At 39.9% G+C, this 71,926-nt stretch overlaps 4 protein-coding genes across 5 annotated transcripts in view; 3 read left to right on the top strand and 1 right to left on the bottom strand.

Moving 5' to 3' along the window:
* The first annotated feature begins 17,033 nt into the window (after positions 1 to 17,033).
* Positions 17,034 to 30,254, top strand: ECR1 (E1 C-terminal related 1). Its single transcript, XM_088960849.1, has 9 exons — positions 17,034 to 17,460; positions 17,625 to 17,788; positions 22,096 to 22,298; positions 23,364 to 23,596; positions 23,678 to 23,740; positions 23,826 to 23,882; positions 27,195 to 27,316; positions 28,526 to 28,643; positions 29,599 to 30,254. Exons 1-9 carry the CDS (start codon positions 17,356 to 17,358, stop codon positions 29,884 to 29,886), a joined length of 1,353 nt encoding a protein of 450 aa, XP_088816975.1. The 5' UTR covers positions 17,034 to 17,355; the 3' UTR covers positions 29,887 to 30,254.
* Positions 30,255 to 39,005: 8,751 nt separating this feature from the next.
* Positions 39,006 to 43,360, top strand: LOC148879336 (coleoptile phototropism protein 1-like). 2 transcript variants are annotated; one of them, XR_016104179.1, is made up of 4 exons: positions 39,006 to 39,180; positions 39,283 to 39,351; positions 39,942 to 41,046; positions 42,920 to 43,360. XR_016104179.1 is itself a non-coding variant. In XM_088960847.1 (3 exons), the coding sequence occupies exons 1-3, from the start codon at positions 39,044 to 39,046 to the stop codon at positions 40,858 to 40,860; spliced, it is 1,125 nt and encodes a 374-aa protein (XP_088816973.1). In that variant the 5' UTR covers positions 39,006 to 39,043; the 3' UTR covers positions 40,861 to 41,110. The 2 variants fall into 2 exon arrangements, 1 of the variants encoding a protein (XP_088816973.1); XM_088960847.1 differs by lacking the exon at positions 42,920 to 43,360 and having other exon boundaries at positions 39,942 to 41,110.
* Positions 43,361 to 47,352: 3,992 nt separating this feature from the next.
* On the top strand, positions 47,353 to 48,943 carry LOC148879335 (uncharacterized). The gene is made up of 2 exons (XM_088960846.1): positions 47,353 to 47,976; positions 48,465 to 48,943. The coding sequence occupies exons 1-2, from the start codon at positions 47,860 to 47,862 to the stop codon at positions 48,711 to 48,713; spliced, it is 366 nt and encodes a 121-aa protein (XP_088816972.1). The 5' UTR covers positions 47,353 to 47,859; the 3' UTR covers positions 48,714 to 48,943.
* A 22,894-nt stretch (positions 48,944 to 71,837) lies between these two features.
* LOC148879334 (aluminum-activated malate transporter 12-like) overlaps positions 71,838 to 71,926 on the bottom strand; it is a 3,484-nt gene continuing 3,395 nt past the window's right edge. Inside the window, exon 6 of the mRNA XM_088960845.1 lies at positions 71,838 to 71,926. This exon is cut by the window's right edge and continues 609 nt beyond it. The gene's annotated coding sequence lies outside the window, so the exon portion shown is untranslated.

Below are 71,926 nucleotides of genomic sequence, written 5' to 3'. Positions count from 1 at the left end.
ACAGAGACCCACAATGTGGCAAGTTTTGAAGGTGCTCTAGGAGTTTAAGGAGACGGTGATGAATTCAATACCAGGTTTCAGCTCAAAAAATGAATCAAAGACCAGTCACAACCAATTGACCTCTTTCTAGATCCCTAAAATTCTATAGAAATCCAAGACTAATCAATCGAGTGACTCATTTAATGAATCTCCAAACAGAGCAATACTATTAAAATTCTACAAAAATAATACTATTGAGAATTTGAATGAAAAGAGAAACCTCTGGCTGAATATGTATGAAAACAGAGCAATACTATTAAAATAATGACTAAAACCCGCGTGCATTAAAATACTGTTAAAACAGAGCAATAATGTTAAAAATAAGAAATTAGTTTGTGCTATGTTCACTCACTTGGTTGAATACGTCTTGGCAAAGAAAAAAACGAAACCCTTGTGCATTCGTTCTTGCGTTCATTCCTCCCGTGTTTCTCCTCTTCAAACTGGAAAATTAGAAATTGGAATAATAAAGAGGGTAAAGAGGTATAATACCTCGATAGGGGTATTTTAGTAAAAATAAAAGCAAATTAATTTGTAAAAAGGTAAAATAGGTATTTAGAAAAAATTAATCATCAGTTTAATGTTTTTCGTCTTTGTCAATGACAGAAAGAAGGTTTATATATATATATATATATATATATATATATATATATATATATATATATATATATATATATATATATTATTTTGCATTTTATTATTAATCAAATGCAGATTGTAAAATCCAAATTTGACCACATAAGCACCTCATCCAAATATGTGATAATCAAATTGAATTGTAAAGTTTCAAATATCATTGAGAGGCCTACCTGCTTGGCTAGACTCTTCTTTTCTTAGTGTTTTATCTTTTTGACGTATCTTTTTTCTTTTATTTATTTATCAAAAAAGTGTAAGATTTAAATAGAAGGAATTGAATGATGTGAAAAGTAGTAGCTCAATTTACAATTTAAATTTTACATGATTAAATAGGGAATAAATTAAAAAATGAGTATTTTAGTTAAATGTTTTAAAAATTAGACTAGATTGGACGGTTGGACCGTTTGGCTTAGGAATTGGTTAGGTCATCGATCCCGTTTTAGCCTTGAACTGTTATTTTACAAAAAAAAAAAAGTTGAGATCGTTAGAAAACTATTGACCTGGGCAATTTAACTGTTAAAATGTTTGACCTTGTTAACGGTTTTCGGGTTGCTTTCAAACTAATTCCAAAGTTTTTTATTTATTTTAAAATAGAAATTAGAAAATAAAAAAAATGAATAAAGAAACCTTCATATCTCAAAATCTTGTTTGATTATTCTGAATGGCCAAAATTAATTAGGATTTTTAGTTTTTCCATTTTGAATTTTCTCATTTATGTGATTCTTTTTAGAGCCCTTCTTTTAAAGTTGTAACAACACACACGCACACACGCACACACACACACAAAACTCCAATGAATAAATCGAAAAACCAACGTAAGAGCTAAAAGATTAAACATCGATCTTATACTAGAAATCTAAGATATAAATGAAGCAAACAATTTGGGATTTGAGAGAAATTTAGAGAGATGTAAGAAGAAGGCAAACGACGTTGTAGCGGCGATGATGATGAACATGGAGATAGTCGTTGGTTGTGGTTCCTTCTTCTTTTTTTTCTTCTTCTTCTCTTTCTTTTTTCTTACTTTATAAGTTATAACCAGTCGCCTCATTCTCAAAGTTTCACACTCCCCTCTCATAATAATGTATATACGGTGGACTAATGTTTTTAAAACCGATCAGACAGGGAACTATTTTTTGGACCAATTCTCAGGTCAAATGGTTCGATCGTCCTGTTCGAATGGGCATCCCATTTTGACATAAAAAACAAAAATAAAATAAAAAGGTCAAAACCATTTCTAGATTGATAGTTCGACAACCTGGGTTAGTAGGTCGCTAACCAAATCAAGGGTTTTTGGTCAAAAAGTGGTTTTAGGGTGAAAGGGAACCAGTTTCCAATTTTTTCGGTCTGGTCTGGTTTTCAAAACCATGCGGTAAACTTTAACCTAATCCTAATCTAGCTATCAAAATAAAAAGTTACATTATACATTATATTTTACCAATTTGACCCACTCAAATTGGATAGTTGAATCGCTGACCTAGAAACCATAAGCTAAAGTGTTTCACAATCTTATTCATATTTTTAATAGTAGTGTAAATATAGAATTATAGATGTATTCAATTTTTTCTATATTTTTTTGTTTTTTCTATGTACAAATAATTTTAATATGTTACACTTACAATTTGTTTAGTATGATAAATATATGATAATGTGCATGTGCTTGAATGTTTTTTTTTTTTTTTGCAAAATTTATGTATTTTTTTCATTTTGTATTTTTAGATTTTATTAATTTTTATTATTTATTTATGGCATTAAAGGTTAACACATTTAACCCAGAAGTTGAATTATTTATTATTAATTTTTATATTTCATTTTTGGCCAGTTCTAAATTATGGTTTCATTTTCATTATCAATAAAAATAATTCTTATTTAGTACACACTTTTTTTTAATTTAATTAAAAAAATCATAAAATGTGTCTAATTTTTTCTACATTTTTATAATTTTTTTATATTTATTTCTATTTTAAAAATTTTATTACCTAACTATGACTTCATAGGTTGATCAATTTGATTCGGATGGTTGAATTTGTTAGCCACCACTTGGATAAAGAATGGTTTTATTTTTGAGTGATTTTCAAAATATTTGGCTTTATATTGTTAAAAATATTGACATAGATCTAATTAGTAGCATTTATTAGTAAAAATAACATAAAAATATAGAATTTAATAAGAGAACATGGGATTTAATACCTTAAGTGTGAGACTTAATGATAGGGGATTAAATGATGTGGAAAGTAATAATTGAAGTTATATTTTCAGCCCACGTTTAGAGACAAATTAAATACACAAATATAACAATTTTAGTAGTCATTAAACTTGGCATTAAAGCTATAATAAAATGACTTTTATACCCTTTCTCAAATAGGGAAATAGAGGGTAATTTTAGTCCAAAAAATTTATACACTTCATTCACACTTTTATATATAACTAGTAAGTGTGCATGTACTTTGCACATGGCAATTCTATATTATGATAATTATAGTAACAATATATTAAAAGTTTTCTATGAATTTTATGTATTTTTATTTTTTATTTTTTATATTTTGTATTATTATTTAGATGCATATTTTAAAAATCAAATCTTATTACATAAACACCTCATCCAAATATATGATAAACATATCGAATTGTGAAGTTTCAAATATCATTGACATACCTACCTGCTTAGCTAAACTCTTCTTTTTGTAGTGTTTTATCATTTTGTTGTTTCTTTTTTCTTTTGTTCATTTGTCAAAAAAACTGTAAGATTTAAGTAGAGGGAATGAGGCCAAAAGTAGGATTTCAATTTACAATTTAAATCTTACAATTAAATAGGGACTAAATTCAAAAATGAGTATTTTACTCACCACTTAAAAAAAAATGGACCAGACTGAACGATTGAACCATTTTGGCTAGGGAACCAGTCAAGTCACCGATGTCGTTTTGGCCCTGAACCGCTACTTTACAAAAAGCTGTTGAAATGGTTAGAGAACCGTTGACCCGGGTAGTTTAACCGCTAAAATGTTATACCCGGTTAACGGTTCTCGTGTTGCTTTCAAACTAATTCCAATTTTTTATTTCTTTTAAAATAGAATTTAGAAAATAAAGAAATGAAAAAAAAACTTTCCTATCTCACAATCTTGTTAAATTATTTTTGATGACGAAAATTAGTTAAGGTTTTTAATTTTTATATTTTGATTTTGAGTTTTCTCATTTCTATGATTATTTTAAAGTTGTAACAGTAAAAAAAATGCAACTCCAATGAAGAAATAAAAAAATTGATGCAACAGGTGAGAAATTAAACACCGATCTTATATTAAAATCCGAGATACACCAAACTACCGATGAAGCAAATGATTTGGGATTTGAGAGAGATTAGAGAGATGTAAGAAGAGGGCAAACGGTGTTGTAATAGCAATGATGGTGAACATGGAGATAACCACGATTTGACCCACTCAAACTGGATGGTTGAATGCCTCAACCAGAAATCAATAGCCAAAGTGGTTCCATTTCTGGGTCAATTTTTAAAACCTTGAGTCAAAAGAAATTTTGCACATTCTTATTCATATTTTTAATAATAGTATAAATATAGAATTATAGGTGTGTTCACATTTTTTTATAATCTTTTTTATATTTTTGTATGTAAAAATAATTCTAATATGTCACATTTACTTTTTGTTTAATATGATAAATACATGAGATTATACATGTGCCTAAATGTTTTTTTTTTTTTGCAAAGTTTATGTATTTTTTCATTTTTATATTTTTATATTTTATTAATTTTTATTATTTATTTATGACATTAAAGGTTAACACATTTGAGCCAAAAGTTGAACTTCTATTATTAATTTTTATATTTTATTTTTGATCAATTCTAAATCATGCATTTCATTTTCATTATGAATAAAAACAATTCTTGTTTATTACACTTATTTTAATTTTCTAATTTGATTAATAAAAATATCATATATGTGTCTATTTTTTTACACTTTTTTGTAAATTTCTATTTTAAAAATTTTATTGTCTAACTATGACTTCATATGTTGATCAATTTGACTTGGATGGTTGAATTGTTTAGTCACCACTTGGACAAAGAATGATTTTGTTTTTGAGTTTTAAAATATGGGTTTATATTGTTAAAAATATTGACATAAATCTAAGGGTAAATTACAAAGACCCCCCTGTACTTTTGTTTTGTGACAAAGACCCTCCTTGTACTATGTCCATGAGACAAAGACCCCCTTCTGTTAGACTTCTGTTAAAATCTAGCTTTGTAATATTTTTTAATCCCCATACCACCCTTGTAACACTGCTCATCTTCCCCGACCTCACGAACAACAGCGGCAACAAACTTCGGAAGTCCTCCCTCTCTCTTTCCTGATGAGAAAGTGCGAGTCCGGGCAATCGCGAAGATCGTGAACGGCATGGTGGAGCTTTCACGCATAGAAGAGAACGTTGATCTGAATGCCCTCAAATCCGTAGCTTCTATGTTTCCGAAACTAATTATCCTTGATGATTTCTACAGGTTCTATGTTGTCGAAGTTCTCCTTGCATTGGAGTATCTACACATGCTTGGGGTTATATATCGAGATCTTAAACTAGAAAACATTATGGTTCGAGAAGATGGTCATATCATGCTCTCAAATTTCGATTTGTCATTGAGATGTGCAGTGAATCCTACTCTTCTTACATCCTCGTCATCAATCACGGAGCCCACAAAAAACTTTTTAGGTCCATGTGCAGAATCCCCTTGTATAGATCCTTTCTGTCTCCAGCCATCCTAGGTGTAGGTTTCATGCTTTTCATCGAGGCTACTTGTGGCAGAGCCAACCACTTCCCAGTCCAACTCCTTTGTTTGGACCACTCACCTCTGAGTACTTAGCTCCTAAGATCATCAAAGGAGCTAGAGGGTCATAGAAGTGTTGTGGATTGGTGAACATTTGGGATCTTTCTTTACGAGCTCTTATTTGGTAAAACACCCTTCAAGGGCTTGTGAAATTAGGAGACCTTAGCAAATGTGGTGATATAGAGCCTCAAGTTTCTTGAAAGCCCAATGGTTAGTTTTCATGCAAAAGATATGATCAGAGGGTTGTTGGTAAAGGATCTAGAGAATCAGTTGGGGTTAGAGAGAGGGGTGGCAAAGATTAAGCAACATCCATTCTTTAAGGGCCTGAATTGGGCATTAATCCGGTTTGCCATCCCACCGGAGCTACCAAAGTTGTGTGATCTTGAAGTTCCATTTATGCTTTCCAAGGAGAGTAAACGTTTGGAGTTCAAGTCTACAGGAAGGCATATGAAGTTCGAACTGTTCTAGTATTGCATGTTGTGTACGATTCATTGCTTCTTGCATAAACACAATGAATAGATTTTGCCAACCTCCACTCTCCAACTTCTTAATGCGCTGACATATACTTAGAGAACTGAGTTTTGGCTTGAACTGGTTAATACTCAATGGATATTTTTTTTGGGGTCTGCAGTCCTTACATCAATTTGTGTAATTCATGTTATCTCCTTTGTGCAAGCACTCTGCCATGCCGCTCACGATTTCCATGATTGTCCGGACTCACACTTCATCATCGGGGGAGAGAGAGAGAGAGAGGGACGTTCCGAAGTCTACCGCTGCTGCAACAGCTACCACCACTATTGTTCGTGAGGTCGAGGGAGATGAACAGTGTTACAAGGGTAGTATGGGGATTAAAAAATATTGTAGTGGTGGATTTTAACGGAAGGGGGTCTTTGTCTCATGGACATAGTACAAAGAGGGTCTTTGTGGCAAAACAAAGTACAAAGGGGTCTTTGTCACAGACCCCATACTACAGGGGGGTCTTTGTAATTTACCCTAAATCTAATTAGTGCATTTATTAGTGAAAAATAATTTATAAATATAAGATTTTAATAAGAGAAAATGGGTTTTAATACCTGATGGGGCACGATCCGGGCACTCCTAACTGGCTGGTGACTGGCTCCTAATTGGCAACGGACGACACTTGAGAAGAATAAGGTGAAGGATTCCCGGGGGATTTTCCCGGTGGGAATACTTCGAAGCTTAACTTAGAATGCTGGGGGAGAAAGTAAAGAGTGTAAAGAGGCTAAGAGTGTAGGTCACGCTAGATCACTAAGTTCTCAAGATTATCTCGAGAGCAAGTAAGATGACTCAAAATCATATTAGATTAAAGATCTCTCTCCCCTTCGACTAAGGGGCTTTTATAGGGTCGTTCTTGTCAAATTGGGCGTAATCGCCGCTGGGCTTCTGTCGCAGTCGTTACCTGCCAGGGCTGCGCAGGTGACCGTTGTAGGGTACTACCCAATTAGATGGGTGACATCTCCTGGGAGGATAGGTACGCCACCATTTGTCGAGAGGCGTGGGTACAGTTTGTCGAATGGGTAGGGACTGTGCTGTCAGTCAAGAGACGTGGTGCAGTCTGACGGGTACGATCTTGTCAGATAGAAGCTTCCTAAGAGCATCGCATTGCTTAGTTGCGAGCTACCCTGTCGCGTAGCGAGCTATCTTGTCGCGAGCTCCCAGGGGTACTTTGAGGTGACCCTCACTGAGGTTGTCTTTGGAGCAGTCTTTCTGCCTAAGTGTTGGAGCGAGCTGGTAACCCTAGCTCACGAGTTGGGATAGTCTTGGAGTATTCCCTTTCAATAGCTCGGGGGACCTCGAGTTCGCGTTGTAACGAGCTCCCCCTATAGCGAGCTATGACGTAGCGAGCTGTCCTACATGCTCGTTACTTAGTCACAGTCAGGCAGTGATGCTGAGCTGTTGCTCATGCTCAATCAAGTCCATGTGTCATTGTCTCAAGGGGTCAGGTCAAATCATCCTCCATCAATTGCCCCTGACTCCTCGGGCTAAGAGTGCTACCTTAGCATGATGAGTTCATGAAGTGTGACGGGTGGATTTGAGATCATCAAAGGAGCTAGAGGGTCATGGGAGTGTTGTGGATTGGTGGACATTTGGGATCTTTCTTTACGAGCTCTTATTTGGTAAAACACCCTTCAAGGGCTTGTGAAATTATGAGACCTTAGCAAATGTGGGGATATAAAGCCTCAAGTTTCCTGAAAGCCCAATGGTCAGTTTTCAAGCAAAAGATATGATCAGAGGGCTGTTGGTAAAGGATCTAGAGAATCAATTGGGGTTAGAGAGAGGGGTGGCAGAGATTAAGCAACATCCATTCTTTGAGGTGAATTGGGCATTAATCCAGTTTGCCATCCTACCGGAGCTACCAAAGTTTTGTGATCTTGAAGTTCCATTTATGCTTTCCAAGGAGAGTAAACGTTTGGAGTTCAAGTCTACAAGAGGGCATATGGAGTTCGAACTGTTCTAGCATTGCATGCTGTGTACGATTCATTGCTTCTTGCATAAACACGATGAATAGATTTTGCCAACCTCCACTCTCCAACTTCTAAATGCGTTGACATATACTTAGAGAACTGAGTTTTGGCTTGAACTGGTTAATACTCAATGGATATTTTTTTGGGGGCCTACAGTCCTTGCATCAATTTTGTGTAATTCATGTTATCTCCTTTGTGCAAGCGCTCCGCCATGCCGTTCACAATTTCTGTGATTGCTCAGACCCATGATTCATCATCGAGGGAGAGAGAGAGAGAGAGAGAGAGAGAGAGAGAGAGAGAGAGAGACATTCTGAAGTCTGCCGCTGCTGCAACAGCTACTGCCACTGTTGTTCGTGAGGTCGAGGAAGATGAACAGTGTTACAAGGGTAGTATGTGGATTAAAAAATATTGTAGTGGTGGATTTTAACGGAAGGGGGTCTTTGTCTCATGGACATAGTACAAAGAGGGTCTTTGTGGCAAAACAAAGTACATATGGGTCTTTGTCACAGACCCCATACTACAGGGGGGTCTTTGTAATTTACCCTAAATCTAATTAGTGCATTTATTAGTGAAAAATAATTTATAAATATAAGATTTTAATAAGAGAAAATGGGTTTTAATACCTGATGCGGCACGATCCGGGCACTCCTAACTGGCTGCTGATTGGCTCCTAACTGGCAACGAACGACACCTGAGAAGAAGAAGGTGAAGGATTCCCGGGGGATTTGCCCGGCGGGAATACTCCGAAGCTTAAGTTAGAACGCTGGGGGAGAAAGTAAAGAGTGTAAAGAGGCTAAGAGTGTAGGTCGCGCTAGATCACTAAGTTCTCAAGATTATCTCGAGAGCAAGTAAGATGACTCAAAATCAGATTAGATCAGAGATCTCTCTCCCCTTCGACTAAGGGGCTTTTATAGGGGCGTTCTTGTCAAATCGGGCGTAACCGCCACTAGGCTTCTATCACAGCCGTTACCTACCAGGGCTGTGCAGGTGACCGTTGTAGGGTACTACCCAATTAGATGGGTGACACGTCCCGGGAGGACAGGCACACCACTATCTGTCGAGATATGTGGGTACAATTTGTCGAATGGGCAGGGACTGCGATGTCAGTCAAGAGACGTGGCGCAGTCTGGCAGGTACGATCTTGTCAGATAGAAGCTTCCTGAGAGCGTCACGTTGCTTAGTCGCGAGCTACCCTGTCGCGCAACGAGCTATCTTGTTGCGAGCTACTTTGTAGCGAGCTCCTAGGGGTACTTCGAGGTGACCCTCACCGAGATTGTCTTTGTGGCAATCTTTCTGCCTAAGTGTTGGAGCGAGCTGGTTACCCTAGCTCGTGAGCTTGGATAGTCTTGGAGTATTCCCTTTCAGTAGCTCGAGGGACCTCGAGCTCGCGTTGTAGCGAGCTCCCCCTATAGCGAGCTATGATGTGGTAAACTGTCCTGCAGGCTCGTTACTTAGTCGCAGTCAGGCTGTGATGCTGAGCTGTTGCTCGTGCTAAGTCAGGTCCACGTGTCATTGTCCCAAGGGGTTGGGTCAAATCATCCTCCATCAATTGCTCCCCACTCTTCGGGCTAAGAGTGCTACCTTAGCATGATGAGTTCATGAAGTGTGACGGGTGGATTTGAGATCATCAAAGGAGCTAGAGGGTCATGGGAGTGTTGTGGATTGGTAGACATTTGGGATCTTTCTTTACGAGCTCTTATTTGGTAAAACACCCTTCAAGGGCTTGTGAAATTATGAGACCTTAGCAAATGTGGGGATATAAAGCCTCAAGTTTCCTGAAAGCCCAATGGTCAGTTTTCAAGCAAAAGATATGATCAGAGGGTTGTTGGTAAAGGATATAGTTAGCTCAGTGTTTTAGCCCTTAGGCTGAGAGGGTGACTTATGGTCTACCTGGAGTTTGCCCATGCCATGGAGGCTACTAGGTCTTATTGCACCAAGGTAGTGTTAGCTCAACATTTTTGCCCTTAGGCTTTGAGAGTGACTCATGGTCTACTCAGTAGTTCGCCCATGCCATAGAGGCGACTATGTCTTATTGCGTCGATGTCCTGTTAGCTCGGCATTTTGGCCCTTATGCTTTGAGAGTGACTCATGGTCTACTCAGTAGTTACAGGTAATACTACATTAAGTTGACAATATTCCATGCTCGAGGTACTTGTTTCCCTTCAAGGGTCTCGAGCTCGTACATTCCTTCCATGAGCACCCATTTCACTTGATAAGGTCCTTTCCAATTCGGTTCGAGCTTGCCAATGCCGGGTTCAGGTACCTTAACTTTGCGAAGGACCTGGTCGTCGACGCGGAGGTTCTGCTTCTTGACCCTAGCGTTATAGTACCAAGCTACTCTTTGCTGGTAAGCTGCGGTCCTGATATATGCAAGGTCCCTTACTTCGTCGAGTAGGTAGAGGTTGGTACGTAGCTTGTCTTCGTTTCTCTTGTCGTAATAATCTTTCAGTCATAGCGAGGGAACCTCGACCTTAGCTGGGATGACTGCTTCGGTGCTGTAGGTGAGGTTGAAGGGAGTCTCTCCTGTGGCGGTCTTCTCTGTGGTTCGGTAAGCCCATTGAACGCTGGGTAGCTCGTCTGCCCATAGTCCTTTAGCTCGGTCTAACCGAGCCTTCAGTCCGCAGAGGATAGCTTTGTTCGTAACCTCTGTATGACTGTTTACTTGAGAGTGTGCGACTGAAGTGAAGTTCTGTCGAATCCCCATGTCTTGGCACTAGTTCTGGAATTTAATGTCCTTGAACTGCTTACCATTGTCAAAAATTAGTACGTGAGGTAACCCGAAGCGGCACACTATGTTCTTCCAAAAGAAGTTCTGGACATTTCAGGCTGTAATCGTTACGAGAGGTTCAGCTTCTACCCACTTGGTGAAATAATCCACTGCTACCACCAAGAACTTCCTCTGGCCTGTTGCTAGTGGAAACGGTCTGAGTATATCGATGCCCCATTTTGCGAAAGGCCACGGGTCAACAGGCCCTCATAAGTGTTGGCCAGTAGTACCCCTGTCGTAGTGCTTTTTGGGAGAGGGCTCTGCCCCCCAAGTGTCCGCCGCACAGGCCCTCATAAGTGTCATGGAATACGAGCTCGACTTTGGAATGTCGCAACCAGCGCAGGTAGGGGAGCATGTAGGATCTTTGGTACAGTCATTCGTCTATCATGGCGTATTTGGCCGCTTGACACTCTACCCTTCTGGTGGGAGGGTCCCATGTAGCAGGAAGCTCACGAGCGGGTCAATCCAGCTCGGCTCTGCTTGAACGACAGGAGCGACCTCCTCTGCCCCCCCGAGAATGCTAGGCTGAGGCAGGTTCTCATGGTGTTATCACTCGTGCTGGCTAACTGGGACAGGGCGTCGGCCTCAGCGTTCTCCGACCTTGGGACTTGCCTGATGAAGTGTGACTGAAAATTGAGCAGAGCCTCTCTTACTTTGGCTAAGTAGGCAATCATAGTCGGTTCACAAGCTTCGTATTCACTTGTGACCTGATTGACCACGAGATAGGAATCGCTGCAGATGATGATATGCTTGGCGTTCACTTCTTTGGCTAGAGGTAGGTCGGCTATCAACGCTTCGTACTCCGCCACATTGTTAGATACCGCGAACTCGAAGCGTAGTGCGTACTCTAGTTTTGTGCCACTTGGGTCGTGCAGAACTATTCCGGCTCTGGTGCCCTGCTGGTTCGAGGAGTCCTCTACGTGAAGGATCCATGGCTCCTCATCCCAGTTCACGCTTGGCCTAACTAGGAGAGATGTCGCACTGGCTGCTACCTCACGGTGCTTGGACTCAACCGACCTGGGAGCTCCGGGTTCGCCCGAATTGGGGGCCTCATGCTCAACCGGCCTGGGGACTTCGGAGCTGAAAGTGCACTCCACGATGAAGTCTGTTAAGGCTTGGGCCTTAATAGCAGTTCGTGGCTTGTATTGGAGATTGTACTCGCTGAGTTCAATGGCCCACTTCGTCAGTCGACCAAAGACCTCGGGTTTGAGTAGGACTTGGCTCATAGGTTTGTTAGTGAGGACAATAACAGTATGAGCTTGAAAGTATGGTCGGAGCTTTCAGGCTACATTAACCAGTGCATAGGCCAATTTTTCTATCTCCGGATATCTTGTCTCTACTCCCTACAACACTTTACTAACATAGTAGATAGGTCATTGGACCCGATCTACTTCTTTTATTAGTACCAAGCTGACCACTTCGTCACTTGCCGAGAGGTACAGCTCTAAAACATCACCCTCTTCGGGTCGAGTTAAGACCGGTATGCTGGCATGGTACTTTTTGAGCTCGTCAATCACGAGCTGACAATCTTAGGTCCATTCAAACCCTTTGCTTTTAATTGCATTAAAGAAAGGTAGGCAACGATCTGCCGACTTGGACATGAAGTGGCTCAGAGCGGCTATTCGGCCATTCAACCTCTGAACCTCCTTCACTTTTCGGGGTGGTCTCATATCTAGGCTGGCCTTTATTTTGTCCAGGTTGACTTCAATGCCGCGCCGGTTTATGATGTATCCCAGGAATCTATTCGAGGCGACACTAAAGACACACTTATTCAGGTTTAGCTTCATATTGAATCTACGCAGGATTTCAAAAATTAAATTCAAGTCTTGTATTAAGTCGCATGAGAACTAGGTTTTGACGACCATGTCGTCTACATAACATTCTACTTTTTGGCCAATCAATGGTTCAAACAGTTTATTTACAAGTCTTTGAAAGGTCACCCCAGCATTTTTAGCTCGAAGGGCATGATCTTGTAACAGTAAAGGCCGAGCTCAGTTATGAAGGCTGTCTTTTCTTCATCTGCCGGGTCCATCCTGATCCTGTTGTAGCCCGATTAGGCATCCAGAAAGCTCAGCAACTCATGCCCCAAGGTCGCGTCCACTTGACGATCGATCTTGAGAAATGGAAAGCAGTCCTTTGGGCAAGCTCGGTTCAGGTGGGTGTAGTCGATGCACATGCACCATTTACTGTTAGCCTTTTTCACCAGAACGGGGTTGGCCACCCAGCTCGGGTAATGGATTTCCTGATAAAATCGACTGCAAGGAGCTTCCCGACCTCCTCGTCGACTGCCCTTCACCATTTTGGGGCTAAGATGCATTTCTTTTGTCTAACGGACCTAACTACAGGGTCAGTATTAAGCTTATGAGTTATGATGCTAGGGTCTATGCTGGACATTTCTGCCGCAGACCAGACAAAAACATATAAATTCTCAAGTAAAAAGAGTACCCATTTAGATCGCAAAGGCTTCTCAATGGAAGTACCGATCTGAAGCATCTGAACAGGGTCCTCCGTCGAGGCTGGGATGGAGACGGTCTCTTCTGTGTGCGTAGCTCGCTCCTCACTCTACTCTGTAGGTCGCTCCAGCTCGAGATCATCGACCACCTTGACTTTTCCCTTGAGGGTGGTGACGTAGCATTTACGAGACTCAATCTGGTCACCTTGCGCTATCCCGATTCCGAAGTCCGTGGGGAACTTCATGGCCAAGTAGTAGGTGGACACGACAACCTGTAAGAAATGGGTAATCGACTGACCTACTATGGCGTTATACGAAGAGGGGGTTGCGACCACTAAGAAATCGTGGTTGAGCCTCACTATGCTAGGCCAAGTGCCGACCTCCAAAGGTACAATAATCCTTCCCAGGGGCCTGACTTCCTCTCCGCTAAAGCCGACCAGGGGAGTGTTTGCGGGCTTTAGGTCGCTCTTCGGGAGCTATAGTTAGTCGAAGGCTGCTTTGAAGAGGATGTCCGCTCAGTTGCCTGAGTCGACGAGGACGCGCCTGACTTCGAAGTCGTTGATCTTCACCTTTATGACGAACGCGTCATCATGGGGGTAGTGGACCCTGCATGCGTCATCTTTTGTGAAGATGGGATCTTCCAACCTTGGCCGCTTTGGAGGGTTCTACTCTTCCCTGGCGGCTTCGCGAGCTGATGCGCGAGCTGCAGCTGAAGTATAGCCCACCATAATCGAGCCTCCAACTATGACGTGGATGGTCCCCCGAACTGGTCTCTCTTATGGGGGCTACTTCTGCGACTGTTCCGCTTGACTGCTGGACTCGGGGAGCATGTCTACTCTGCTCCCCTTACCGACATGCTTTATTATTATTATTATTATTTTGTACAAAATTTCTCAAATATCTGCGACAGATGAGTTCTTCTATCTCATCGTGGAGGTTTTTACAACTTTCGGTGCTATGACCGTGATCTTTATGAAAACTACAATTCATTTTTTTTTTATTTCTGGCATTAGGGTCGGCCTTCAACCGAGGTGGCCACTTCATGTACGGAGCGTCCTTGATCGCCATGAGGATCTCGGCCCACTTTGTGTTGAGGGGTGTGTAGTCCGTTTCTGCTATTGGAGCTCGGAAAGGTTGGTTTGGCCTTGCCCCCCGAGCTTGGTCCTTCTTCTTCTTGTTGTTGCCCTGAGATGAGGGCTCTAGTTCCTTCTTCCTTTTCTCAAGGGCCTGCTCGCCCTTTTGGTTGATTTCCTCCTCCGTCCCTGTGAACTGATTCGCGAGCTTGAGGAACTCGATCACGGTCTTGGGTTGATTGACAACTACGTGCCACTTGAACTCTTTTAGGGTGATACCTCACTTGGCTGCAGTGAGGAGAACTACGAGATCCAGGTCGGGTATCTGTAAACAAGCGTCGTTGAACCGCTTGATGTAACTCCGAATGGACTCCCCTTCCTTTTGAACTATGCCGAGGAGGCTTTCCTGAGTTCTCAGGCACCTTTTGCTGGTCACGAAGTGGGAGGTGAAAACTTGCACGAACTGCGCACAACTTCTTATCGAACCAGGTGCGAGGTTACGGTACCATGTGCGGGCTACCCCTTTGAAGGGGGTGGAAAAGGCCACGCACATGCAAAATTCACTAGCTCTTGCTAGGTGCATCTGGGACTGGAAGGTGTCCATGTGATCATTTAGATCGAAGGATCCGTCATACTTGTCTAGTGGAGGGAGCTTGAAGTCCCTTAGCATGGGGACAACAAGGAGTTCTAGAGATAATGGGGAAGAAACTGAGAGGAGAGGGGTAGCTTTCACTTCACCTGAGCATATCTCATCTTTTCCTTTGAGCTTGGGAGAGACTCAGGTAGCAGTTTGGCGAGCTCGCCGGCGTCCTCGCTACTGCTTTGCTGGCTTGGCGTCGGTGCTTGATGCTTCAGTGTCGCCGAGCTCGACGAGCTCAGACTGCTGGTGGTGGCTCTGAACCGAAGGGCCCTGCCTAAAGTCTACGGCTAGGACCTCGAATGGATTCTCTGCGAGTGGGAGCTCGAACCGCGAAAGCTGGGGCGATATGGGCTTGGTTGGCTAGGAGGCCCCCGACGTACCCACAGGCTGTGAGGCGGGGGTGGCTGGCCTCTCCTTCTGGCTATGGGAAGAGGCTTGGCTCTTGGCGGTATCCTGGGCCTGGGAGGCCTCTCCCTGATGAGGTCGTTCACTCCGGCGAGAGGGCTTGGTCTGCTTCATGGCCGGATGCCGAGGGGGAAGCGACGGTTGGGCCTGAGGCGAGAGGGAAATTGCTATTGATACTGATATTGGGAAACTTGGTGCAACACTTGTTGTTGATAGAGTTGGAATTGTTGAAATTGTTGCATTTGAGCTTGTATGGCTCGCATGCACTGCATTAATTCCTCCAACTGGTTCAGGTTGGCTACTAAGGGCACAATCGAGGGTTCAGTTAAGGTTGCTCCGATTGTGGAAGGGAGTGGAGCGACCGCGGGTGCCACTGTGAGAGGCATGCTCAAACTGGGAACTCTGTCCATGGAGAGGGGGACTGTGAATTGCCCAATACATACAGTAGGAAGTTGGGGCTGCTCCCTAGAAGAGTTCTGGCTGGCACCCCGTCCGGCGTTGCTGGAGGAAGCCATGAATGCTGAGTTTTCAGAAAAGGAAACTGTAAAAGCTTAGAGGAAGGCTTCTTGAAGCGTTTCCCACAGACGACGCCAAATGATGTGGCACGATCCAAGCACTCCTAGCTGGCTGCTGACTGCTGACCGGCTCCTAGCTGGCAACGAACGACACCTGAGAAGAAGAATGTGAAGGATTCTCGGGGGATTTGCCTGGCGGGAATACTCCGAAGCTTAAGTTAGAATGCTGGGGGAGAAAGTAAAGAGTGTGAAGAGGCTAAGAGTGTAGGTCGCGCTAGATCATTGAGTTCTCAAGATTAGCTCGAGAGCAAGTAAGATGACTCAAAATCATATTAGATCAGAGATCTCTCTCCTCTTTGATTAAGGGGCTTTTATAAAGGCGTTATTGTCAAATCGGGCGTGACCGCCACTGGGCTTCTGTCGCAACCGTTACCTGCCAAGGCCGCGCAGGTGACCATTGTAGGGTACTACCCAATTGGATGGGTGACACGTCCCGGGAGGACAGACATGCCACCATCTGTCGAGAGACATGGGTGCAGTCTGTCGAATGGGAAGGGACTGCGCTGCTAGTCAAGAGACGTGGCGCAGTCTGACGGGTACGATCTTGTCAGATAGAAGTTTCCTGAGAGCATCGTGTTGCTTAGTCGCGAGCTACTTTGTAGCAAGCTCCTAGGGGTACTTCGAGGTGACCCTCACTGAGATTGTCTTTGGGGCAGTCTTTCTACCTAAGTGTTGGAGCGAGCTGGTTACCCTAGCTCGCGAGTTGGGATAGTCTTGAAGTATTCCCTTTCAGTAGCTTGGGGGACCTCGAGCTCACGTTGTAGCGAGCTCCCCCTATAGCGAGCTATGACGTAGGGAACTGTCCTGCAGGCTCATTACTTAGTCGCAATCAGACTGTGGTGTTGAGCTGTTGCTCGTGCTGAGTCAGGTCCATGTGTCATTGTCTCAAGGGTCGGGTCAAATCATCCTCCATCAATACCTTAAGTATAAGACTTAATAAATAAGGTAGAAAGTAATAATTGAAATTACAGTTTCAACCCCGTATTTAGAGATGGATTAAATACACAAACATGACCATTATAATTGCCATTAAATGTGGTATTAAAACTATATTTAATGACTTTTATATCATTTCTTTAATAAAAAATGATAATTTTAATAAAAAAATTTTATAATAATAACAATAATATAGATTGTTTGCGCCTTTGGGTCTGCCGGTCGGAGACACGGGGGTCTGCTTTTGGTTCCTGGGGCTACACAGACCGTAGACCGTCCCGTAAACCTATAATCCGGTCCGGTCTCCAGACCCTGGTGAAGGCTGGGATTCGATTCCAAGCATCTGCCACAACCTGCCAGAGACCTTACCAACGAGCCTGCCGGCACATTCTCGGGGTCTACACACTACACCTATCTCCAAAGCGTGGAAGTGAAGCTAAGAACTCCTGATTGGCTTGCATCTCTCCACCGGTAAAGCCGGGTGTTCTTGTTTATTTGGCCCGTCTGCAAGAACAGCAGGGGTTGCGATGGCCGACCCTGTGTCGCAAGCGAGCAGCAGATGGAGGGACCTTGACAAGCTCCTCTTGAGGCCCGGCAACCTTGTCGGTCCGAACTTCGACCCAGGCACCGAGGTGTGTAACCTATCGCTCAGTAGGTGTTCAACATTATCAGAACAATACGCATTTCCACAAACCGGTGGTGTTCATTTTTTGCATGAGAGAATGGACGGTTCTTTTGGGAATAAACTGGTATTTCTCTGTGTGTATGGTTTTGGGTTTTTTGGTTCACGTGGCAGTTAAGAGACGATCTTCAAGAATATGCGAAGGTCTTAGTTGTTGGCGCAGGCGGGCTGGGCTGCGAACTGCTTAAAGACTTGGCTTTGATGGGTTTTCGAAACCTTGAAGTCATAGACATGGACCGAATTGAGGTCTCCAACCTAAATCGTCAATTCCTATTCAGGTGTTTTTTCTTCACAGTTCAGTACCAAACTTGTTTAGAGTTTTCTGTTGTTAGAATCAACTATTTTGCTCATTTTTCGGATAGTTATTTGCTTTTTTCCTTATTCAGATGTGAGCTCTGCAATACTAGTGCTGTAGTGTTGATAGAAAAAATCAGAACTACCGATAAAAAAAAAAAAAAAAAACAGAACTAATTTAGGTGTTCGCTGTTAAATGTTCTGAATAAAAACAAAACAGGGAATTGAGTCATTAATATATTGATCGGTAAGCCTTTATATTTCGCCATTGGTCAAGTGGGTAACGAGACCCCCAAGTAATGTGGAAATATTATAATAACTCAGTTAATTTTGCTCGCAGTCATGCCATATTAATGTATTAAGATATTGCTCATGCTTCTTGGCTGAAATGCTGCTCATAAGAATTATGACCGTATCCAGGATTGCATATGCAATGCTCTTCCCTCTGGCAAAACCCTTTGGTCAAACTTCAAGAGTTCAATGCCTTATCTGAATCTTTTATTATTGCATTAGATCTTTGAAAAATTAACTTCTCTGTATGCTTCGTTTAGCTGTGCTTTCAGGTGTCAAGATTTTAGATGGTCTCCCCTCTGACCAAGTTTGTGATATTCTCTGTTTGTTTTGGTTGGTAATGTGTATACCAGAAATCTTGTGGAAGAAGAAATATAATTCTTCAAATCTATGAATAAGTTAGGAAAAAAGCTTAACAATAGACTCTACTAACCCAAAAGAAGAAATCCAATAATCATGATCACCTGAATGCAGTTGTGCACTCTCTCTCTCTCTCACACACACACACACACACACACACAGAGGCATGCACACTCTCTTTTTGATTGGCAGAAACACACACACACACATTCTAATGACTTAATACAATTATTCTGTATCATCTCCAAAAAAGAAAAAGAAAAGAAATGATGATTAGTTCTCTATCCAAAAAGAATTAAAGTGAACAAAAAGAACTCGAATATGGCAATGAGTTGTCTCTGCTTTTTATGAGGATCAAACTTCCGGTATTGGTTTCAAGTTTACCAAGTTGATGAGGCAAGAGGTTGAGCCACCCACTGGTAGCGGGGCTTAGAAAATAATATGTTTCTGCCATTGTTGGATTAATTTGTTTCTACAAACTAAAGCTTTTAAAGAAATCACTTGATGGTGATGCAAATTTGGTACTTTTGAACCATCTAGTGCAACAAGATAAATCTCTTTAAATTTGTTTGTTTGATTCATTTTTTTTATCTTGCACATATTTTTTGCATTTACTTTATTCATTTTTGGGGCAATATAGTCAACATTAAAAGTGTGTTGGTGTGACCTAGCCATGATGTTATTGGTGAAATGCTAGCAAAATGTGCCTTAGTAATTTCCTGACTGAAAGTAGGATGTGGACATGGTGCTTATATCACTAAAATCTCAATCTAATTTTCTTTTCATTTCTTTATTTTTTATATGATGATAGATATGGAATTCACAGTTCAAGTGAAAATTGTTATTATATCATTTGGTGATATATTGGATTATCAGAGTTCAAGAACACATTTAAGTTGTATCTATTATCTTTGAGTTGAGTAGTTAGCCGTATTGAATTACCAGATATGTAGCCACTACAATGTTTGTTAGTTTTAACAATGCTCTCATGTTTCTTACATTCCCAAGCCCCAACCATGTGTTGGGGTTCTGTTTGTAATGTTATTGTGAGGTTTGAATCGTTTTAGAAAGTGCTGATTGATTTGTTTTCTCCCCTTGTTTTTGAATTGCTGAACTTGCTCAAATGAAAAAAAAAACCTCTTCCAGCGGAAGTAAGCAATATTAATAAGAATTTCCTGATCTAATATTCCCATATTCAATTTTTACTCCAAAATTGCAGCATCTGTAGGAGACATTGGAAAGAAAAAGTTGACTTTCTGTGGAATTGACTCAATTGAGCTGAGGATGATTGGTTGAGATTCCAAGGTTAGATTACTTATGGTAATGACCTGGGCACTTCTTCTTAAATGGCTTTGGAATTTGGTAGGAGAATGGGAAATTATGAAGGATTGGTCATTCTAGAAAAATATGGGACTGGAACTGACATTATGATAACAGTGAGGTGAAGGAAGGTTTGGTACTTGGTGGAAGGGTAAAAGGCAAACCATTTAATGGGTTCCAAAAGCCGACTTTGTTCCAAGTAATGAGTGCCCAATTTTTGAAGATATCTAGTGTGTGTCTTCTCCTTTATCTCTTGACTTCTAAAGCTTGTTTCATATTGTAAGTTTGGAACCAACTAAAAGGCGCTTATCCAAGACTACTATAAGATTCTTTATGCCCAAGCAGTTATGGAATCAACCTGTCTGTGACCCTCTTGATGATTGGTGAGTAAATTCACTAGTATCTCTCTTGTCTCAACCAAGGTATCTTCATTCGAATTGGTTGAGACTGGAGAATGTGGCCAAGGATCCTCAAGTGGGGAGTACATGGATCAGTTGTTTCTTAAGGCCATTGTGATTTGTGGTTGAAGCCTAATTTCCTGTCTCCATCCATATGGTGTTCTCTTGTCCCTACTTCTACTATGGTTGTTCCTATTGGATTGGACACTTGGATAAAATTCTAATGTATCCAATGTTGGGATAATGTTGATGTAGGCTTGGAAGGAATGAAACGATGGAACAGACAATCAGATTGAATGGTTAATTTTACAAGAAAGACGCTAATAAGGCTAGAAGCACCATGTCCATAAAATGCGAAAGGTGAATTTTACAAGATGGCTGCTATAATGCTAGAATATCTGTATGCGGTTGACTGTTATGCAAACAAGAAGCAATGTGCCGATAAAATGTTTGTGGAAATGAGGGGCAGGACTAGTAATGAAGGATTAAATATGGATGCATTTTTGGGAATGTAAGAGAAACATAGTTTGGCTATGTGCATAGAAAGCTAATTATTGCACTGGTAAGGAGTGATAAGGTGTAAACTAGGGGTTATAGATGAAATAGGGTAAGGCCAAAAGGGACGTAGTTTGAACTTTGAAGTAGTCAGAAAAGATCAAGAACTCACAATTTAATAAATTTATGAACCTGGATAGAGTGGAATGCAAAACAGAGTTTTTGTTGCGTACCAATATGATTAGGATAAGGAACATAAGGTTTTGTTGAATTAGGTCTGTTTGCAATACATTATTGAAACAAAAAGGCTTGTTTCCTTTCTTCTCTTTTCCTTTTTATTATGCAATTAAAAATGCAGAATTTATATTAAATAATACAAGATGGAAAGTGGGGTTCTATTATAAACTAGTCTGACCATCCCATTGGAGCTCAAGAATTGGGAAAGTACTCTTGATAGCAATATGGACAAACAGCATACTAGCATGTGCAGGATGGCCTTGAAGCTCATGATAACCTACAAGCACAGTTCATGGACATAATCCTAGCTGTTGACTTTAGTGCTATTTCAATGGGCTTATGCATGTTGGCCTGTAAACACAATATCTATCTTATTAGGGCCATCATCAAAAGGAGAGATTGGAGGTGAGTGGTGGCTAGCGTAGGTTGCATTAGGTTCTTTAGAAGCTTCCCTTTCTTCTAAATTTTCCACTAGAGGTTGCTTAAAGAGCTAGATACTAATTTATTTATTTTTCAGCGAACTTTTTCTTTGTCCCCATCTATGAATGTAAGCATACTTGTCTTTGCAAAATGGCATTATTTTTCTATAAAACTAGTGAAACAAAGAGATTATACCTTTGTCCTATCATCTTCCTTTTCCTTCTTTTTTTTTTTTTTATATTTATTCTATTATGCAAGTAATAATTAAAGATGCTACAATTCTGATCTCAAAATGGTACTTCTGATCCTTCTTGGATTGTACTGAACCACTAGCTGCCTATAGGAACAGCATCTATTTCTTGTGTTGATACAAATTCTTTTTCATCAATAAACAAGTTGCTTAAATCCTGGAGAAATATCCATCTATCAATATTCTTGAGCAACAAATCTAATCTATGACATTAATATTATCTTAAGTACTGGTAATTTCATTAATATTCATGCTACTCCTTATTTGGCTAAGGTTGGCTTCTATGCTAATGCTTCCGTAATATTTGTTTGTTTTGATGCTTCAGATGTCAAATTTTCCAGCTAAGTGCTATCATTTCCTTAACCATATTGGCTAGTTTTCTCCTAGATATTGTTAGTCAAAACCTCATCCTTTGTTAAGCTATATATTCTTCAATTTAGCATATCTGGGCTTCTGTTCCATGTGTATCTCATGTGTTTCATTTCAACTTGTGCCTTTAATGATAGAAATTATATGGCAGGCTTCAAGATGTTGGAAAGCCAAAGGCTGAAGTGGCAGCTCAGCGTGTCATGGAAAGAGTTAGTGGAGTTGACATTGTGCCTCATTTTTGCCGCATCCAAGATAAAGATCTTGAGTTTTATAATAAATTTAATATTATTGCCCTTGGTCTTGATTCAATTGAGGCTCGTAGCTACATCAATGATGTGGCTTGTAGTTTTCTAGGTTGGTTTCCTTTTACTTCCCTTTTGGTTAGAAGTCTATTTCCTCTTCCAATTTATACATGAAAATTATCTCCATTTTGTTAGTTTTGTTTAATCCAATATCGTTGGTGCTATTTCTTCTAATCTTGAGTTCTATTTTATCTTAAAGTCAATTTCTTCTGTTCTATGCCCATTCATTTATTTGATGTTCTAGCGGATCCATATGAAGTCTTAGTGTGTGTATTTTCATGAATTAACAGTAAGGTATTTATTAAAGAAAAGAATTGTGATAATAGCAGAAATAAATAACATGGGCACCGGTATTCCAAAAAATAGATGATATAATAATGAGCTCTGTGGAATGGCTTTTTGTTGTAATGCATTTTGATTTGTGAAATGGTTAAATTTTCATTTTCTCCCCTAGTCCTCTTCTTATAAATACCCCGTCAATGACAGGGTCTTCAGAAAAGAGAAGAAAGAACCAGAGGTGTTAATCCAGTGTATTGTGGCCAGATTTGCTTCCTGGCTTTCTATCATCCCCGAATTTTGTAATCAGAACTTGTTTATGATGCTTAACTCAGTTAGTCTGTGGGAGTTATGATCATATCCTTTGGGGGAGAACTGGCTTGCAGTTTCCCTCGTTCTTGTATGATTATCTTTTCATCATAATAAACTTTACCTTGCCTCTTTTCAAAAAAAAAAAAAAAAAAAAAAAAAAAAGAAAACACCCCGCCAGTGAGTAATTTTTTTGTTCTTCTTTCATTTCTAGAATTTGATGTCTTTTTGTGAGGGATTCTTGCTTTGAATTAATAAGAGAGAGAACGGATGCTCCAAGTAATCTTTGCTACTATTGTGTATTTTAATTTTTTATATAAGATATATTTTCAATATTTATTAGAGTGTTGCATATTGTGTGATTTGTTTATGCTGAATTATTTTTCACCTATTTACTTATATGTTTTTGATCAATTTTACTTTGTCTCCTATGTTTGTTGCATTCAGTATCAATTATTCTAGAGTTGTCATTGGCTTCTTTATCTTGTTATTGATTTTATGTAGTATGCTCTTCTGTTTTTTGGAAATTTAGAATATGATGCTGAAGACAATCCGTGTGAAGAAACTATCAAACCCATGGTAGATGGTGGGACCGAGGGTTTTAAGGGCCATGCTAGGGTTATAATGCCGGGTGTCACACCATGCTTTGAGTGTACCATCTGGCTTTTCCCCCCTCAAGTAAAGTTTCCTCTATGCACGCTGGCAGAAACACCTAGAACAGCTGCTCATTGTATTGAATATGCACACTTAATTAAATGGGATGAGGTAATGCACAATACTTCGCTGTGTTTTTCTCTCTAGCAGTTTGAGTCTTCCTTCAGTTTTTTTAAGATGTATCACTTGCAGGTGCATGGCGGAAAACCTTTTGATGCAGATGACCCAGAACATATGCAGTGGGTTTACTCAGAGGTTATTACATTTATTAGGTGATATTGTTGTGGAAGTTTTATTTTTTTCCTGGTGTTTTACTCGCACTTTCTGATATTCTTGACAGGCTGTCAAAAGAGCTGAGCTTTTTGGAATTCCAGGTGTCACCTATTCTCTAACTCAGGTATCTACATGCCTTTTCTTAAAATCCTCAGGTACAAAAGCTTTCTGGAAGATCCATTTATCCAAAGCGAAACATTTCTAACTACATCTTGAAACTAGGGGTGCAACATGGGCAGGCTGGCCCTATGGTACCTGGATACCTGCACATGTAGCATACCAGTGTTGGACACAATATTTACCTGATAGGACACTAGATACTGTTCTAGAGTGTACTTGGTAGCAATAACACTTGTATCATATGTATTTGCAAGAATGTAGAATAGTGTGTTTTAACAGATCAGATTTTCATTGTATAAAAGATTGAGCATTGTGAAGATCTGTCGTAAGTTAGAAGTTCAATTAAATTGGCAAGATATAAGCATTGTGAAATGACACTTAGGGCCCATTTGATAACCGATGAAATTGCTCACCTTAATGACTTTGGACCGTTTCCAGTCCACTCCTCCCAAGACCCCAGATAGCTAGGACCAACATTGGGTGATAACGTTTTTTTTTTTTTTTTCATTTTCTATGAGCTTCTTAATGGCCCAAACTGAAGCTGGGTTGATTACCATAGTCTCAAATGTTTGATTATTTAATTATTCTATCCACTAATAGACAAACAATATGTCATTCAGTTCAACCACTTCAGCTGTTATCAAACTGCCCCTTATCTTCAAAAATTAGGTATAGAAGTCATCGTTGTCAGTGGGACTTAAATCCTTGTCCCAACTATATGGGGTCAGCTACATAAGTCCTGTTTCACCATTCTGTTCTGTTTGGTGCTATATCCAATGTTAAATTATGAGCACTTAATAATTTCTTACTACTTCAACAGTTCAACCCATATCCTTTTCGGTCTGCCCCTAGCTCTTCTCGCCCCTTAAGTTTGTAACAGGTCACTTCTTTTTACTGGTCTCTAGATGGTCTTCTTTGTAAGTAACCAAACTATCTTATTCTACTTTCTCATTTAATCTTCTATTGGAGCCACTTCTTGTATTCCATTCTGAGATCTTAAGGAAATGTAGAGTTGTATTCGGGCATGTTCATTTGCTCTGAAGTCTGACATCTGAAACTGCAATAATTACATTAAGAGGTATATTGGTATTGGTGAACTTTTCTTTCCTCTGAAATTTGAATGCAGAGAATGTTGTTCTGAATTCTGAAAATTATCAAATATCCATTTTGACCCCATATATGAGAGTTTTTGTTTGTCTTTTTGGGGGTATTATTGGAAAACAAAAAGTTGATTGATTGCACTTTAAGAAATAGGAGATAAGAGGAAGTGAATAACCATTTTTCTCTTAAAGTTAAAAGATTCCTCTTAAGAGATAAGAGTTAAGAGGAAACGAATAGGCCCTTCATGTTAGTTACCATATTGGAGCATTATAAGGCTGGATCTAGTTTAAGGCCAACCCAAGCCTGGCCTGAGCCATTAATTTAACAAATTTAGCCCAGGCTTGGGCAGAGGCCTATCGGGCCTAGAGCTCTTTCTCACCAGATTTGGTACAACTATTCCATCTCTACATCTTGTAGATAAGATTTTAATCTCCTACTAACTAGGTATGCAACGAGACAACTCAACCCAACTAAGCCTTGTTGCAACTACATGGGGTTGGCTACATGAGTTCTATTCTGCCACTCCATTCTGTTAGTGCCATATCCATTGTTAAATTATGGATCTTCAAATAAGGGAATGCCCTAGCATATCCTTGCCTATATCCCACCACACTTTGGAGGTATGAAACATGTCTATCTTGAAGAAATTGTAATGTTGATGAACCTTGTTGAAGTTTAGGGAAAATCAAGCAATATTTATATATTGGATATTTGTATAGTGCATATGGCTATATTTTAACAAATTGCACATTCGATGAGATTATCCTTTGATATTGTATATCATATATGATATAAATATGCAATATACATGGAGGGAGGGAGCTAGGTTTGTATTGGGTAGAGCCTAGGCTGGGCTGGGTTGGCTTCAGTTTTAGTTTGGGTTACATGATATTTGGGCAAAGCCTGACCTGCCTGATGGCAAAACCTGAAGTTCCAGGCCTACTCCTAGCCTAAATCCCAAAATTTAGCCCCAGCCTATGCAATTTTGTGTTGGGCATGCCGAAGTTGCATCCTTGTTTGTTTTAGCTTCCATAACATTTTGTTGTTTTCAGGTGTATCGGTCGATACGTATCATTCCGGGACCCCTCTGATATGCCCCTACAGTGGGTGTATCAGGGGTCTGACCGGTTCAGGGGGTGGAGGAGCCCTAAACCTTCCCCCTGAACCAGTTGCAAAAAAAAAATAAAAAAAAGCAATAAAACACAGTATTGATTCGCCTGATACGCCCTTACCGGCGTATCGATATTTTGAACCTTGATTGTGTCAATATTTTTTACTGTCAAGGGGCTATTGGTTGACTCAAATTGACTACTAGTTTCAGTTGGAAATTTCCTTTTCATCAGGTCATCAGTTGCAAATTCTTCTCAAAACATATCTGCAAAGGGTTGGGCAATCAAATGAGTGGTTGGAGTAGAGAGGTGCATCTAGTGTCTTATGTGGCCAATGCATGCCAATGAGACTAAAAATTTTACATGACAACCATAAGATCAGCAGTGTTATATGGAAAAGAATGTTGGTCAATCAAGAAGCAACACATCCAGAAAAGCTTGTGTAGCTGAGATGGGTGGATCAACTAGAAAGGATAAAATTAGAAAGAAGTATATTTGAGATGACTTAGGAGTAGCCCCAATTGCTGACATGATGCGAAAGTCAATTAAGATGGCCAGTGAGGAGTAACTTGGTGCAAGTAGAAGGCTTTAAAAGTGCAATAAGATGACCAAAGAAATGTGGGCTGAAGTGCTATGAAATGAAATGATTTAAGAACTTCGAAATTGACAAAAACGTGGCTCTTGATGGAGCACAATGGTGGAACAGAGTTTGTGTAGCCAATCCCAAATAGTTGAGATTAAGGTTGAGTTTAGTTTAGTTGAGTATCTTCTAAGATACTCTCCATTGCCACTGATGATTTCACTTCCACAATTTCTTTGTGTTTGTAGTCACATGATTAGGGATCATTCTTTAGTGCAATGTAAATTCTTGGGCTGACGAGTGAGAACACGGGTTCTGAGAACGGCCACTTCGTGCAAGAAGTGCCAAAGATTAGGTCCATATCCATTCCATCCCTTCCATGGCCCCCCCATATGGTTGGAACCAACAATGGGTGATGGCTTTTTGTAATAATGTAAATGTACCAATTGAACCCTATTCGTATTTATGGAATAGTTTACATTCTGTATTTGAAACATAATCAGATATCTCTCCAAATGTTTTGCAGGGTGTTGTCAAGAATATTATTCCTGCTATTGCTTCTACAAATGCAATTATATCAGCTGCATGTGCACTGGAAACCTTGAAGATTGCAACATCATGTAGCAAAACACTATCCAATTATCTATCGTGAGTCTTTTCCTTTTCTTTTTCTGCTCATCTTCTAGGAAACTTGTCTAAATGCAGTATTGATTTGGCACTGTTCCAGTGTGAAATATCTGCCAACAATATCTCTTATATGCATATCAGCCCGTGCTACTATCAATAATCAGAATAAGGAGAAAATATTTATGTTTTTGCAAGTAATAACACTCATTTCACTGAAGATCATTCATTCATCAAAAAAACATTTCACTGAAGATCATTGAGCTGTTTAAACAGTTATCTTAGTACCTGTTCTCTGACATGAAACCCTAGATTAACAAATGACGAAAAAAGATGATTGCACTCATCAATGGTAAGGTCACCACTTTATTTTACAACACCAAATTTGGAAGGAAATGGATTTCACTACTTGTTGATTTATGTGTTTTGCAAGTCAAAATTTCATTGCCAATCACTTATATACAGCTTATTACCTGCTTTGTGGACACAAAACCCTGGATTAAAAGGACCAGATTTGTGCACTCATCAACAATAAGAGCACCACCGATGTTACAACACTTAGTTTGGAAGGACCTGAGTTTGTCAGTTGTTTGTTATGTGAGGATTTGAAATAGTTGTTTTCTTACATCTTAGTGTTTGAACTCGTATTTCTGTTTAATTATCTTCACTGTAAATGTGTTGCATTGATATTGTACATTCCCATTCGCAAGAAAAAGGAATCTTGACCAAAGGGCCTGAAAGAGCATTTTGCAATATTCTAGCTGACAAATAGTTATGTTGTGGAAATCACAGTTTTGTGATACAAGGTATTTGCTCTTTTGCATAGAAGCAGCAATGAAGAAGAAGGAAAAGAAACAAAAGAAGATGGGGGTGGGGGAAAAATGATACAAGATGCTACTTGGAAACAAGTATTCACAGTGAAAAAACTATCCAAGTGAATGCTCATTTAACCTTGATTTTTTAATCATCAAATTTTTAAGAGAACATAATAATAGTATCACATCTCCGCCCCACAGTACATCCCTGCCATATATTGGGAACATCTCCCGATGATGACATTATCGACTCTGGTACTATCATCGGGAGATGTTCCCAATACACGGCGGGGATGTGCTGTGGGGCATTATGGGGCGGAGATGTGAACTCATGTACAGTAGCTCCTTTTGGTTGATGCTGCACATAGCACAACAGTGTTTTTATGTCATGCATTCTAACTATTTGGCATTGTTGCAGGTATAATGGTCTTGAGGGCCTCCATACCAAGGTGACTGAGTTTGTCAGGGACAAAGATTGCCCTGTCTGTGGTCCAGGCGTTCTTCTTGAGCTAGACACTACAACTACCCTTCAGAAGGTTTGTGTATTCCTGTATCATCTTTCCTTGAGCATATCATTGACTTGGTTCATAGATACAGCATGTCTATTTTGGTGTTTCTTTTTTTGTGGGGTTTGATTGAACAAGGTAGGAAATTAAAATTTTCGTTTTCATCCTGATTTTCTCAAGATGTTTCTTTCCGTGGGGTTAGATTGATCAAGGTAGGAAATTAAAATTTTCGTTTTCATCCTGAGTTGCTCAAGATGAGTGTTATTTTAGTATCAACTTTGCATTGTCCACCAGATAGTATAGGCTGTATGCAATTCTGGCTTGGATTGGTGAATTTAATACTTTTGTTTACTATCATCAAGATTCTGAGGCTGTATCTAGCTGGAGGAAAATAAATACTTGCCTTGCATTTCATTCACAATATTCAAATTTGTGTCTTTTATAATCAGCCTATGCAACTTGGGCACAGGCATGCATGTCTGTTGGGCATCTCCTTGTCCTGGAACCATGAAAATTAATATTTATGATATATAAATGTTTGGCAGCAAAAAACTGTATGATAACTAGGTTTTGGCTAAATTGCCAAAAGAAAGTTTTTTTTTTTTTTTGCTGGATAAAAGTATAGCATTGACAATAAGTACAGTAAAGTACCATATTAAAGAATACCGAGTCTTCTTCATGTTGATAAGTTCCTTGTTATGAAAGTGCTACTGTTTAAGTCTCTTTGGCATGTAATAAGTCTATGCTTCCATTTACTCTCTTTTCTGAACTGAGAAAATCATAGGCAAAAATGCAATTATTTGGTTCTTGTAACTGAAAAGTTATTCCTTATCTTGTTTTTACCCTACTTTACTTTGGGGTTCTTATGGCTAAAGAGGCGGTTTTTCACAAATTATTTCATTAAATACTATGTCGGGTCAGGTAACCTTTACCTTGGGTTTTCCTTTATTTGATGCTTATCTTGATTTTGATTCTATGGAAACAGTTCATTGAACTCCTTGAAGAATACCCTAAGCTGCATATGTCCAAAGCAAGTGTTACATACCGTGGAGAGAATCTATACATGCAAGCACCTCCAGTTTTGGAAGAGATGACTCGATCAAACTTAACTGTACCTCTTTTTGACCTCATGGGTAAAATCCCGAAAGGCATTGTCCATATCAGTGGTACAACCACCAAAAACGACAAGAAAACATCATGCACTAGGAAATTACGTGTTTTGTTCAAGGTAATTGATGGGGTTACAGAAATGGATACAGCCACTGGTTCTTGATTTTTCATCCAGAAGGCACTGTGCCTGATTTTACTTGAAATTGAGGCATCCTAACTTTCCACCCAGCAAGGAACTAGAAGATGTGCTTTTCAAGGAAGTCATCTTAGTTAATACAGCAAGTGGGAGGTGAGTTTGGATTTCTCGTTTCTTTCTTATAACGGTTTTAAAATCTGCTTCATGTCAAAAAGACTTGCTTAAAAGTGAGTGCAAGATGTTAGAAGGACCACATTTTTATTGTCTGGGAATTGGGAGAGAAATTTTAGCATAAACTGCTTAAAAGCAAAATTTTTTGCTTAGTGAAGGATTATTTTGCATAGAACTGCTTGAAGATAAACCTTTTTTGCTTAATAAAGGATATATTTAGTCAAGGATAACCTTTCCACGCATACCTTGACTTTATTGTTGAAGAGATTTTTTTTTTTGCCACAACTTATAGGTGCTTTCACTCGATTCTCTTTCTATTTTCCTCGAGGTTCTTTGCCATAGTTTACTGGTAAGTTCTCTCGCTTCATCATAATGAGTGTGATTTTTCGTCCTTAAGCTAGATTGTTCTTCAATCGCCCCAAAATAATGAGTGTCTGGACGTTAAGTGGTTCTTTGCCACCATCCTTCTGTTATCGTAAAAGGGGGCAATCCACCTTAGAATTCTGAGTTACACAGCAGACCTATAACAATTCAAAATTTTAAACACCTTCACCTAAACACCGATGCCCACCCTTGTATTGACATCAATTTTGAGCTGGTACCCATGTATGGTGGAGCTAAGATCTGTGTGGTAGACTGAAAAGTGAAAACCCCCTTCATTTTTAAGACATTGTATTTGTCCTAAATCAACTAGGGCAAATGATTTCAAACATCAGTTCCATTATTCCTCTTATAAAAATATTTGTAGTCCTATAGTTGCGTTAAACACGCATGATACATTTATTTTCATACAAATTGGCCGTTCTTGGACTTAACCCACATTTTTCATTCTTACCAGCCCGAGTTTTTATCGTTACGCCAAGTAATGGCCCCTGGTAGGGCAACAAGATCAAGATGGGGCTACAAATTCACTGAAAAACAGATTAATTATGGCAGGTCCTGAACCCAAAAGAGAAGTCGAAATTATGTTCTCTGCTCCATTAAATGAAACGTTTCAATCAGTGCAACAGTATCTATGCTCTAGGATGTAAAGATTATTCCGGAGAAAACACTAATGCGAAAGGGCAAGTTCTCTCTATTGAATATCGAACATCTAAAATCGCAGAGAGTGGATTTCTTCACGGTTATACCACTTACGAGACAAGTAGAAAATTCTGGATATTGTGATTCATTTTACCACTGCAGTGGACAACATTCGCACACCACTGACAGAAAACAGCAAACCATAAAAAAATTCCGAATAAGAAAAGAATAAAAACCAGCTAAAAAACGGTGGAAACACGGATAACAGATTCATTCACAGGCCACATCTTTTCAACAATAATCGCAACAACAGCAAGGAAGGTAGAAAAAAAGAAAAGAAAGAGGGAAGGTATTGGAGAAGCCTTTGATTCCCTACTACTCGGTGAAGGGATATTGTTCATATCTGATTGTACAATCGTGGAGGACAGAGCGCGCACCAATACGGGTGTTACAGGAACTAAAGATGGCCTTCTCAGCGGCTTGGAGGCAGGTGGTGCAGTCTGCGGTGGAGAGTGTTGGTTTACAGGCAGCATGGCCATAAGAAAAAGCATTAGGATAGGGAGAGATGGTGTAGTAGTCATGGCCGCTTCTCGATGGCGTGACAGCCTCCAACTCCGCCAACACGTATGCTAGACTGGCAGCAAAGGGATCGCTCTTGGCGTACACACCGGAATTGCAGAGCACTATCGTGTCACGTTTGTGTTTGCTTCACTCCTGACCATGCTGATGCTCCTGCATATATTCAAAACACCTATTACAGCAACCATCATCTTGACAAGAGAACCCGTGCCTCTCTTCCTTCTCTCCTGTCATGTCTTCGGCGAAAAAAAAAACATCTAAGCCTCCTTAGACTCAAAAAGTTCTTGGTTTCTTTTGCTTCTTTTTAGGGCTGTTGACGGGTTGGGTTGGATTGGTTTATTGAGGTTTTTCCAATCGACCCGATTTGGTCGAGTTACTTGAGATGGAAATCGAAATCGATCCACTATTAAGCAAAACCGACCTGGTCGGTTTGAGTCTGGTTGAGTTGGTTTGGGTCGGTTTCGCTGCTAAGTTCATCCATGCCCCCATGGCCACTTAGTTTTCTGGAAATATATTTAAAACTGATATATATATTATATATATATATATATTAGAATATATATTTTTTGGAAATATATATATCTGACATATTTCATAATATATATTTTTTAAATATAGATATTGGAATATATATTTTCAGATATTTCAGTTTTTAGTTAAGTAAGAACTAAGTTAGTTTGGTTTTCACACAAGAAAACCGAAACCGACCCAAACCATCGGTTTATGAATTTGTACAACTCGAAACCGACCCAAACCATCGGTTTATGAATTTGTACAACTCGAAACTGACCAGTGCTGATGAAAACCCGACCGACTAGGGTTGGGTTGGTCCGGGTTGGTCGGTTTGGTTGGGTTGGGCCTTCTTATGAACAACCTTAATTCTTTTTGTCAGTCTTCAATAATTATCCATTGCAATGTTTTGTCTTTGGTTCCTCTTTTTATTTCTTGTCTTGCTTCTTTATTCTATTGGGTATTTATTCAAGGACACATGTTCTTTATAGCGAAAATTTCGAATCAATACCTTAAATATACTTTGGCTCGAGTGACAATTTGGTCCCAAAACTTTAAAATGCAACAATCCAGTATTCAAAATTTCAAAATGTGACAATCCAATTTCCGGACTTTCAAAATGTGACAATCAAGAGTACCTATTGTTAACCAGTTTGTTAATAAGCCATTAAGTGACATTTGAAAAGTCAAATGTTAATGTTTGGATGGTTGATAAAGAGAATTAGATGGCATTCTTAGGGCATTTTTGACTTTTCAAATGTCACTTAACGACTGATTAATGGTAAGTGCTGGATTGTCACATATTGAAAATTTGGATATTAAATTGTAGCATTTTAAAGTTCGGGGACCAAATTGTCACTCAAGTCAAAGTACAGGATATTGCTTAGGAATATTCCCTTCTTTATAATACTGGGGAATGACCAATTGACCATCCCGTACTAGGTAAGTAGGTAGGAGGCCGGTATTTTAATCAATTTTGTTTGACATGCATCATTTATATTGGAGATTTAGGTTAGTTTTTTTTTTATATATAGATTTTTTACTAAATTTTAATAGATTAAATCAAATTTTATTTGTAAACAATTCTATAGAACTACATCATTTGAAATTAATTTTTTCATTTGTTTTCTTTTTTAGTGGAGGTAACTATCAATCCATTAAAGGTAACTACCATTTGAAGGTCATACCTTTTTTCAGAGTGGATAGACAAGAATGATTCTATTTGATAACCAAGATTTTGATATTCTTTTTTTGAAAAGATATGATGCCACTTGAATATATAGAATCCTTTTTAATTTATAATATCAATGAATCAAATTTGAGTTGACCTAGCATCCCTTTGCGGCCCTGCCCCATACAATGAAGTCTTCTTCATGTTTTCACCATGACCTTATGCACACAAGGGGATGCAAAATGTTGTGTGGCAATATAAAATTAAATCACCTATGGTGTGTTCATATCAAATTGCCCTGACATGGTGTGCCCAAATTATATTTGTGTCAAAAGTTAAATAATTTTTATGATGTTTTGCATGGTGTCATAACATCATAGCATCATACGGGGAAATAAAATCAATAGGCAAAATAAAATAGAAATTATCAATTCTAATAATTACTATTTATTATAATAATTAATGATTATTAGAAGAAAAAATTATTATACCACCATGTATATTGTACTGTAAACTAATCATTTAATTTATGGTAGACCATTCATTTTGTCTATCTTATGAAATATTAAAATCCCTTTTTATTGGAATTTATATCAAGAGAGTATATTAGAGTTAGGGGTAGGACTATAAACTTCTTGCTTATTATGGTTGTACTCAAGATTGTCTGCATCCACTGATTCTGATGTACTTAGAACACAAAAGACTGCTTTTCATTTCAATCTTAACCAACTTTTTAAATTTTTACAGGAAAACTTCAATAAGAATTTAATAGCTTGGATAAAACTTTTCCAAGTTTAAATATCACATATTAGTAAATTTTGTTTCATGAGCGCTTGAGACCATTGTCCTCATATTGTAATGGTCAGATTTTTTTTTTTTTTTTTTAATTTTTATGTTGGTGGTATGCCTGTGTCCCCCATGGGGTTCGTTGTGTAGTGCAACACCATAACCATAACACTCCTCCCCCTAAAACCTTAGTGGCATTGAGATTGGATCATGTGTTTTTGGCTACAATCAGCGCCAGGTAGTACCAATTGAGCCACCATCAGTTGGTCAACAGTCGGAGTTTATAGCATTTAAAAAGAAAAAAAAAGAAAAACTTAGATTTAGGATTTAATTGACTATTGGAGGGGGGAATGATATTTTTAGTCAGAATAATAATGGATTTTATTAGAAACAATTAAGTTTGCCCATGCTTCAATATATGGCTATATTTCTCTAAATTTTGCTGCACTCTTATGCGTTTTAAAGGCTGCTCATGTTTCAGCTGCTGTGTTGATGGAACACGAACCTACTAGTCTCTTGTTACAAAACAAACGACCTTACCACTGCTTTCTCTTGCAACTGCTCCGATGGCACAGTTCCATCACTTTTCCTTCCTCTTCTTGATTAGGAGAAAAGCTTAAGAAGTCCATTAACTTACTTCTAGCCTTTTCTATCAACTTCTAGCTGGTTCCTTGAACTATATATAAGAATGGAAATTTCTACTTATAGCTTGCAACTACTGCCCTACAATGTCTTATTCTCCAGCAACCAATGCACAAAAAGACCTGACTACTTCTGTATCAGTGTATTGCAGTCATTTTCCTCAGGCTCCGGTGAATCACCCTTGGTTTCATTATCTTGTGTTTGGCTCACAAGAATCCCACCCACACGTCACTACAACTACACATTGACATCTCCCGTATTTACATGTTACTATTCATGGGGAGATGCTCCCTATGTACAGTTATAGTGTCATGTGGGTAGGCGTGGGCAAGAGATCCGAATTGCCATATCTTCTTACTTCCACGCAAATACATAGACGACCCACTATTGCTAGGTCATAAGGGGAGATCTTAAAAATAAATAAATAAGGAGGGATGAGACATCAATGTACCAACAAAAACAAAATTGCCTAACTTGTTTCTTACCAAAACCAGCACGCTTCTGCCTTTTGTAACAGGTAGAGTTTAACTTTGAGCCATTACTAAACACCCCTATAATTCATGAATTTACTAAAACATACACAATAGTTTGCATTTTACTAAAATATCCCATATAATTTGCATCCAATTTGTTTAGCCAACCTTCTGTTAGGCCTAATGTTTATTCTGATAGCACCCTTAACACTTTAAATCAAAGATTTTACAAAAAAAAAAAAAAAAAATTCCTCCAACAACAAAACTTGATTGGAGAAGACATTGAATACATGTGATTGAGGCTACATGTTTCAGGCATGTGCCATTTTCTAAGCTGGATCCATATTTTGTCTGATAATAATCGATTTAGAATGTTGTTGGGTTATGGTTGAGCTGGTCCCGGGTGCCGCATATCACCTCTACGATTACCTTATCACCTCGGCCACGTCGGCACCATGTCATGTGGATAAGCGCGACCAAGACAGGAGAGCAACATACGGATGAGGACAACTTCGGTGGGGATTAGGTCTTATCTCGAAGTTTTTGGCGGGTAACCTCATCCCGACAACCTTGGAGGCCTTATCCGACCAGGACACGGATCTTCGGCTATAAAAAAGTACCTTCCACTCAAGGTAAGGAATCCAATTTTTGACTTTCATACCGTTACTCTGCTCGGACCAACGCTATTCTCTCAACTGCTCAGCCCGACCACCCATCATTTTCACTAACTTGGCTCTACTCAATTGGCAGGATTATCTGATTGTGATATTGGCTCAAGAATTACCTCGGATCGAGCAACATCAAATGCTTCCCTAACTTAAGATGAAGAATATTCCTTTGTTATGGTGATTTTCTCTCCTTCACATGTTGATCATAATACTATAGAGATTTGTTTCAGGTATTAAACGATGGATGTTAGGGTCAAAACCCACTTCCACCTAATGAAAGTTTGATTAAATAAATTTGTTGCAAACTATAGGGAGTGGTTTATTAGTAGAGGTATAAAATGGGCCATGTTGGGCCGATACGACACGACCTTCGGGCTGGGTTGATCTGTGGGCCAAGCTTCGGGGCCAGGTTAGGCCATGGATTGCGCCAAAGTTATTTATTTAAGAAAAATGAAAAACTTAAAATTTTAATTTTATATGAATTTTGATGTATACAATTGTTTATATATAATAATTAAATAAAATAGTATAATAAAATTAAAAATAATTGTTTATTTTATTAATGTATTACATTCGTGTATATATATATATATATATATATATATATATATATATATATGGCAACACGAGGGTTAGGTTACCTACCCTCGCCTTGAAACATTATTATTTAATTATTTTATCTACTAAAAAAAGAAAGCAATAAGTCATTCAGTTTAGCTTCCCAAGGCAAAGGTGCAACATCTCTCTAGATAAGATCCCAATGCTTTTATCAAGAGGATATACTCAATGGTCTCAACATTTAAGCACCCAAATGAGACTACTAAGCCATTCATGCCTGCACGTATACTCCACTACAAAATTCTTAATTTCACGCGAGATCTACAACAATTCAAAATATCAAATACCTCTGCTCTAAACACCAATGCCTGTCTATGTATTGGCATTAATTCCGATTTGACACCTATCCCAATTATATGGTGCGGCTAAGAATTTAAATGATGGATTGTCTCATTGTTGGTTTTTTTGGTGGGAGGAATACTAATATTCAATTAATGATATTTTAGATGTTGACATGACAGCACAAGTGAGGGGGCAAAAGAGATGACGTTCTCATGCTTCGTTGGGATAGTGGTTGATTCATTCCTTCGCCTAACTGTTCGTCATTCTCCTCTTTCTCTCTGCTTGTTTGTCTGATAATCATAAATATTAGGGAAAATTTCCGATAGGTAGCTGTATTTTAGATGAGTGTATCTAAATTTTAAAATGCCACAATCTAATATATCAACTTTCATTTTGTGACAATTTAGTACTGTTGATCAGTTATGTATATGTATATCACGTGACCTTATGCCACATTTAAAAATATTAAAATTACGCTTCAAAATAAAACAGACTGTTCATCATCTTCTCAAAAAATATGGAACAAGAGTCCAAGCTCTCAACATCATTTCATGATGAAAACTCGAGAGCCCAAAATAAAGGGCTCGCCGCTGGCCACCACCATGGCCAGCGAGAGGGGTGATGTTCTCAGTTCGCCACTGTAAATGCCATCATGGCTCACACTTGACGCTCCTGATGAAGAGAGAGAAAACGAACCACGACGGAGGCGGAATAGGAATTGCGAAAGAGGAGAGCAAGAAAACACGTACGGAAAACCGACTTTTCCGATTGGAGTTTGTTAATGATTAATATGATTTTGATCAAACTCTACTCAATGGCGACCCTTCTCGCGCAACATTGGGCTCGGAAAAATGCCAACTTTTTGCTTTCAATTTCTCATTACCGCCGGAACGTGAGCATGATGGAAACGAAACCGACTTGGACCTCGTCATCTTCTTCTTCGCTTCGACTTCATATTGCACTTCCTCGACTTCTTCCGGCTTTTTAGTCTTTTTACCACGCTTGGCCTTAATAACGGACCACAGCGAGGTTTTGCTCTCGTGACGCAGAGGAGGATTCCCTGTTTCATCATCTTTTTTGTCCATATGTCGCCGGAAAAAAGGCAAAGAAGTGGATCTCGAGCGTCGGAAAGGGCATTCACTGTCAATTAGATTCGACATGCGGCCGGTGGCCCCGATCCCGGTGTTAGACTTGGAGGAGGAACGAGAGAAGAAGGAAGAGGAAGACGAAGACGAAGAGGAGGAGGTGGGGTAGCAAGTGTAGGGTCGGACGTTAGCGCATTCGGGGCGGAGAGTGATGAGGCGGTGTCTGAGGCAGAAGGGCAGGCGCCGGTGGTTGGACGCTTGGAAGGGTGCTTCCGACATCTCCAAGCTTCTTCGTCGTCAATGAACAGCGCCATTGTTAATGGTTTGCCCTCTACCCGTCCTAGTTGGCTGGCTCTGTATTTCTCTTCTGAGCTTGTCCTGTTTGGGTTTTGGGGGGCAGGGGGAGGGGGTGGTGAAGGGTTCTGTTGCCGTTGGCTTCAAATGAAGAGTTAGGTTTAACCATGGTTAAGATGTTGAGATGGTTGATGGTCGGCGTCCATACGCGTTTGGTAAGCACTGAGTTATTAACCAGAACCCGGAACGAGGGCTTGACTGGAAAGTTGTCAATGTTGGAAAGGATGGGCTGGTGGACACGGCTGAGGGACGGGCTTAACGACTCCTGGGATCACCTACACTTAACGGTGAATTAACACCAAATACTAAATCTTCACAAAATGAAAATTGGGGTAATAGATTGTCGAGCTTTAAAGTTTCGGGTACTAAATTGGCACTTGGCTAATGTTTTCCCTAAATATTATTCCAGCTAATGTTTCAAAGTAAGACAACAACAGCTGAGACCATTTATTGAACAGGGCCCTGCTTAAAAGTTAAAGCTATTCATAGACTAGGATCTTAACCATCTAAGCTAACCAACAGAGAAAATGGATTAGGAGTTTTATGAGATGGTGCCTTACATCTGCTGTATTAATTACACCAAAACAACTCGTCTCTAATAAATGCAACAGTAAATGAAACCAAGATATTTTTAGTGTAGTAGCTGAGATAGTGTGAGATCCAGTTTGAGTCGTAGTCGAAGTCTGGCTAAAATGGGAATGAGTGGTGGACTTGGCAACGCAGAAGGCAATACACAATACTGGATGTGCTTTGTCACTACACTTACCATGATAATAAAGTTACAATATATGGGAAAGAAACGCTGTCCATAACTAAATTACGATGGGAAGGAAGAACATTCAACAACAAAGTCATCACAACTGCTGGCCGGTATCTGGCAATAAGCACAATCGATGTGTCATTTTCCCGACCAATATGGGTTTGATAGCAGAAGCTCTAGAGAGAAGAAAACAGAGCTGGTTCTCTCTCTCTCTCTCTCTCTCTCTCTCTGTGACACACACAAGCACGCAGGCACTATGTGTATTTCTATGTTGTTGCAGATGATGACTATGATTATGCAGGTTTGTCCGCACAAACATTGATAGTGATTTGACCATACATGTGGGAGAAAAATCTTTCATTTGCACAAGGTACGCCTCATCACTATCTTTAGTTCCTTGAAGAAGATTTCACATACAGTCAAAACCAATATACTAGAGACATTTTGTTACATCTGATGATATCCATCTTCATCTTAATTAATACCCATTTCCCAAAACAAGAGAAAGAACTTGGCTTCTTCAAAAAATTTATATAACCCTCCGTTGAGCAAATGATCTTGGTGAGAACCTGACAGGTAGTAACTTAAGCAATCAGGAATCAGCTTAGTAAAAACAAAAAGCAAAAAGGGAATCGGCTAAGTACTTTTTTTTTTTCTTTTGAATTATCTTACACTATCATTAGTGTTTTCTATTAAAACAATATCTTCTAATATAAGACCATATTTTGATGAAATGATTGGGGCACAAAACCATGCAATTCACAGTGTAACACTCTATGAAATGGTGTCTGCAGTCCCATTAAGTATTAATGTATGTAGAGAGTTTCTTTGTGGAAAATTACTTGGGGGACAATAGCAAGAATATACAATTAATGGTAAATGTAAATCTATGCTGTTTTTCTTTGTTCCGCTCCCCATGGTCTCAAGAAGTGGTTATCTCAATAGTTTGATATTCAACAGAAGAAACAACGGAGAAGCAGATGCTGGCATGAGTGTCCCAATAATCCAATTAGACAGCCTTCCTGGTGGCTGCCAGACATTCGAGCTAGTAGTTAAATTCTGTTATGGGTTGTCAGTTAATTTGACAGGGAGTAACATTGCTCCTCTGTACTGTGCTGCACATTTTCTGGAAATGGGTGAAGATCTTAAACAAGGAAATCTCATTTCAAGAACTGAAGCTTTCTTGAGCTTTTTGATGCTTTCATCTTGGAAAGACATGTTTAGAATTTTGAAAAACTGTGAGGCCATCTCTGCATGGGCCGAAGAGTTGAAAATCCTGGAGCGATGCTCAGAATCAATTGCTTGGAAGGCCCGTATGGACCCCCAAGCAATTAGTTGTGGTGATGATGAAGCACAGTGCTTGAACGTTCTAACTAACGATTTCAACGAATCCAAAATCAATACAAAGGATGGTGCTGTTGGTAGTCATACAGAAGCAGAAAGTAATTGGTGGTTTGAAGATGTGTCTCGTCTCAGAATTGATCATTTTATCAAGGTGATTAATGCAGTTAAGAATAGAGGAATGAGATCAGACGTAATTGGGTCATACATTATCAAATGGACTGCAAAATGGCTTCTACGTATCAAGAAAAACATCCATGACCATTTGAATGAGGAACCCAGAGTTACGATTGAAAGTTTGGTCAAGGTGCTTCCAACAGAGAAAGATTCTGTTTGCTGTAATTTCTTGCTTCACCTTCTCAAGGTGGGTATGGTGATGAATATCAATCCTGAACTACTGATGGTGTTAGAGAAAAGAGTGGCTTTGTTGTTGGAAAGTTGTTCTGCAGGAGATCTTATGGTGAAGAATCATCATGGAGACAAGGATTCAGTGTATGATGCAAATCTCATCATTAGGGTGGTAGAAGCTTATGTTTAATGTGTATCAAGTAATTCAATATCAAGAATATCTGTTGTGGCTAGCGTGGTGGATGAATATCTAGCACTGGTCTCCATGGACAGCAATCTCTCTGTGAAAGGTTTCGAATTACTTGCAGAAGCCTTGCCAGAAGCTGCCCGGTCTTGCCATGACAGGCTCTATCGGGCTATGGATGCATACCTCAAGGTATGGCTTCATTGTGCATTGTATTTTATAGTGCAGGAAAGTTTTAAAGAACATAGAAGGCAAATTGGAACATGGTAAACACAAAATTCCTTGAGAGCTTTCCCTCAACCAAAAACAGCCTTAGGAGACATTGATGGCAAAACAGAGAACTTGGAAAGCTAAATTTGAACTTGAATCATCTGGACTACATTGAATTTCTCTGATGTCAGGCTGTACAGTTTGTGTGATGGGCTCAAGTCAAACTCTGAACTGAGATAGGCCTAGTGAAGGCCCAAAGTGAAGCTACATTTTGTGTGTAACCATAGCCCCCCACATAGTAATTAGAGTGGCCTGAGCTAGGTTGCTGTAACCCATTTCAGTCTCAAACCAGATACTAGACATACTTGAGATTACAAACATTATGGACCCAATGAGAAAAATAAGTAGATTCCATCTCTCCGAAGTAGGGATGGATTCGAGCCAAACTGAGCCGAGCCGAATAGTACGAGGGTCAAGCTCGGCTTGCCAAGATAGTACAAGGCTCGAGTTCAAGCTTGAGCTCGGTTCGAGCTAGAACCTTGAGCTCGAGCTCGGCTTGAGTCAAAAACTCATAAGCTTGAGCTTGGTTCAAGCTCAACTTGAGAAAAATGTTTTATAAAAAAAATTATATATAAAAATATTTTTTATTTGATATTTAAAAAAATAAGAATTATAATAATTACTTATTATTATATATAAAAATAAAACATTATATATATATATATATTATTATTATTATATGTATGTATGTATGTATGTATATATGTATGTAGCCATTCAAGTTCGGCTCGATTATTAAACGAGCTTGTAAATTGGGCTCAAGCTTGGGTAGGTCGTGAAGAGCTCGGCTCGTGACCACCCCTACTCTGAAAGCTAGAACCTATAAGCTTTTGATGAAAAAAGTTATATTGCAGGGCATCCCTTATGAGCTATGAGGTTTATGAAAAAAGTTATTTAACCATGCACTAATGATAAAGTTGGTTTTATGTGTGGCTTCACTTATACACCAATTTTATGAGCTTTTAATTGGCACTCCAACATATAAAATTAAAAGGGATATTACCCAATGTTTGGTCCCAGATAACCAGGGTCTTGGGAGGGGTGGACTGGATACAGACCCAAGCTTTGTGATTTTATTTGGCCCAAAGTGGCTGCTCTCAGACTTGAATTCATGTTTGATGTTTGTTGTACCTCATTTTGATATTAGTGTTCTTGTACTTGTAAACCCTAGATTTTACCTTGAACCAAGCAATTCTTTCCTGATTAATCCAAAATCTAGAGTTCCGATAACCGCAAATTGTTTATCAAAGGTTAAATATGAATTGGCCCTAGTTTATTCACATGTAATGCTTGACATAGGGACATGATGTCTAATGAAGTAAATCTAACCTTAGAATTCCCAGGGGATTATATCTCACAGAATATCAATCAAGTACTTGCAGATCTGGAGCATTCAGTAAGTTTAATTTTAGTGGATTTTTCTCCACATTTTCTTTTGGAAAGAAGAAACTCTTCCCCAGGTACTAACTTTGGAAGTTTTCTCCTTGATTTATAAGTAGTTTAATGTTTAAAATTAAACATGTTGGTCTTTAATTCACACAAATTTCTCTTTTCTTTCTGGTATGTAGCAACAATTTCACTGTCTTATATATCATTTTTGACATCTTTATTGTTTATTTTCTTCTTTTGGTAACAAGAAATAGTTTAAGAGATTGAGAATTAAGTTTACATTGGGTAATCATCGATTAGATAACCTTAGGAGTTGGATTTCCTTTTCTTTTATTTATTAATTTCTATTCATTATTTCATTTTAACATGCATCTCCAAAATTTGCGGTCACATCCTATATTGACAGAAGAGGAAAGAGAAAGTGTATGTAGAGCCATGGACTACCATAAATTATCACAAGAAGCTCGAAAGCATGCGATGAGAAATGATCGCTTGCCCTCAAATTTTGTGGTGCGATTTATCCTTTTGGACCATCTAAATATGGCAAGGTCTATGGTGGATGACACATCGAGATTTCAAAGAACTAAAACTCAAGCATTTATCACAGTGTCAAAAAGTCCAGCAAAAAAATTGATTCGAACCCAGAAGGAGCTTGAGATCATGAAACAAGAAGTTAAAAGGCTCAAGGTGCAACTCAATGATTTGCAATTGTGCAGACTAGAGCTCCAAAAGAAAGTGAAGAGAGGTGCCAGATAGAAGAGTAAAGTCTAATCTGTTAGAAATCTGTCTCTAGAATTTCAGATTCTATTTTATCTAGAATAAAAAAGAAATTCTTCTGCTTTCACAAGTAAGATTTAAAACTTAATGTTCACGCACACACACACAATATGCTCAAATTAGTATATTTGACAAGAGAGAAGGGCCTATGCCCCAGCTCTTTTATATGTTTGAGTTCTTCTATATGATGGGGGAAATGAAAATTTAAGTAGTGAACAGGGAGAAAAGACATGGACAAGAGATTGTGATACGCAGAAATGTTTTGAAACATGGAGATGAGATGCATGGAATTTCACTATCTAGAGGCGTGAGATATAAAAGTAAGAGGCATAAGCCTCCTGAGTACAAAGAGACATAAACCTTATAAACATCCTTAAGAGGAGGGGGATGAAGAGGGGGGAGGGGGGGGGTTCTTTCCTTTCCTTTTTTTTCTTCTCTCTTTTTATTTCTTTTTGTATGAAGTGTGTGTGAGGCACATGAGGCTTATCCCTCTAGCATGCCTCATGAAAAAGGCATTTACCTGGCACCTGAGACGAATGCCTTGGAGGTTTTAACGCCTCTGGCAACATGCCTTATGATGTTTTGGAGGTGCCTCGCCTGGACGCACATGTTTCCCACGCCGTTTAAAACACTTGATACTCAGTTATTTACGGTTGTCAATAAACTGGATTTGGATTGGATCCCATCCGATTCATACCCAATTCAAACGGACTGGACAGTCCTATGAGACATAATGGAGTGTCTTGGTCCAGACTTAAAGAGGTCCATGCCTTTATCGGATTGGAGTGGACGACATAAACCAATTGTCCTACAATCCGTCCGACGGACAGACTGTTCAACCAAAGCCAATCCAAGATTTTGGTAAAACACGTCTGCATTTCCAACGACAAAGCCAAAGTCTATCGGATCAGATCGGGTGGCAATTTTTTCTATATTTTTTCTCTGTTTTCCTTCAAGCCTTGAGTTTCTTTATGTGAAGATAGTTCAGTTTGGCTCTATCATATTTTCTGTTTTTTTTTTTGAAAGACATCATCTTCTCTTCTAGTTTGTTTCTTCGTTATGTATTGTTTTTCATAATTAATAGAGAACGATTTTTATGGATTGATCTAGTGATTCCAAATAGGTGTGTCAATTGGACTGAATTTGGTCCAATCTGATCCAATATGAGTAGGGATGCAAACAGATCAGATTATATTTGAATCAGGGTATACCCAAATCCGATCTCATAGCATATATCCGAGATTTGATCCCATCCAAAGATCTAATCGAATCTCACAAATGGTGATTTGAATCCGAATATGATGTGATCCTATTCAAATTATGAAAAACATAATAAATTAATAGAAAAAACATAAAAATTTATACAAAGAAAAACAAGAAAATATAAGTATTTTTTTTCAACTATTTTCATCATATATATGAATATATACATGTATTTTTATAAAAATTTACAAAAAATACAATACAAATATATTTATTGATAAATATGTTAATAAATATATTAATATATGCATGCCCTTTTATAAGTAAATATGTTTATAAACATATACATAGGTCAGATTGGATTGGATTGGATAGGGATGATCTGAAATCGATTCGAAAATTTGATAGAGGGTTATCTGAATCTGACAAAGGTAGGATCGAAAAATATGATCAGATTCAGATCAGTTCGAGTCATGACCTGATCCATTTGCACCCCTAAATATGAGTTTGTTATAGATGGACCAGGTCCAATCTAATTCAATGAATACTTTTGACCATTTTGGACCAATCAAATTTAATTTCTAGACCGTCCAATGTGTTCAAATTGGTTCCAACCCAAACCTGATCCATTAACACTTGCATTCTTATATTCTATTAATGGACTGAATATTGTTTGGTTCAATCTGATCCAATCCAATATAAATCCATTATGGATGAACCAGGTCTAATCCAATCCAATAAATACTTTGGACCATTAAGTCTGGACTGGTCCAATTTAATGTATTGGTCCATCCAGTCCAGTCAAATTAATTTTGATTTGGACGGGTCCAACCCAAAACCGGTCCACTGACAACCATAGTTCCAAGAAATCAATTTGAACCACACCTCATTCCATTTTATGGATTAATTCTTGGAAACATAGTTTCTTTTTATTTTAGCCCATGGTTCCAAGAAAAACTAAATGGACTTTATTTGATTTATTTCTGTAGTTTTTTTTAATATTTTCTGGATTTTTTTTTTAATGTTTCATACTTTAATTCAATTTGGATCGGATTAGATCCCATCCGGTGCACTTGCATTTCAGTTGATGAATTGGTGTGTATGGATTTGGACCGGAAATGGTCCAGTACATTTATAAATGGACCCATGTTGGACTGGATTGGATTGAACCAAATTAAATCCAGTCCAATTGACACCCTTATCAGAGTTATTGACACAACTTAGAACTGAACAGCTTATGTGATAGAACATAAGAATTTCCCTGGTGAGAGCCACATAATATAAAAAGGATTAACTGTATAATATATATTAAGGCAATGTAGTTGATCTCTAGCAATGAAGGAAGAATAAAATGATGAATAAAGACAGCAGCAACAATGTAATAACCCTGGTTTCTGCTGCACCTGTTGCAGACAAGATTTGTTTGATCATATAATACTAACACATCATTTTACAGGAATCTGTTTTCCTAGAATAACAACATTGAAGAGCAGGGTCCATTTAATTCAATCAAGTAAATAATTATGAAGAAGGCTGCAAGGAGCTGATGCAGATGTAACAACTATACACCAATAACCTGCAACACTCTGTACAGAATTCCTACATGTGAGTGCATGTGATCCTTGTCAGCAAAATAGGTGGCCCCCACATTCTGGATTCCTGGGCGCTAAGTCTATTGCCAAGGAGCTGAGCTTTAGTTTGGATTGGACCCGCCTATGGACTATGGTTGGTTTTGCAAATTAAGGTACTCTCATGGCAACAAGTGCTGCAAATTAAGGTTCTCTCTCTCTCTCATCACGTGACAACTGCCATTGAATATTTGAATTCCAAGAAGCGAGGAAAAACTAGTGGGGAAGGTGAAAACGGCAAAAGGGGTATTATGAAAGGTTATTTAATTAAGGGGAGGACTGAGGATATCACTTTTTATTGAGCCATGAACATTCATGCATCACAACCAAATGGATGTGGGTCCTGCTCCAGCAAGCAAACCGCGTGGACCACATGACTCTCATAATTCACTGCTCTTTGCTTTCCAAAAGATTAAAAGAAGGGTCATCAAGTACAAGCCGGTGAACTGTGAAGAACAAAGCTAGCCTAGCTAGTGCCTAGCTAGTGTCTAGTGATGTAGAATTGTAGAGAGAGAGAGATATTAAATAGCTTCAATACAGAACATAGTGGAGCCCAATTTGCCAAAACAACAACCTGATAAACTACTATCACCAACTGCAAATAGCGAAGCAACAGGAACGATTGATACGTTAATATAATGGACCCCAGCATTTGCAATATAGCATCACAGCCAGGAACTCAGAATTGCTCTTATCATGTAAGGAATCCTACTCCCAATTCTCCTATATATCCCTAGAGCTAGAAAGAGAAAAAACTTGAGCCAGAGAACCTAAGCCACACCATCAGATGTTGATGATCTGACTAGTAATCACGTACAGGGCCTCATTACCATGCATCAATGACCCACATCCACATGGCTGCCCTTTTGGCCGTTAGATCTACATTACATGCATATTCTGATTCCGACAGTGGACCAGTTAAGACTGCTATAGATGCCAAAAGATGTTAGATCGTATCTTCGATCTTGATCTCACACCAGATCTTCGTGGGTCCAATCATGCTATTGCCCCTAACAATACCCAATGTTAAATCAAGATCAAACAATATATCATGTCAGTCTGAAGTACACGCTCTCATCCAGAGCTGAGCAGAGTGCCAAACAGTGGAATCCCTCCACACACACAGACACACAAAAACCAAATTAAGGCGACGTGGATGGGAACCATCCATGTTCCATTAATCCATTTTCAACATTTAAAGGTTGGATAATAAAACTAAAACAGATGCTCTCTCTCTCTCTGAAGTCTGAGCCATGTGTTTTACTTTAGGGATGTGATTATGTGAGGTGTATCTATGAATCTATCCTGGATGGGATATGTTGGCTTGAGTTGTTGCCGGCAGCCCCTCATCTCCTCCCAAACTCCGGCCCCCACCGGATAAAATCATAATACACTTCATGGTTTTTGTGGGGTGGGGACTCCGAACAGATAAGCTGACTGCAACTACTGACCCCACTGACTCACACGACGACTGTGCCCATTTACGCAACTATCCTAACTCATCCATCCCCTCCTCCGCCTTCCCCTATTAAAACCCCCTCTTCGATCCCATTACAAGGAAAAAAGGAGAAAACACAAAACAAATGAGTAAAAATACAGGAAAAGTAGAGAGAAAGTGTGTGAGAGTGGAGAGAGAGAGAGATAGTCAGAGAGAAAACTCATACCAAGTCTAGTCTTTTCTTTTCTCTCTTGCTTGCTTAGAAGAACGACCACTTCAAAGTCTCAGTCGGGCAGTAAAATGGCCATGGAATTAGAGGATGACGTGTTCTTTGCCGACCTGAGCCAACGGATTGCACTTCTTATCATGGACGATGATGAAGATCCTGTCGCACGTTGTCCCTCTGTTTCTCCCCAGGTTCACTCTCAATTCCATCTCCATCACATAAGGAAATTTTGTTGCCCTATATGCACTTGTTCCTCTTAATTAAGGCTCCCCATTTATGCCATGCCTACAGTTCATTGAATCAATATTATCTTCCACTACTGCACCAACCCCAGAACCATTCAAGAGCCATGTTGCCTGAGAAAGAGTTTGATTCATTTCAGTATTGAGCCTCACACTCACGGAACTGAGACATATTAATCTCAGTGCTTGAGACTGGAAATCCCCATGATGCATTTCATCTCCTAGATACAGAGCTCACACCAGAAATTGAAGTATCAGACAGATAACAGAAATCTGGGTATCATAGCTGGGACAGGCTCGTTGAGTACTGTCGATACCAGAGCCTCCTTCACTTCTTATATTGCAAGCATCTTTGTTTGAAATAACTACCAAATGCATTGTCTAAGTGGTTCTATCTATGAGCTCATGTGTGGCTTATTTTATTGATATCTCATCAGGCTTTCTCCCAGGCTTACTACCCTGCTGCACCACTGCCAGTGTTGTACGAACAAAATTGCAGAAGGGAAAGCAAGGGGACTGGGGTTTTTATTCCTCGCTCATCTCTGCCAAGAAGGAAGAACAGACAAGGAAGGGTTACTTCAATCAACACCAAACCCTGCAGACAGCCTGACAAATCAAAAGCAGCCTCTCAAGTAACCTATAACAATGACCCATCTTGTAATTGTTACAGCTTCAAAAAGTGTTAGAAAGGAGAAGCACTGAGGAGCAAGGAGAGGTGTATAATTCAATAATGTCTACTAATTACAGTTTCTGTCATCTGTTAGGCTGAGTTTTTCGATTGTGTTCATGTACATGGAAAGTTAATTTGGTATATCAATTCCTTCTGGGTTGGAGAAGAGGATGCTACTAAGGGTTGTGCCTCTTCTCTTATAAAAATGTATGGTTATTATTGAGCTTGATAATTAAAAAATGATAAGTTTGTCTTGTTTGTTTGTTCATTAAATTTTACCTATCTTTTCAAGCTCTGCATTTACTAGCTACATTTCTGATGACAAAAAGAAATATGAGAAGCTCAGTTGAAATTAATGGATACAAATTTATATAGAGAAATATGGAATTAATGTTTCCACTAAGGATGGTTGTAATCTATTCTTTCACTTAGTTAAAAAACAGTTAAAAGTGTCTCAGTTATTTACTATTTGGTCAATAGGCAAAATTAAGTTGTTTCCCTTTTTTCCTGTGGACTCTGTCAAGTTCGACATCAGCATTCAATGTGCATCAATCCTTTGATGTTCCTTCCATGTGCCCAGTCCACCACTTGGGCAGATACAACTTGGGAGTCAGGGAATAAGCTTTCAGTATTGAGTCCAGGGGGTTGCAGTTGTCCTTGACAGGCTGGCCTTGGACAGAGATTGGGCCAGTTCTAGAGAACCATCAGTTTGATCCATGACGAAATTGAACTTAACTGATGGCTCTTATTGTTATCTAACTAGGGCTATTCAGAGGATCCTCTTAAATATCTAGAAGCTTTACTTGAAAACAAATGGCAGATTTAAGCCAGACTTGAAAGAAAAGAAGAGAATATATATATATATTAAATGAATCTCAGTACTATTTACTCATTCTAAATGGGCCATGGTTTCATTTGTTGTTTCAAAATTCTAACTCACTCCCAACTCATAAAAACATTCAAATTGAATCATTGGTAGCTTTCTGTCTAATCATCTTTGTTGAAGGCAACGGCCTTTACTTGTCTCCTTGGAAATTCCTAACTGAATGCTTTAGTTGGAAAATATCCAACAAAGCATGGTTTCTTAATTCATTTGTATTTTCTTTTTTTTTTTCTTTTCTTATTATATATATATATATATAATATAATAAGAATAACTAGGAATAATTAGTGATTAAAATGCTAAAAACATGAAGGGTCAACTTTCACTCGGAAGTTCATTATCAAGTAGAGTTTACTCAGTGACAGCAATTAAAATTTTTAGGCAAAATCTATGGAGTCAGGATCTGTTCCTCACACCAACTTCACAGCATGTATCAGCGGCACATATGGGAGATGTTCCCAATAACGGTGGGATGTGGCTGTGAGGAGCACTCTTTTGCATGTGCAGCAAAAGACACATTATTAAACATGAAAGTGCATTTTGTGAACCAATGAAAAAATAAGCTCACTTGAACATGGTTAGTTGAGATATGCATTTAAAAGACAAGGGAATATTAATGAATGCACCATGGTTGAACTCAAATTTTTATCATGCTTATAAATATTTTCAGACAAACCTCATTTGAGAATCATTGTCAAAAGTGTCCTTACTACTATCTCAATTATAAAAAAAGGGAAAATTATGTAAATAGGACCAAAAAATAAGTAAAATATAACGAAAGGTGAAAAAAAAATGGAATTTGTGTTGATTTCCTTAGAGAGCTGGCGGGGTAATAATTAAGCTGGGGTTTAAAATCTAGTACTTTGACATCTCAGAATGCATTGAGAACATCTCCCATTCAATGCACGGTTGGGATATGCTGTGGGGCACAAATGTGAATTCTAGTTTGGCAACAAGAGGATGTACCTGATATCAAACAACTGGACTGAATTATTTCTGCAATAGGAAAAATGGATCTTGTGGGGGTTCTCTTCACTTGGGCTAGATGTTGTCCTAATAAAGCGAGCACCGACTGACACAATTCAACTGGACCCAGTTGAACAAAGCCAAAGTAAAAGCTTTAACACGTCCATTCATATTAAAAGGGAAACATCAGATCATCTACATTGATTCATTTCATGCATCCAATTCAAATTGCACTTCAAAATACATTTGATTAGAGAAAAAACAGTGGATGGATCATGGACTATGGGAAAAAGTCTAAGTAAGCTGAAATAGAAAGCAGAATGAGAGAGAGAAATCGACAAATCACCGAATTTCAAATTGGAATCTTTTAATTTCCCACATCTGCTTTCAGCGGCTACTTGAGCTGTTATCACAGTGGGGAGGAAAAACCAAAAGGATGGTACTTTGGTATCTGTATTTTTATGAAGGTGGCTTGGAATTTTTACTTGACAACTAGTGCTGAACTATGAGGCCAGCCAGGATTGAGTCAATCTCTAACCTTCAATTTGCAGACAGAATCACAGAACCCAGTTTGCTTTTGCGCTGAAACAGATCTTAGACGGAATAGAGCAAACGTCCAACTCTTCTCGCCCTAATTTGACAGAATGACAATAGGCCTTTTAGGCGTACCTGCCATTCTATGTCAGCATTTATCAATAACTTGATTTTATTTATTTATTATGAGGACGAGGATTTCTTAGTGCACTCGTGAACCAATCACGGTGGGACCCATCTATGATCTATCTACCAGTGGATTAGTTCTAATCTCTAACAATGGCTTATTCATGTCGTCCAAATTATAGTAGTGGACCAATCAATACCCGCCATGCCATTCAAGCTCTCGTGAGGACCGAGGAGGAAGAAAACCGACACAACTGACAGCACCCCACGTGATGCCCCTATTCCAACTTGATCTGTCCACTATTCCAACAAATTATTGGATACTTGCATGATCATGTACTTATATATATATATATATATCCCTGTTCCAAGTGGCAATTTTAACTAATAATAATAATAACTGTGCATGTGTGTGATAATTTCAAATGGTAGTTTTGATGTTTGTATCCAAAGATAAATGATGGAAGCATGATGCTTTGGTGGTTTCATTGACTTTCAATCTAGAGACTTGGTTTTGAATCTTCTTACTTGTAATTTATATTTCAACTTGCAATTGAATTGAGCAAATAGTTAGATTGATTTATCTTGCACCCAAAAATAATTTAGCATATTTCACCTCAAATAACTTTGTTGCAAAAAAGACATGGACATACCAAAGTGATGATCGATTTTTCACAAATTAAAGGGACAAGAAGGGCAAATGGCAGCAGAAGTATTAAGAAATGGTTTTTTTTGGTAGATAGTAAGAAATGATTTAAGTATTAATAATTTAATAATGGATGTGGCATTAAATAGAATGGACCTGCAAAACAGGATCTATTTAGCTGATCTCATATAGTTGGGATAAAGCATGGATGGTGATTATAATGACGATGATAATGTACTTATGACAGCATGGATTTTTAAAAATATAGGTTTTATACTATTAAAATTATGGTTCATGGATTTAATTAGTGGTATTTAATGATGAAACACACATATACCTTGAATATATGATTAATAAAAGGTAATGGAGTTGATACCTTAATTACAAGACTTAATGAGTGGGTATAGAATGAAATGAATAATAGCATAACCAACTGAATTGGTATGTTAGCTGGTTCCAAGGGTGGAGCCAGGGGAGCCATGGCTCCCCTATGGTTCAGAAATCCCTACTTGTGAGTTGTGATTGTAAATTCCGCCCCCTCTCCTCCTTATGGCCATCCATATTTATTTATTCCCCCCACCCCCAATCCATTTTAGGTCCCCCCTTGAAAAATTCCTGGCTGTCCCTGGCTGGTTCACTCCAGCCTTGACACGGAATCGAATCTTGCAACCACTTATTTGAGGAAAGGGGGGTTATTAGTGGTGTGTGGCACCAAATACCAAAAAATTAAAATTAATAATAACATTTAAATTACAATTTCTACTTTCATAATAGAGAAGGACCAATATAAAAAAGAACTATTTTAGTTAAAAAAAATTCAAGAAGCTTTGGGAAGCTATTCCCACTTTTTTTTATAGTGGAAATAGTCAAATGCTATTCCTAGTAGTTTGGCTTTGAGTTAAGCTTCAACCCATCCATATTATGTCAATATATCTAATTTTAGTATGTACTAGCAGGAACCAGTGTGATTCACAGACTTTGTTAAGCGAAAGTTAAATAATAGAAATACATAAGAGTAGGCAATTGTTTTATATTCTATATATGATTTTTAATATTTTTTGAAATAGAAAAATAACAATAATTAATTTCATCTAGGGATGTTCATCAAATTGATGAAACTGACCAAACTGACACCCAACTCGCCCCGAGGTGGTCACTTTCTAGTATTTTTGGTCGGCTTCAATTCAAAATTTCCCAACCCTACCAAGTTAGGTTAGTTTTTGTTTGCCCATTTGTAAAACGACCTAATTATAAATATATATTAATATTTTATACTTCAAATATAATCTTTTAATACATAAAAGTGAGAAAATTCCCTTATTTCTTAGTCTAAAATATTTTATATTGTAAACTTAAAATTTTAAATTTATTCTTTTAATAATATCATTGCATTTTCTAAATGTAATTTAATTTTTTAAGTTCAAATCTTTTGAACCAACCAACCAAACTAAAAACCAGCCCAAACTAATACCATTGTTTTCAACTTGCCATTGACCCAACCTATTGAACCATTTAAATCGTCACTTAGCTATGATTTCAGGTCTAGTTCTACTGAAACCCACCCTTCATCCAAAACCGCTAACTTGGTAAAAGACCACCCGACTTGAAGGGTTCAACTATTGACCCATTCGACCCGAGCATTGGGTTACAGGTTGCATACTTAATGCATGTGCAAACTTTTAGAGGCCATAACTTTTGCACTCCAAAGTCCGATTGAGGTGATCTTATTATTATTATTTTTTATTTTGGTTAAGTTTTCAAGATCTATGCGTCCTAAGGTGTTGTTGGTGCCTTACCCCATTATTTTTGCAAAAAAAACTTTTTGTCATCAAATTGCAATTTTTAACATTTTTTATAAACAAAAAATGAATTAAAAATATAAATAAAATATAAAAAATACATATATTATATGTAAAACATAATTATACACTATTTATTGATAAAATATGTATTTGCATACATATATACATATATGCGCATTTATATATGTATATAAATATATATGTGTTTAAATATAGAGTCACGTGGAACAACCTAACTTGTTCGACCAGGATGGTTGAACCAGTTTTCACTAATGATTGGTTAAAATTTCAAGTGACCAACTCCAAAATCCAACCATATCAGATTGATTAGCCAAACAATCTACAATCGAATTAAACTGCCTAGTGAGCATTCCTAATTTCAGCTAAATTGATAGTCTGATTTCTAACAAATAACAATAGTTTAATCTCTAACAAATAACAATAGTTTAATCTCCAATAATTATTGAAAATTATAGTGAAAATATAATAAATAATTAATAAAACTTCAATACCTCTAAATTATTTATGCTTTATATGTTTATTATTGAATATAATTAAATCTATTATAATTAATTTTGTGTCTTTGATAAATTTTTAAAATTATTACATAATTTCATTATTTAATTTTTTTTTGTTTTAAAATATGATTTAGTATTACATTTTTTGATTTTAAAACATTTAAAAATAATTTATTTATAATATGACTGAGTTATTTTTTAAAATTATTTATATTTTATATTCTTATTATCAAATATTATTAAATATATTATAATTATTTTTGTGTTTTTGATAAAATTTTTAGGGTTATTACATGATTTCTTTATTCAATCTATTTTATTTGTTTTTAAATAATATTTAAAATATGATTTAGTTACTATTTTTTAATATTTAAAATATTTAAAATTAGTTATTTACAATATTATTTATCTATTTAAATAATATCATTATTTAGTTACTCCGATATTACTTATTTATTGAATTTCATAATGCATAAAATTATTACATAATTTTTTAAAATATAAAATTATTACTATTAGTTCAAATATTATGCAATATATTATAATGATTTTCTAATTTTAATAAAATTTTTAAATTTATTACATAAATTCATTATTTTAACTATTTAAAATTTATTTAATTTAAATATTTAATTATTTAGTTAAAATGTAAATTATTTATATTTTATTTATTCTAAAGTTATTACATAATATTAAATATTTTGTTATATAATACTTAGCTATTTTTATTATTTTTTTAATTATAATATTTAGTTATTGAAAATTTTAAAAAATATTTTTGATATTTAAATTCTTATCATTTGAATAATATTTAAATTGAATAATTCGTAAAATTATAATATATATTGTTAGTACATAATTTCGTTATGAATTTCATAAAAGTATAAAATTATTAATAATATGAATATGATTAAATCTATGATATTTTTTGTATTTTTAACAAATATTTTAAAGTTATTACATAATTTCATTATAATATTTAAATAATTCTGAAAATTTTAATTCAAACTTTCTTTTGATAGATGTAGCTGAAAAGTTTCTCTCCTAAATTAGAGATAATTTAAGAGATAATTGAGAATGAGAGAGATTTTAGGAATAGTTTTATGAAGGGATATCCAAAGGGATAGACATAGAGGAAAGAGGAATGAACTAGGCATATTGAGTTGTCAAAATGAGAGAGGGAGAAGGGAGTGATGAGGTGGCTTCATGAGGGAGCAAGAAAGGTTAAAATGAAGGGGGTCTAAGAGTTCTGGTAGGCTCAAGCTCAGCTTGAACTCGGCTGAAACCGAGCCAAGCCAAGTTCATGAGCCGAACTTGAACAATTCGTGAAAAACTTGGCTCATTGCCATCCCTAATTGTCTGAATCAAAACATTGATCTGCAAACAACCAAGTAACCAAACACCTGTTCACACCTCTTCTGGCCAGCTCATGGGCAACCGTATAATTTTCTCTTCTTCCAAAGCAGAAACGCAAGGCATTACAATTATTGCACAAAATATCATTTAATAAAGTCCAAGCATCAGTATTGATATCAAAAGATTTGTTAGTTGCGGATTCACACGATAAAAATTTGAAACTACAAAAATAGGTCCAATCATTTATATTGGTTTTTTCTTATGTGGAATGGGCCCCCTCATTTGAAGACCAACCAGCACTTTGGAGAAAAAGGGGTCAAGGGGAAAGTTATTAATCAATGGTGCATGGCACTAAATACCAAAAATAAAATGTTATGTGCCTTATATAAAATGTAACACATATATATTAAATGCTAAAGAATAAGCCTAGGCCTAGGATATGCTCCCTGTTCTAAGCCTAGCCCGGATCATGATCACCTCTATTGGACATTACTCAATAAGTAGTGTAGTCCTACACAATGTTTTTGAACCATCGTTGACCCGGATGGTCAGACTGTTTGGCCCAAAAACTGTCCAAGAAACCGGTTTCATTTCACCCCTGACCTGTTCTTGGGCAAAAACTGTTGATTTTGTCAGAAAACCATTGACCTAGATAGCGGTTCGCGGTTTAAAAAATTGTAGAGAGGGGAGAAACTCTGAGTCTAAGACACGAACTCAGATCTGATATCCAGAGAGAGAGAGAAGATGAAGAAGAAGAAGATGTTGCAGAAATCTGAGAAAAAGTTTCATTGTTTTGAGATTAGAGATCTGAGAAAAAAATGAAAAATCGATCTCAGATTTGAGATCCGAGAACTCGTATCTTAGATCTCAGATCTATCATCTGCACTGTTACCACCGTCACCATCTCGTCGTCGTCGTCGCCGGTGAACATCAAATCATTATCCTCCTCTTCCTTCTTCTTCCCTCCTTCCCTCTTTCTTTCCTTCCTTTTCTCTCTCATTTTCTTTTTTTTTCTTTCTCCTTCATTTCTTTTCTTATTTTCTTCTTTCTCAGCCGACAAACGACTCTCTTCTCCACTTCTCTCATATATAAGTATATAACTATTTACTATTTTGCCCTAATGCAAACCGTCCGAACCGTTCGACCGAGATGGTTGAACCGTTGACCCAGAAACCGGTAGCTAGAACGATTCCATTTTCAGGTCAGTTTTTAAAACCTTGGTCCTACATGACATATATTGAGGGTGGGCCTTGGCATAATGGTTTGGGTTGCTTTATTGTTACTTAGATGACCAATGGTTCAAATCTTGGAAACAGCCTCTCTATATTTGTAGGGGTAAGGTTGTGAAGATGTATCCCTTCCCAGGCCCTTAATTGTGACGGGAAGGGCTGCCATTTTTAATTAATCTACATGACATATCAGTTATGGGCCTCAAAGCTTGGGCTTCGGTGGTTCAAAATCCTACAATCAAAATGCTATGTAAAATAAGAAGAGCCCAGCAGAGGCAGAGCCAGAACAGAACATGGCTAAATTAGCCTAAGGGGAGCCTGAGCTCATTCCAAGTCAAGAACCCTTATTTTCAGAAAAGCTTGGGAGTTGGGATGCACCAAGCCAAGCGAGACCTCAAATACCAAGATTTGACTCTGAGTATATTAAAGGCTTAAAGCATCCCACTTAAACACAGGCACATGCCGATCATGTTCACAAGATTTGACTCTAAGTTTAGGGATGTAAATGGCATCTGTGTCAGTGATGCTGATTCCCAATCTGTCTTCTTAACATAGTACTCTCTAACTTTCACATTACGTTTCAGACTTGGATGATGATGACCCAAATTGTTTGATGGCAACATATAATGGGACATCTAGTCATCCACTAATTCATGTGCCTGTACTTGTAGGATCTTCTGTGACAATTTGCTTCTGAGCTTCTGAATTTCTCTATAGGTAAGATTTCCTTTTCTTTTTGTTTATTCTCTTTAGGTGCATGAGACCATAACCTTGGTTCCTTAGATTTCCTTTCACATGGAAAGTCTGGCTTCTCCCATTTTCTTATGGGGACTGGCACTTGATCAAGTGTAAGGGTTTTGGCGTTTACATGGACTAGTGGTTTCTATTATTACTGTTATTCCAATTGACCATGCTTTTCAAACTTTTGGTGAGCACCAGAAAAGTCACCAATTTAGTTGATTGATGACAAAATCGTCCAACCTTTACTTTGACAGATGGTTAAGCTTGGTTTAACCAACAGAGTACTCTTATGTATCTGACTGCTATTACAAACTCATCTTCTGGGTAATGAGGTTCCACTCCCAATCTTAATTTACATGAATATGCTGATTCGGTTTGGTTCTGGTTATTCTTATTCCCTTTTCATTACATTGTTTTCTATGGAATACAGTCTTCTGTTTATATTGTATTATTGACATACACCCCCACTATGGTTAAATGTTGCAGACAGAAGAATTAGAGCACTGATTTTGTCCACATTAATAGTATGTTTTCTGCAATATGTAATAATGTCAGCGGACCTTGGGCCATTCTAAAAAATTAATCATGCATTTTCTGGCCTTTTGGTTAGTATCCTTGAAGGCATTGAAATCCAGCATTTGAGGTGCAGATGCCATAGTTAATATTGACATATTCCCCTTTAAATCTTAAACGTGATATATATTCACGAACAACCGTGGACAATAACCTAATCTAGGCCCAGGAATATCATTAGTTCAGAACAGATCTAGGAAGCTGTTAGGACAACATATATGTGAAGTCTCAGTATCTGTATTCAGTGAATCAGTGAGAAATGAACTCCATGTTCATGAAACTTTTTTGGTCTTAGACTAACATACATACAATTCTAAAAGTCATAGTTTGTTCATGTTTTCTTTGCTATTAATGACTGATATAGCATCCATTAATGGAACATACATTGAGCTTCCGCTTCCCAAATTTGAAGCCTAAGAAGGTGCCATCTGCACCTCAAGTTAAAATAAAAAGTACTTCTTTTTCATTACACTAAAGGAAAGTGCCATCATTTTTTTTTGCAGGATTTTGGTATACTTAAAATTTCCAGTCCCTCGTTCCTCCACCTAAACTTCAAACTCAGCCATTTAAACTTGAAGATTTCCACATTGGAGCATGTAACTAGTAGCTCTCTATTGGGGATATATGATATCCTTCCTGGGGCAGTTTTTCTTTCTGCAAAACATGGTGTGGAGGGGCTTCATGTTGAGACTCTGTATGTTCCTCGGAAAGAACAGATGAAAACAGCTTAGAGGATGATTAGGGTTGTCAATGGACCGGATTTGGATTGGACCCATCCGATCCATACCCAATTCAAACGGACTGCACGGTCAAATGAGACATAATGGAGTTGCCTGGTCCAGACTTAAAGACGTCCATGCCTTTATCGGATCGGTGTGGGCATAAACCAATTGTCCAACAATCCGTCCGACGTACAGACTGTTCAACCAAAGCCAATCCAAGATTTTGGTAAAATACGTCTGCATTCTGGAATTTCCAACGGCAAAACCAGAGTCCATCGGATCAGAGCGGGCGGCAGTTTCATTTCTATATTTTTTCTCTGTTTTCTTTCAAGCCTTGAGTTTCTTTATGTGAAAATAGTTCAGTTTGGCTCTATCATATTTTCTGTTTTTTTTTTTTTTTTGAAAGACATCGTACCTTCCTAATGTTACTGTTTTTCATAATTAATAGGGAACGTTTTTTTTTTGAATTGATCTAGTGATTCCAAATAATTGTGTCTATCGATCCAATATAAGTAGGGATGCAAACAGATCAGATTATATTTGAATCAGGGTATACCTGAATCTGATCTGATAGCATATATTCGAGATTTGATCCCATCCAAAGATCTGATCCAATCTCACAAATGGTGATTTGAATCTGAATATATATATATATATATATATATATATATATATATATATATATATATATATATATATATATATAAACGTGATCCTATTCAAATTATAAAAAAAATAAATTTATAAAATAAAAAAACATAAAAAATTATACAAAGAAAAACAGAAAAATCTAAGTCTTTTTTTCAATTATTTTCATAATATATATATATATATATATATATATATATATTAATATATACATGTCTTTTTATAAAAATTTATAAAAAATGCAATATAAATATATTAATATATGCATGTTCTTTTATAAGTAAATATGTTTATAAGCATATACATATATAGGTCAGATTGGATTGGATAGGGATTATCTGAAAATTTGACAGAGGGTTATCTGAATCCGACAAAAATTGGACCGAAAAATATGATCAGATTCAGATCAGTTCGGATCATGATCCGATCCATTTGCACCCCTAAATATGAGTCTGGTATAGATGGACCGGGTCCAAACTAATTCAATGAATACTTTTGACCATTTTGGACAAATCAAATTTAATTTCTAGACCGTCCAATGTGTTCAAATTGGTTTTAATTTAGATTGATTCCAACCCATAACCGGTCCATTAACACCTGCATTTTTCTATTCTATTATGGACTAAATATTGATTGGTTCAATCCGATCCAATCCAATATAAATCCATTATGGATGAACCAGGTCCAATCCAATCCAATAAATACTTTGGACCATTAAGTCTGGACTGGTCCAATTTAATGTCTTATTGGTCCATCTAGTCCACCCAAATTAATTTTGATTTAGACGGGTCCAACCCAAAATCGGTCCATTGACACCCATAGTTCCAAAAAATCAAATTGAACCACACCTCATTCGGTTAATTCTCAGAAACATAATTTCTTTTAATTTAGGCTAGGTTTTCATTTTAACCCATGGTTCCAAGAAAAACTAAATGGACTTCATGTGATTTATTTCTGTAGTTTTTTTTAAATATTTTTTGGATTTATTTTATAGTTTTTTTAATGTTTCATACTTTCATTCAATTTGGATCGGATTGGGCCCCATCCGGTCCACTTGCATTTCAGTTGAATTGTTTTGGATCTAGTTTATATGGATTTGGACAAGGATGACTTATTGACTTCCTCTAAACAAGTACTTGACAAAGATTCTTTTGTTTTTGTGTCATTTATATAAATGTAAAGGCAATCTTGCTTTAGAGGAAATGACCATGAACAAGCGTGTCCGTATGCGTGTATGCCATAAGCATAAAGGGGTCAGGACCCACACCCACATCAATCCAATATGTTTTGACAATCATAAATCATAATCAACCAGTGTGGGAAATTCCATCTCTGCGTACCATCAATAATCAATTTGGTTATAATTATGTTGATGGTTCATCCTTGAAAACCTTGTTGTGGTAGAACAAACCCAAGACAGAAAACAATTGAATACAAACAGAGATTCAAGAAGAATACATGTAGATTTACGTGGTTCGGAGATGAAATTTATATTATGAAAAGGGCAATGGAGATACAATGTTGTATAAAAACACTCTTAAAAACCCTAAAGCCCAATACATCCAAACTCTCACTCTCATTCACAATAATTAATTGCTCTGTTTCTTCTTGCAAACTAATGGAGCGCAATCCGATCGGTCTTAGCTGTGAAGGATTTTGCCTTTGACTGGAGCGACGAGGAGCCTGAAATGGAGAAGATGAGGGAACTCCGGGGGAACCCGGTGAGATAACTCCGAAGCTCAAGTTAGTATTCTCTCAAAGGCAAAGTAAAGACCAGATGGCGCAAAGTTCACATACCTTGTTGCTGGGGGTAGGGGGCCTTTTATAACCACTTCGCGCACTCACTCCGAAGCCCCTGTCAGGTTGGGTATGATTACCCTTGCTTCTGTCAGTTCGGGTGTCGTCCTTTCTGCTGGGACAGAACCGCCATTGCTCTTTGTCGGAGCCGTCTCTGTAATTGGAGATGGCGGTGTCAGGAGGCGGTGTCAGGTGGCCGTTTGGAGTGCGGCCGTCAAGCATCAGATCCCAAGTCAGTTAGATGCGCCGCCCTTGGGTACGGACTGCCTCGGTGTCAGGCATGGTATGGTTCGTTTAGTTTTGGCATCCTGGGGGCGATGTGGTAGAGTGGTGAACGAGACGAAGTCTTGAGTTCGGAGGTATGTCCTGTATTGCTATAGGGCAGGCCAGTTCGGTGAGGTGTGTCCCGAACTGCTATAAGGCAGGCCAGTTTGGCGAGGTGTGTCCCAAACTGCTATAAGGTAGGCCAGTTCGACGAGGTGTGTCCCAAACTGTTACATGTAGGCCAGTTCGAGTTACTGTCTGGCTTGGGGCCGAAGGGAGAGTTCGGGCCGCTGGTAGGGGAGTTCGGTCCGCTGGTTTCCCCCCTTGGTGCTCGCGCCTTAGGCTACTTTTGTGCCGAGCTGTTGCCTTTGCCCCGTGTTGCGTAACTGTGAGGTCGGGCCAAATCTTCCTTCATCATTTGCCCCCGACTCCTCGCACAAGGGTCTTGTCCTGGTGTGGGGAGTTTGCGAGGTGGTAGGTGGATTTGTCCCGTTCTTCGAATCTTGACAGCGAGAGGTGCTTTGCTAGGGTTCTTCAGTTTTTCTGGAGCATCCGAAAAGGTGGGAGACGTGCCTACTGCTTATAAATGTTGACGGACGTGGCAGCGCGCGTTTATTTTAAATTTCAAAAAATCACGCCACTGGGACGTGACAACGGGTCTTTTAATTTTGGAAAAGTGCGCCACTGCCGTTTTGAGAAGACATGCACTAGCAGTTGTCAGTTGCAGAGAGACGTGTGTGGCGCGTTGTCATTTTCAGAAAGACATGCGTCGGCGCGTCATCGATTTCAGAAAGACGTGCACTAGCGTTTCATTCATTTCGGAGAGACGTGCGCCAATCACGTCTTGATCTCAGGGAACGTGCGGTCAGTGCGAATGCGGGCCGTCGGATTGGCTTTGATCTGCATTGTTGGTTCTTAGTTACTGTAGCTATAAATAGTAGGGGACCCCAGTCGATTTGTCACTTCTGCGGTTTGCTTCTTGAGCTCACGTCCAACTTTTCAAAACTTTCTTCCGGTGAGTACCTTCCTGAATCCACCTTTTCTCCTCGATGTCTAGCTTTGTTAGCTCAGACGATTCTTCAAGTAGGACTGATGTAGGTTCTACGAACCGAGTTGTATCCCTCGACTGTCTTAGTGATCCTGAGGTGGAACTTGAGGATGACCTCGAACCCGTAGGCTGAGCCGCTTCGGGCAGTTTGGCGTCTACCTATCATTGAGGTTGGATGCTAGACAGGTTTGGTCCTTTGACCATGATGCCCGAGGGGCTCCAATCTCTACTTATCTCTTACAATCTGCCTAGGGGTACACCTATTTCATTCCTTCGGGTAGTTTTCCTTGGGAACATGATCCTAATGAGATCGTGATTTTTCGAGAGCAGCTCGCTGCGGGGCTGCGACTACCTTCCACCCTCTTCTCGTTGAGGTCATAAACCACTTTGGCATTACCGTTGGCCAGCTTCATCCGAACTCTATTCGGAACCTGGTGGGGACAGTCTCCCTTTTTTGTGAACAGAACTTCCCTTTAGACTTGGAGATATTCTCCTCTATTTTAATGCTCATAAAACAAGCGAGTTCTCTTCTTGGGGGAAGACTGACATATTACCTGTCTCCTCGCCCAGGTTTCAAGCTTCAGCATGAACTTCCTAACAAGGTCCCGACGTGGAAGTGGAATTACTTCGGGGTGCAAAGTGCACAAGGGTGGCATTTTTAGACCGGGTGGGGGGAGGCCGCTCCTGATTCTGGTGTCACTCTTGATAAAGAGACGGTAAAGGGCCTCCGACAATCGGCACGACAAGGTTTAAAGTGCCATCAGTACTTAACGGAGGCCAAGCTTATTGCGGCCGGCCTGAGTTCGGGTAGGTTTCTAGCTTAGAGGTTTCTTGTTCGCTTTGTTCCTTCGTTTTTTCTGATGCCGAACTCTTTTTTGCAAGTGTGATGGACTCAGAGAGGACTCGTGGGGGGCACTTGTTCTAAGGCATGAAGAGGAGGAAGCGGGTCGCCAAGCGAACTCGTACCGAGCTGCCCCAGGATGAGGAGCCTCAAGTTCCAGGCCACACGTCAGAGGATCTGCCCAGGGAGCTCGAGGTGGCTCCTCCGATGCATGAAGCAGCCGGGGTGCCTTACGTTGAGACCACTCACACGGGTGCTCCCGCCTACTCTAGTGCTCCTGCTTACTCTGGGTCTGCTCATACATGGGCTGGGCCCTTGGGCTTGAGAGCTCAAGGGGATTTCAGGAGCGTGTTGTCGCCGAACTACGCTCTTCAGAAGAGTAGGGAGGCTACTTTCCCCGAGGAGATCGTGGTGTGGACCGATCTTCCCTTGAATCAGGTTGCCTGCCGTGCCGTAACTCATGCTATGGTGGTAAGTCAGATTTCTTCTGCCTTCTTCATTTTCTATCCTTCTAGCTGTTGTCGCTCACTTGTTTCTTTTGGTAGGTGTGCCTTAGCAGCCCAAGTGGAGAGGAGCTCGCGACAGGCGTGAGCTGCTGAAGCGGCCGCTCATGCTGCCGAAGAGGTTGCTCGCGTTGCTATGGCCAGACAGGCGATGTCTCAGCGGATGCTGAGGCCATGGGGGTAGTCGTGAAGCATATGGCGGACCTGAGTCTAGACTTGCGGCATCAGGTCGAATATCTTCAGGAGGACATCAGGGAGAAAACACAGATCTTTTCCCAAGGTATTGAAGATGCCAAGAAGAAGGCCATTGAAGACTACATTGCCTCGCCACGTTTTGATGACTTGATGGTGGATTCTTATAGAAGGGATTCAAATTGAGCCGATGGATGATCCATAACATGTATCCCGACCTCGACGTTAGTGCCATATCCACTTCGCGTATAACTCAGGAGATGGCCAATGCTGCCGATGGCGAGTAGGATTCTGGGGGCGAGGCAAGGCCTTCGGGTGTCGTTGATGTGCTTTTTGATGGGGAAGAAGTAGCTCCGGGCTTGTAATTTTTTTTATTGTACTCTTCCTTTTCTTTCAATGAAATAGACAATCTTTTTGGTTAAGTGTTCTTTTTTTTTTAACTGATAATTTGCCGAACTGATAATATGCCCGATCTGTTTCTTGCCCGGGTTCTTGCACTCGCGTGACCTTTTCAGTGTTTTAATACTTAGTCTCTGCTTCGCATTAGTCTTTTGACTGATATTTTGCCAAACTGCTGATATGCCCAACTCTTCTTTGCTTGCCTATGCCGAGGTTCATCTTGTAGAGATTTCGTCCGCTTCTCCTCTTGACGGTCTATAGGTAGTATCACCTTAAGTTAACGATGTTCCACGCTCGGGGTACTTATTTGCCTTCTAGGGTTTTGAGCTCATATTCCCCCCCGAGCGCTCTCTTTACTCTACAGGGTCCTTCCCAATTTGGTCCAAGTTTGCCCACGCCGGGTTTGGGCACCATGACCTTACGAAGAACCAGGTCACCGATTCGGAAGCTTCGCTTCTTTACTTTGGCATTGTAGTACTGAGCTACCTGCTGCTGATAGGCCGCTGTTCGGATGTGCGCGAGGTCTCTTATCTCGTCCAGTAGGTCAAGGTTGGTACATAACTTGTCTCCATTCGTCTGATCATCATATGTTTCTAGCCGTAGTGTAGATACTTCGATTTCCGTTGGGATTACTGCTTCAATGCCGTAAGTGAGGTTGAAGGGGGTCTCTCCCGTGGTTGTTTTTTCTGTAGTTCGGTGAGCCCATAAAACGCTTGGTAGCTCTTCCGCCCACAACCCCTTAGCTCGGTCTAGACGTGCTTTCAGTCCGCGCAAGATGGCTCTGTTCATTACTTCTGTCTGACCGTTTGCCTGCGGGTGCATGACCGATGTGAAGTTCTGCCAAATTCCCATACTCTGGCACCATTCTTGGAATTTGACATCCTCGAACTGCTTGCCGTTGTTGGAGATCAGTACCCGAGGTAACCCGAAGCGACATACTATGTTCTTCCAAAAGAAGTTCTGTATGTTTCGGGTTGTAACTGTTGCCAGAGGTTCGACTTCTATCCACTTTGTGAAGTAATCTACTGCCACTACTAGGAACTTTCTCCCACCTGTTACTGGCGGGAATGGCCCCAGGAGGTCGATGCCCCATTGTGCAAAGGGCCATGGGATAGCGAGGTATTTGAGGTCGAAAGTAGGCTGATGGTGAATATTGGCATGTTTCTGACACTTGTCACATTTTTTGACAAGTTCGACAGGTTCTGCCTTCATCGTTGGCCAGTAGTATCCTTGTCGAAGTGCTTTTTGGGCGAGGGCTCTGCCCCCCAGGTGTCCGCCACACAGACCTTCATGAGTGTCGCGGAGTACGAGCTCGGCTTCGGTAGGTCGCAGGCAGCGCAAGTAAGGGAGCATGTAGGACCGTCGGTACAACCATTCGTCTATTATGACATATTTGGCTGCCTAGCGCTGCACTCTCTTGGCTGCATTGCGGTCCACAGGGAGGGTTCCATCTAGCAAGAAGCTCGCGAGTGGGTCAATCCAGCTCGGCTCTGCTTCAAGGACGGGAGCGACCTTCTCTGCCCCACCGAGAATGCTAGGCCGAGGTAAGTCCTCTATGTACACGGTTCTCATGTTGTTGTGACTTGTGCTGGCTAACCGGGATAGAGCGTCGACCTCAGTGTTCTCTGACCTTGGGATTTGCCTAATGAAGTGTGGCTGGAAGTTGAGTAGGGCCTCTTTTACTTTCGCTAAGTATGCGATCATGGAGAGCTCGCGTGCTTCGTACTCGCCCGTAACCTGGTTGACCACGAGCTGGGAATCGCTGCAAATGACTATGTGCTTTGCTCTTACCTTTTGCGCTTGGTTCAGCCCGACTATCAGTGCTTCGTATTCTGCCTCGTTGTTAGATGCCGCGAAATCAAAGCGTAGTGCGTATTCCAATTTTGTGCCACCCAGGCTGCATAAGACTATTCCAGCCCCGCTGCCTTGCTGATTCGAGGAACCATCTACGTGAAGGATCCAAGGCTCCTCATCCCAGTTCGCGCTTGGTTTGACTAGGAGAGATGCCACACTGACTGCTACTTCATGGGGTTCAGACTCTATTGGCTTGGGAGCTTTAGGTTCGCCCGAATTGGGGACCTCGGGCTCAACTTGTTGAGGGGCTTCGAGGCTAAAAGTGCACTCGGTGATAAAATCTGCCAAGGCTTGAGCCTTAATTGCAGTCCGTGGTTTGTACTGGAGATCGTACTCGTTGAGTTCAATGGCCCACTTCATCAACCGACTGGAGACCTCAGGCTTGAGCAGGACTTGTCTCAGGGGTTTATCAGTTAAGATGACAACGGTGTGAGCTTGGAAATACGGGTGGAGTTTTCGAGCTAAAATCACGAGTGTGTACGCTATTTTTTCTATCTGCGGGTATATTGTCTCTGCTCCCTACAGAATTTTACTAATGTAATAGACGGGCCGCTGGACCCGATCTACTTCCTTTATTAGTACCGAACTGACCACCTCGTCGTTCGCCGAGAGGTACAGTTCTAAGACTTCGCCCTCCTCGGGCCTGGCTAAGGTTGGCACAGTGGCGAGGTAGGTTTTTAGCTCGTCGAACGCGAGCTGGCAATCTCGGGTCCATTTGAACCTTTTTCCTTTGATTGCCTTAAAGAAAGGCAGGCAGCGGTCTACCGATTTGGACATGAAGCGGCTCAGAGCGGCTATGCGGCCGTTTAGTCTTTGAACCTGTTTTACTTTCTAGGGTGGTCTCATATCAATGATGGCCTTTATTTTGTCCGGGTTGGCCTCAATACCGCGCTGGTTGGCAATGTACCCTAGGAACTTACCCGAGGTGACACTGAAGACACACTTGTTTGGGTTCAGTCTCATTCTATATTGACGCAGAATTTGGAAGACAGAATTTAAGTCTTTTATTAATTCCTGTGAGAGCTGTGTTTTGACGACCATGTCGTCTACATAACATTCTATTTTCGTGTCAATTAAGGGCCAAAAAAGCTTATTTACAAGTCTTTGGAAGGTCGCCCTAGCATTCTTTAGTCTGAAGGGCATTACCTTGTAACAGTACAGGCCGAACTCGGTTATGAAGCTGGTTTTTTCCTCATCGGACTGGTCCATCTTGATCTGGTTGTAGCCTGAGTAGGCGTCCAGGAAGCTTAGTAGTTCATGTCCTGAGGTCGGGTCCACTAGGCGGTCAATTCGGGGCAGGGGGAAGCAATCTTTTGGGCAAGCTCGGTTCAGGTCGGTGTAGTCAACGCACATGCGCCACTTGCTGTTATCTTTTTTCATTAGCACTGGGTTGGCTACCCAACTCGGGTAATGAACTTTCCTTATGAAGTCCGTTGCGAGGAGCTTTTCGACTTCGTCATCGACTGCCCTCCAGCACTCCAAGGCTAAGTTGCGTTTCTTCTGTCTAATGGGTCTGACTACAGGGTCAGTGTTAAGTTTGTGAGTTATAAGGCCAGGGTCAACACCGGGCATATCCGCCGCAGCCCATGCAAAAATATCTAAATTTTGAAGTAAGAAACTCACCAGTTCGGTTCGTAGAGGCTTCTTAATGGAAGCACTAATCTGTAGCATTCGCGCCGAATCTATAGCCGAGGTCGGGACTGCGACTGTTTCCTCAGTGGGCGAAGATCGTTCCTCGCCATGCTCCGTAGGCCGCTCCAATTCGAGGTTGTCGGCTACCTTGGTTTTTCCCTTTAGGGCGGCAACATAGCATTTACGGGACTCGAGTTGGTCGCCCCGCGCTACCCCACACCGAAGTCCATGGGGAACTTCATTGCCAGATAATAGGTGGAGACCACTGCATGCAGAATATGCGTAATTGGTCGCCCTATTATGGCGTTGTATGGGGAGGGGGTCGCGACCACCAGGAAATCGTGGTTGAGTCTTACCGCGCACGGCCATGTGCCGACTTCCACAGGTACTGTTACCTTCCCCAGGGGCCTGACTTCCTCTCCATTGAAACCCACCAGAGGAGTGTGCGTGGGTTTCAACTCTCTTTTCTACAACTGTAATTGGTCGAACGCCGATTTGAAGAGGATGTCCGCCGAACTGCCTGAGTCCACAAGTACGCGCCGGACTTCGAAGTCGCTGATCCTTAGTTTTATGATGAGCGTGTCGTCGTGGGGATAGTGAACACCTTGCGCGTCGTTTTCCGTGAAAAATATCGGTTCTTCTGTCTTCGGCCTCTTTGAAGGGTTCATCTCCTCTCGGGCCGCCTCGCGAATTGACGTCCGTGCTGTTGCCGAAGTACAACCTGCTACCACCGAACCGCCCACTATTACGTGGATGGTTCCCCGAATTGGCTTCTCTTTTGGGGGAGGTCACTGCAAGGCTTCGGCCGGTCTGCTGCTCGACTCGGGGGCATCCTTTCCGTGTTCCCCTTGCCGATCTGCTTTATTACTATTGTCATTATGTACAAAATTTCTCAAGTACCCGCGACGGATGAGTCCCTCTATCACATCCTGGAGATTATTACATTGCTCGGTACTATGACCATGATCTTTATGAAAACTACAGTATAGATTTTTGTTCCTTTTGTTTGGGTTGCTCTTTAGGCGAGGTGGCCACTTTATGTAGGGGTGTCCTTGATCGTCATCAAGATCTCGGTCCGCCTTGTGTTCAACAGCGTGTAATCCATCCTAGCTACTAAGGGAGCTCGAGACGACTGGCTCGGCTTCGCCTTTCGGGCCTGGGTTGGAGGGCTCACCTTATCTTTTTCTTTTTTTCAACCCCGCCTTCGGTTCTTTGGTTGATTTCTTCCTCCGTTCTCATGAACTTGTCTGCGAGCTTGAGAAAATCGGTCACGGTTGCTGGCTAGCTGGCCGCTGTGAGCTGTACCGCAGGGTCTAACCGAGGGATCTGCAAGCATGCTTCATTGAACTGCTTGATGTAGCTTCAGATGGGTTCTCCTTCTCTTTGGATTACCCCGAAGATACTTTACTCGGTTCTGGGGCACCGCTTGTTGGTAACAAAGTGGGCGGTGAAGATCTGTACGAACTAGGCCCAACTTCTTATTGACCCGGAAGCTAGGTTCCGATACCAGGTGCAGACCACCCCCCTAAAAGTGGTGGTGAAGGCCATGCACATGCATGACTCGCTGGCCCTAGCGAGGTGCATTTGTGACTGAAATGCGTCGACGTGGTTGTTGGGGTCAAAGGACCCATCATACTTGTCTAGAGATGGAAGTTTGAAGTCTTTGGGCAAGGGGACTGCCAGAAGTTCTGATGAAAGAAGGGAAGGAACTGAGAGAATTGGGATGGTTTTTACCTCGTCTGAGCTTGTCTCTTCCTTGCCTCTGAGCTCGGGTAGGACATGGGTAGCAGTTCGACGACTTCGCTGACGCCTTCTTTGAGAGGGCCTAGTGCTGGCGCTGTTGGCCTCCGTGTTGCCGAGCTCGATGGGCCCGGAATGCTGGCCTGCTGCTAGGGCGCTGAACTGGTTCTCTGTGAGTGGGAACTCGGGCTTGGAGCGCCGATGTGACTTTGTGGGCGAGGTTCCTGACCCACCTGCGAGCTGCGAGGTGGGGGTGATTTTTCTTTGCTTTCGGCCTGGGGATGAGGCCTGACTATTAGGGGGGTTCTGGGGTTGGGAAGCTTCTCCTCGGTGAGGTCATCCACCTTGAGGGGAGGCCTTAACCGGCTTCGAAACAGGGTGCCGGTGGGGGGAGAAGTGACTGATCTAGGTGTAGCTGAGGGAACTGCTGCTGGTAATGGTGCTGGGAGAGGTGGTGTAGTACCTGGTGTTGCTGGAGTTGGTGCTGCTGGAATTGTTGCATTTGGGCTTGCATTGCCCGCATGCATTGCATTAGATCGTCCAGTTGGTTCTGGCGGGTTGCCAGTGGGACAACAGTTGGTTCAAGGAATTTGTTTCAATGGGGAGTGGAAGAGGGATGTTTAATGAAGGAGGGTTCAGTGGTGCCACTACTTGTGGCACATTCAAACAGGGTGCTGGGGGGGGGGGAGAAGTGACTGGTTTAGGTGTAGCTGAGGGAACTGATGCTGGTAATGGTGCTGAGAGAGGTGGTGTAGTACCTGGTGTTGCTGGAGTTGGTGCTGTTGGAATTGTTGCATTTGGGCTTGCATTGCCTGCATGCATTGCATTAGATCGTCCAGCTGGTTCTGGCGGGTTGCCAGTGGGACAACAGTTGGTTCAGCGAAATTTGTTTCAATGGGGAGTGGAAGAGGGATATTCAACGAAGGAGGGTTCAGGGGCGCCACTGCTTGTGGCACATTCAAACTGGGGATCCCATCCACTGAAAGAGGGATGATGAACTGCCCAATGCACACCATGGGAACATGGAGTTGCTCTCTGGTGGTGGCCGTTTCTGTTCCACGTTCGTCACTGTTGGAGGGGGCCATGGGTGTTGGAGTTTTTGAAAGAAGGGTAGGTAAGAGACATTTAGAGGGAGGCTTTTAGAAGCGTTCCCATAGACGGTGCCAATTGATGGAGCGCAATCCAGCCGGTCTTAGCTGTCAACGATTTCGCCTCTGACTGGAGTGACGGGGAGCCTGAAACAGAGAAGATGAGGGAACTCCGGGGGGAACCCAGTGAGATAACTCCGAAGATCAAGTTAGTATTCTCTCAAAGGCAAAGTAAAGACCAGATGGCGCAAAGTTCACATACCTTGTTGCTGGGGGTAGGGGGCCTTTTATAACCACTTCGCGCACTCACTCCGAAGCCCCTGTCAGGTCGGGTATGATTACCTTTGCTTCTGCCAGTTCTGGTGTCGTCCTTTCTGCTGGGATAGAACTGCCACTGCTCTTTGTTGGAGCTGTCTCTGTAACTGGAGATGGCGGTGTCAGGAGGCGGTGGCAGGTGGCCGTTTGGAGTGCGGCCGTCAAGCATCAGATCCCAAGTCAGTTAGGTGCGCTGCCCTTGGGTATGGACTGCCTCGGTGTCAGGCATGGTACGGTTCGTTTAGTTTTGGTGTCCTGGGGGCGATGTGGTGGAGTGGTGAACGAGACGGAGTCTTGAGTTCGGAGGTATGTCCTGTATTGCTATAGAGCAGGCCAGTTCGGCGAGGTGTGTCCCGAACTGCTATAAGGCAGGCCAGTTTGGCGAGGTGTGTCCCGAACTACTATAAGGCAGGCCAGTTCGGCGAGGTGTGTCCCAAACTATTATATGCAGGCCAGTTCGGGTTACTGTCTGGCTTGGGGCCGAAGGGAGAGTTTGGGCTCCTAGTAGGGAGTTCGGACCGCTAGTAGGGGAGTTTGGTCCGCTAGTTTCCCCCCTTGGTGCTCGCGCTTTAGGCGTGCTTTTGTGCCGAATTGTTGCCTTTGCCACGTATTGCGTAACTGTGAGGTCGGACCAAATCTTCCTTCATCACAAACTAAGGATGCATAAAAGAAAAAAGTCCCAAAACGTTGCAAAACAACAAACCTCGTTGAGGTTAATTAGGATTCATCAACAACTTTGCTGCAATTTTTATTTTGAACAAAGGCACAAATTATACATATGTAGTTGTATGTATGTATTTCACAGGGATACA

The sequence above is a fragment of the Nelumbo lutea genome, chromosome 1 (assembly GCF_056320005.1).
Source record: "Nelumbo lutea isolate HS-2025 chromosome 1, American lotus-T2T, whole genome shotgun sequence".
Taxonomy (NCBI): Eukaryota; Viridiplantae; Streptophyta; class Magnoliopsida; order Proteales; family Nelumbonaceae; genus Nelumbo; species Nelumbo lutea.
This window is presented reverse-complemented; position numbering and strand designations above follow the sequence as displayed.

What these genes read in the sequence shown, in the direction of transcription:
- LOC148879336 (XM_088960847.1), top strand. Translation starts at nt 39,044, where the DNA reads ATGGGAAGGAAGAACATTCAACAACAAAGTCATCACAACTGCTGGCCG. An exon ending in GAGAGAAGAAAACAGAGCTG is followed by an intron (nt 39,181 to 39,282) that starts GTTCTCTCTCTC and finishes ATGATTATGCAG; the next exon opens with GTTTGTCCGCACAAACATTG. An exon ending in AAATCTTTCATTTGCACAAG is followed by an intron (nt 39,352 to 39,941) that starts GTACGCCTCATC and finishes GATATTCAACAG; the next exon opens with AAGAAACAACGGAGAAGCAG.
- ECR1 (XM_088960849.1), top strand. Translation starts at nt 17,356, where the DNA reads ATGGCCGACCCTGTGTCGCAAGCGAGCAGCAGATGGAGGGACCTTGAC. An exon ending in ACTTCGACCCAGGCACCGAG is followed by an intron (nt 17,461 to 17,624) that starts GTGTGTAACCTA and finishes TTCACGTGGCAG; the next exon opens with TTAAGAGACGATCTTCAAGA. An exon ending in TGCAGTGGGTTTACTCAGAG is followed by an intron (nt 23,741 to 23,825) that starts GTTATTACATTT and finishes TATTCTTGACAG; the next exon opens with GCTGTCAAAAGAGCTGAGCT.
- LOC148879335 (XM_088960846.1), top strand. Translation starts at nt 47,860, where the DNA reads ATGGCCATGGAATTAGAGGATGACGTGTTCTTTGCCGACCTGAGCCAA. An exon ending in GTCCCTCTGTTTCTCCCCAG is followed by an intron (nt 47,977 to 48,464) that starts GTTCACTCTCAA and finishes ATATCTCATCAG; the next exon opens with GCTTTCTCCCAGGCTTACTA.